Below are 72089 nucleotides of genomic sequence, written 5' to 3'. Positions count from 1 at the left end.
CTCCTGCCTCAGCATCCCAAATTGCAGGGATTACAAGTGTATGTCATCACACCTGGCTACTAGCTATTTCTTCAAGCTGTGGCTTTCTTTAATTATAGTCAAAATAATCCTATTCCTATAATTATTGATTGAAGCATAACTGTTGACAAACCCAGGCTGTTTCAGCAGTTATTTCACACTTTACTCCTTTATTCCTGACCAGTTCTTGGTTGTATTCCTTTTCTACCTAGCTCCAGACTCTTGGATCTTTTCCTCTCATCTGTCTCTGACTGTTTAACTTGCTTTGCACAATGAGTATCCCAAGCATTTGACTTTTATTTGTCCCCTATTGACTCTTATTTACCTGACAATCACAGCAGGTAAATTTTTTAATTATTTGAAGCTTATCTGTACATGTTACCTTAATCTAGTCACTGAGAATGAATATTGCTGACTTCCAGGGTTTTATTTTGGTGGTGTTGGTTGTTAATTGGTTTTTGTTTTATTTGCTTTTTTATTGTTTATTATTATTATTATTGCTGAGTCTTCTAATCGAATTCACTAACCCTGTTTTGGCAATCTCCTTTACATATTTTCAACCTCTTTTCCTGCTTTTTGTATTTTTTAAATCAAGTATTGATTTCTGCATTCCTAGCTATAATCAGTTAACCTAAATGTCATCTTGAAATGCCCTGGATCTACAATTCATTTTAATGGTCTTGGTACTGTGTGGTACTTTGAAAATAAACTCAGTCATGAAACTCAGCAAAAACAAACAAACAAACAAACAAAAAATCTCAAGTTCCTCCCCCTGACTCAACAGGAGAGACACCATAGAGATCAGCCACTGGGATTAATTTTAGTCAATAATTTTAGAAATAGAAGATGTCTTCAGAATATATTTTTATAATTTGAAAATGACTTCAGAGTGGTGAATTATGAAGGTAAGAGAAAAGATAAGGAAATTGCACAAGTTGGACATAAAATTAAGATCTGAGCTTCTTGTTGAGCAAGGTAAGGCCCTGTTATGGGCTTAACTGGGCTCCCTCAAATTCATGTCTTGAAGGCCTAGCCCTCAGACTTAGAATGTGGCTGCATTTGGAGATAGAGCTTTAAAGAGATAATTCAGTTAAAATGAAGTCTTCTGGGGCAGAACCCAATCCAATATGACTGGTATCCTTTTGAGAAGAAATTTGGACATAGATGTACAGAGGAAAGAGTACATGGCGCCATGGTGAGAAGATGACCACCTTGACCCAATTGTGAAATCTACCACAGTGTGATAGAAGAGGCAGAGAAAGAAATAAGACAATTTGAATGAACCTTAATAAAAGCACATCTGTGTTGTGAATACCAATCCATCCTTTGTGGGTCTCTCAAATCTTATTTGTATACAAAGCTCACAATTGCCGCTACACCCAGAGAAACTGCTACATGCTTGCATTTCAATAGTTTAAGTATGGAAATCAGTGAGTAAAACAAACAATATTTTGTGAGTCTAAATTTACTGATAGAAAAGACCATTCAGTAGTTTAATTCAGCACAGGAGTACTCTGACCTGGTGGTGCAATAAATTGTCAATGACCATAAAATACAGTCACTTTAAAATTATTTTTAAATTATATTTTTAAATAATTTGGAGTTGGTCATGGTGGCATACACCTGTAAATCCATGTGTACACGAGGCTGAGGCAGTAAGATGTCAAGTTCAAGGTCAACCTTGGCAACTTAGCAAGACCCTGTCCAAAATAAAATAAAAAGGGCTGGGCATGTAGCTCAGTGGTAGAGCACCTAGGGGTTCAATCCTTGGTACAAAAATACAAACACTAATACGGATACTAATTTGGTCAGCAATCACTGAAAATAAAGTCCATTAGTAAATACATTCTTCATATCTTATCTCCTTTTTCTATTTCTTTTCTACCCCTCCACAAAAAATGTGAGAAAATTGCCTAGATTTAAACTAATCTAGCCTAAAGGAAAGACAGATTTTGTGAATACTAAGTAAGGAGATAATGAGAAAATGAAGGGAAAGAATCTAAGGATCTCAAACTGTATATAGAACAATTCTACAGCTGAGGGATTTGGGCCCCTTTGTGCAGTAAGCCTCTTTAGACTTTGCTTACATATTATTTATTGAGCTGCTGGCTATATTTGCTGCAGATGGGTTCTTTTAAAAGAGAAATTTTTAAAAATGTAAAAGAAAATGGTAACTAGATTTAGAATGTTAGAAAAGTGAAAAAAAGTTTTCATAAATTTGGATTATTCTTAAGATACATGATATATTGCCTAATTTATCATGCCAATGTAAGTTATATTTTTATTAGCAGAAAACAGATTATTACATATAAATTGCATTTGTTTTATTGAAAATTGAAATCTAATTCATTCAGATAATATCCATAACTTTCTTATTTCACTGCATTTGCTCTCAGTAATTTGAATTATAATAATTTGACTTGGAGACTATGTATTACATTTATTTTCTTTTTGCATTAGAGGTAACCTGAAATAAATTTGATAGTTTTTACTAAACTTATTACTAAAATTACTAAATAGTATTGGATCTCAATGCTCACAGAAAGAATATATACATAGGTAAGACTCATTTGGAGTCACCTTTAAATCTCATTTTTTTAAAATATAGTATTAGAGACAAATTTGCTGTTGAATAATTTATTTGAAAATAAATTACTTTATAATTTATTTATTTGTTGAATATTTATAAATGCCCTTAATGGTATTTATACATTGCAAATAATTATATTTGGGTTTGAGAAAACCATGACATTCTCAAGTTATCTCAGTTGGTATAAATTTAAAGGTACACAAAGGAGATAAGAACTAAGAGGCTATGTCAGCAACTACTCAGCCAGGCAGAAGGAAAACATTCAGGAGCACAGTCTTAGAGGACTGACAGCAGCTCTTATACTCAACAGCAACATCTGCAAAAGGCCTGCCTGAAATAAAATCTCTGGTCTTAGACATCAGGACTCTTCCAACATGGCGTAAGACAACTCTTCAGACAAGTCTGTACCACTGAATTGCAGGCGCAATTGCACCAAATTAACCACAGAGCAGCTGAAAATCCTCATCAATGTCTTCAACCAAAAGCCTTAACCAGGTTTTGCTTCCACAGAGAACTTTCTCAGGAAGTCAACACTGAAGAGTCAAAAATCCAGATTTGGTTTCCTAATTGAAGAGCTAGGCACCAACTCCATAAAATACCAGAACTTCAGGAGGCTTTAGAATCAAGTCAAGGCCCTGAGTGAGATCGCCTTCAAGAACAGATTCAAAGTAAAGAAATCAATTATTGTCATACCATCTACAGCTCTTCTCAGCCACACACCTGCAACAAGACATTCATGAACATCCTTTACCCTAGGATTGATTCCAGAAAAAAACTTGCTAAGGCAATCGAGGTTTCTGAGTCAAGAATTCAAATTTGGTTTCAAAATAGAAGACTCCATGTGCAGAGAAAAAGAGAACCTGATGAATCCTTTACCAGGGACAACATCTCTAATATAAGAATTCAAGGTATAGAAGGCAGGTAAAATGACACAGCTTGAGCTCTCATGATCCAGTCACTTCCTAAAAGTCCCACCTCTGAATATTGCTGCACTGGTGACCCAGCTTCAACACATGAACCTTTGGGGGACATTCCAGATTCAAACTACAATGGTAACATTGTTGATGATAACTAACTTCCTACACAAACTGAGGAACACTTTATACATTACTAGAAACAAAGCAGAATTACATATGATTCTACATGATACACACATTGCCAAATAAGCATTATCCTGTACCCTCTCTCAATGTCTGTGAAATGTCTCTAGGAGTTAAAATAAATAAATAAATAAAGGATGTTGTTTAAGAGAAAACAGAAGCAAGGCTGACTCATCAAGAGCAATTCAGGAAGCTTGCACTAGGAAAAATCTATGTGGAAAACCAAAATCAGAGTTGTCTTATTTAGACCAGAGACAGAACTAAATTCTGAATTCAATTTGGCTTAGATGTCCTGCTGCCTATAGCAGTGGCCCACTGCTATAGTGATCATCAATATAGGTGCCTAGAGATACAATTAAATTACTATAAAGTAGAGATCCAGATCATTTTGTCTTTTCAACAATGCAGAGACATGTTTAAGTAGCCCTAAGATGGCGGCTGGCGTCTAGTCAAGAGGTGGCGCATAATTAGTGTTAACACGGTGTGACCTACTTTTGCCTAATTAGTTAATGTCTCCTTTGTGCTAGTGGTCAACAGATGTTCCTCATTCTTTCTTGATTGGTACCCTGGCGCATGCTCCAACCATGCTACTTAATCCTAAGCTGATTGGCTGCCTTAGGGTATATAAGACATTCTCTTCTCCTGGGAGGAGATCCCAGGATGAGGACTAAGAACACACCTCTGGGTCGAAGGTTGCAGGATGCAGGCTGCAGGCTGCACGCCATATGCCTCACCCCGCACCTCCAAGAAGCGACCCACTTTTAAGAAGCAGTAGACCTTTGATAAGCATAGCCTCTCTGAAAGAGTAGCACCTCTAAAATTAAACAAAGTCTCTCTTCCTCTAAGCAAAGCCTCTCTTCCTCTCAAAGCCTCTCGTCCTCTATGCAAAGCCTCTTTTCCTCTATAAACTAGCGAATAAGCAAGCAAGCAAGGAAGTGGTCCAGATAAAGATAATAGAAGTAGTTCATTCCCAGTCCACCTCCAATAAATTCCCGTGGGATTGTTGGCTGTGGGCAGCAACACAACAAAAAAGTCTAATGGCACCAACTTCACCAGCAACTCTGAAGTTAGAACATGGTGCACACAGAGACAAATTCAGTGTATTCAATATCATCAACCTGGTCCTTAAGGCTCTCACAGTCTTCCTGGAAATTTACCCTTCTGTTGGAACTTCAAGCTAAGCCTTCTGGAGATGATAAAACATGATAAACAGGACAGTCCCTCACACATGGTGGGCATTTGATAAAGTTGTGATAACTTAATGAATGAATTCTTAATAGAGACAAGCCACTGTCAGCATTCAGGAGACACAATAATATTTCATCCTCTGTGCTTGGGGACTAATGTGTGATCGGGTTTTGTTAGAGTGCTGGAGTAAACCCCAAGCATGCTTATAGACCCTGTCCCCATTTCTGGCTGTGCATTCTGCTGACAACCAGCACCAATTGTGTGCAGCCCTACCCGCCCCCATGCACTCCAACCTGAATAGACACTGCATCTGCAGTGGAGACAGAAGAGTCAAATGCCCTGGTTTCCAGTGGACAGGGCTGTGCATGTCTCATAAACAATTGAGTCCACTGCCCTGGAAACTGAAGGAGCTTGTTGGCAAAAAAGTATTATTTCAGCTGATTGTGAGAAATCAAACAGTGGCAGGAGAAGGAAAATGAGAGAAGAAAGGAGCCAACACTCCTTTGCAGTCAAGACTGCAGGGTTATTCTGCATATAGATGTAGGTGGTAGCTGGGTGCCTGCTGCAGCTCAATACTGAGAAACACCTCAGAAACCCTGGGTGAGCTCAGGTAGTACACCAGGTTGCAGTGCAGGGCTTTTCTGCAGAACACCCATGCCCTGCCCTGCCCAAGTGCTATGCTTGGAGAACCAATTCACATTTCAAACTGTAGACCACCTGGGGCAAAATCGCCTTGAGATACCATTTCCCTTCCATGCATCTGTTTCAATGTTGCTCTCCAACCTCCAGGGTCTTAGGGAAAATTCCCTAGGGGCTGTAGGGATGGGGCAGAAATGAGTATCTTCTGCTGGTAGAGGAGCAGACTGCAGCATAGGATGAGGAAAGGCATACACAATGTTTACGAAAAAAAAAAAAAAAAAAGAAGGAATGATGATAAACAGGACTTTAGGAGACACAGACAGGTACAAAAGGCCCCTGTTGATCCAGCCTGGCTTCAGACTTCAGCAGACCTGGAAACAAAGAAAATAAACAGATTAATAATCATTTTTCAGTCATCACAGAAAGAATATATTCAATTGATGTCAAAACCTTAAAGTGAAAATTTGATGAAGAATAAAGCTATATACATCATCTCAAAGAATCTCCTCATTCATACTGTTTTCCTGATTGACAAGTAAAAATTGTTTGTATTTCTGGTGTCCCATGTGACAGTTCAATACATTTATATATTGTGTAATGTTTAAACCTGGGTAAACTTATCTACTTAAACATTTATTATTTTGTGGTAAAAGCATGCAATATTCTTTCCTCTAACATTTTTGAAATACACAGTACATTATGTATTATAATCATCCTACTGTGCAACAGAATACCAGAACCTATTTCTCTCATCTAACCGTAACTTAGTTCATTGATCGATCTTTCCACACCCTCCCTCTCCTCTGTTCTCCCACGCTTCGTTATCCACCACTTCACTATCAGTTTTGGTTTTTTTCCAGTATAGGATATTGAACCCAGGGATTCTTAACAATTGAGCTACATTCCCAGCCCTATCTAATTATTATTTTGAGGTAGGGTCTCACTAAATTGCCAAGGCTGGCCACAAACTTGTTATTCTCCTGTCTCAGCCTCCAAAGTCACCAAAATTATAGGCATGCACCACTATGCCCAGCTCTACTCTCAACTTCTATGAGAGCAACTTTTTGATATTCCATATTTGAGTACAATCATGAGATATATTTTTTCCCAGTGGCTAGTATACTTGACTTTACATAATGACTTCTAGTCCTGTCCACATTGTTTTAAATAACAAGATTTCCACCTTTTATATGGCTGAAATAGTACTCTACTCTGTATGTACACCACATTTTCTTTATTGATCCATCAGTTGGGCAGATAGGTTCATTAAATTTCTTGGCTAATGTGAATATACTGCAATAAATATGTGAGTACAGATGTCTCTTCAACATACTGATTTTATTTCCTCTGGATATATATCCAGTAGAGGGAATGCTGGAATATATATAGTTCTGTTTTTATTTTTTTAAGGAAACTCCACACTTTTCCATAATGGCTGTGCTGATTTATGTTCCTACCAACAGTGTGCAGGGGCCCCCTTTTCTCCACATCCTTATCAGCATTTACTATCTTGTTTTGTTTTTTTAATAATACCCATTCTAACTAGCATGAAATGATATTTTATTGTGATTTTGATTTGCATTTCTCTGATGATTAATGATGCATTTTAAAAATACGTTTGATGATCATTAGATCAAATTCTGTTGTTTCCTGAGGAGAATCCTGGGGTGTACCAGACATGGATCCAAGGTATGGACTGGGCTTGAGCACAGAACACTGGGCTCTCATCATGTCACATGAGAACACTCTGTGATGACCCAATGCCTCTTGGGCCTCCCTGGTCCCCAGTAGAAGTCCGCTCTTCCCTGTAGTACGGTAGTGTAAACATGTAACCTGAGCAGTGGCCTGGCTATCTCATTAAAATGATTGGTTCTCACTTCATATATAAACTATTGCACTTCCTGAATAAATTGAGTCTGTGTCACAGAACCTGGCTCCCGGTGTCTGGGCAAAGGGGCACCGTCGCACTCACTCCCTTCCCGAGAGGCCAACCCACATCTGACAACAGTTTCCTATGACAGGGACTTCCAGCTTGAGCCCGAGTTGATCTCAATCTCTTCATCTCCCAGTACTGGTCTCTCCATTTGTTCTCTCTCCACCTAAAGGTCTTTTGGATCTTATTGTTTTAGGACATCTGAAGGCTCAATGTGTTTTCACTTCTGCTCTTTCTTTTAAGTTCCCTCCAGAGACTCCCAAGAGAGAGCTGCCCTGTGGGTTGTTCACCACCCAATATTGATTACCCTTTCCAGTTTTAGTAACAAAGCATTCCATTGACTGACAGAGTGTTTACTATTTTTGGTTCAAAGGTTAATCTCTTGAACTAAGTCAACTGATCCAATTAAATCAGATAGCATGTGATGGAAGGTATGTAAACCTGTGAGCAGAGAAGCACTTCAGCTGCTTTTCATAGAAAACCTTTTCATGTTCTAGGGCTACAGACATGGGAGGGCCAGGGACATTTGGACATATGGGAAAATGTAGTCTTCTTTCTAGTGTATTCCTTCTTTTAAGAAATTAGTGATATTGCAATGTGTAGTGGCACACACGTGTAATACCAATAACTTTGGAGGCTAAGGCAGAATGATCACTAGTTTGAGGCCAACCTCAGCAGTTTAATGAGACCCTGTTTCAAGTTGTTTTTAAAATTTTTCAAAAGGGCGGGGGATGTAAGTCAGTGGTAAAGTAGCCCTGGCTTCAATCTCAAGTATCAAAAAATAAATAAATAAAATGCAGTCAACTACTCCATATAAACATATTCATGACTCATTTTTTATAAATGTAATTTCTGTAAAGGTTATGATGTGAATGTATACATGTTTCCTGTAACCTTTCAAGGAATGGTAGTGTGACTTGGGGTATTTCATCTGAAGCTTCGTGTGGCATAGTATTTAAATTTATATAAAATAAAACAGATTCAGTATTAATAAATACTTGACAAACCATTATTTAAATACACAGAGAATATGTAAAGAAGTAAATATAATTTGACATTTATACAAACCTGTCGTAACTAAATTCAACAACTGTCCTGATTATGCATAGGGATAAACTTGTTTGGGTTCTGCTATTAAGACTTAGTTACAAAACTGAAGTAGAAGTTATTTCAAAAAGTGAATTATAAACCAAAAGCTCTTAAATCAACCAGTGAATTAGCCATGATGTCATGAATACAAGAATAATAAGGTCACAACCATCACAAAATGTTCACGAGTCAAAGTAAAGGTGACAAAGGGCAGAACATTTTGACCAGGTCATGTAAAGGCAAGCTACTCAGGAAGAAAGCAATTTGCAATAGGCAAAATTCAAATAATCCATTCAGGAGTTGACTAGACCTAAGTGGGAAATATCAGCAGGAATGAAGGACCAGCCACAAGCAATGGAGGTGAAAGTTGTGCCCGAGTCTTTCATCTTTGGTCCAAGGTCTGTTTAGTTCTAGAGAGATCTCTACTAAAATGAAGCCAGCAGTGATAGTGACATTTAGTGAATTTAATCCTTTATGATGGTCATGATTCCATGGTAAACAGATGACACATTCAAAGGTTTACTTGAAGAGAGTTAAAAGAAGGTGATACTCACAGACAAGTAAGAAGGGATTAAGGTAACCAAGAACAGTAAAATTCCAGTGACTAGCAAGTATGCCAGGCCATTACTACTGCTCTGCATGAAACACCAACCAGAACCCTGACCAGTCCATAGGGGAAGCCCCCAGAAATGGGTTCCTACCATGGGCTCCACTTTCTTAAAGGAATAGGAAGTGAAGATATAAGTGAAAGTGCCAAGATTATGGTATATGTGGAAGTTTGGTGAAAATAAATTTCTTTTTTGTTTTTTGCAATGTTGGGGGTCAAACCCAGGGCCTCAAGTGTGCCAGGCAAGCTCTCTACCACTGAATCACATCCCCAGTCAGTCCCTGGTTATCTTTTTAAATTGTTGGTTTTAGAGAGAAATTTAGGTAACTAAAATACATAACTACCAGGCAACTGAGAACCTGTTGAGGTTATTGAGCATTGAATTCATAATGATAATAATCTGTTTGGGATTGTTTTTTTCTTTGTTTTCTTGTATACAGGGGATTGAACCCAGAGTCTTGCACATGCTAGGCAAGCACTGAGCAACGTCCCTGGTCTTTTTTATTTTTATTTTTTGGAAACAGGTCCTGGCTAAGTTACTGAGGCTGGCCTCAAACTTGCAACTCTGCTGACTCAGTCTCCCATGTTGTTGGGATTACAGACACACACCACCACGTTCAACTTGGTTTACTCTCTTTTAAAGTGATGTTCAGATGGCCGGGAACAAGCTTGGAGAAAATATCTGGGTTCATTCCATGTTGCTTTCAGATGTACATGTTCACCTGTGTGGGATTACCTAAGAGAGCAGCTGGCTGGCTAGAGTCTCTCCTGCTCTTTCCACTGCAAGCTGCCATGAGTTCCAGACCTCAAGGAAATGAATTCTTCAACCCTAAAGTCTGAAAGAAAAGTTTCCCTGGTCAGACCCACAGTGAAAACTCAGTTCTGGCTGACACCTTGACCGTGGCTTTGTGATACTCTAAGCAGAGGACCCAGCCAAGCCAACCCAGACTCTTGATCTTCATGAACTGTGAGGTAATGAATGTATGTTTCAAGTCACTAAGTGTGTGGTAATTAAGTAATGCAATTACAAATAAAATGCACATAAATTTGATAACCTACATAAAATGAATATATGTATCTAAAAAGATATAATAACGGAATGTACAAAAAGAGATTCAGAGCTAACATGTAAGCTTAGATTTTAAGATATGTTATTGTTGTAATCTGTTTGGGATGCTGTAACAAAAACAAAAACAAAAACAAAACAAAACAAAAAAAACATGAGATTGGGTGACTTAGAAACAATAGAAATTAGCCAGGCTAGCCAGGCACAGTTGTGTGTGCCTGTAATCTCAAGGACTCAGGAGGCTGAGGCAGGAGGATGGCAAGTTCAAAGCCAGCCTCAGCAACTTAGTGAGATCCTGTCAAAAAAAAAAAAAAAAAAAAAAAAAAAAATCAACTGGGGATGTGGCTCAGTGGTTAAGCACCCATGGGTTCAATCCCCAGTACCAAAACAATAATTAATTAATTAAAATAAAATAAAGCTGACAGCAACAGAAATGTATTACTCCCAGTTCTGGAGGTCAGGATTTCCAAGATTAAGGCACCTGCAGAGTCAGGGTCTGGTGAGGGCCACCCCCTCATATTTGGCTCTCTGCACACTGTAAATTGACAGAAAAAGGGAAAAATAGGTCTCTGGAGTCTCTGGAGTCTTCTATAAGAGAGTCTAATACCATTCATGAGGACCTTGTCCTCATGACATAATCATCTCCCAGAGACCACACCTCCCAATACCATCATATTAGGGGTTAGATGTTCAACCTATCAATGGAGAGTGGGTGCAAACATTCAATTCATTGGAAAAATTAATATACAAAAAAAATTGTATTTCTATATTCTAGCAATGAAGAATGAGGAATTGAATTTTCTAAAAGTATCTTTTATAATATGACTAAAATGTTACATATTTAGGGATATGTCTGACAAAAGATGTCTGATATCTCTTTAGGCTGACATAATCTGTAGATACATTTGGAATACATTAATGTATTCTTTAGATACATTAGTTGCCTTCAAATGCTATCAGTCCTCAGCCCCTTTAAGATATGTTCAAACTTCTTTTCACTTACATAGTTGTCAGAAACAATCGATCTATCTTCTGCTAATTTTTAACTATTTCAAACTACTATGATAGTTCTAAACCACCAGACTTCAAAGTCAGATGACCTTATTTTAAATTCCAGCTTTAATGATTAATAGATATATAATCTAAAAAAAATCTAATATTTTAGACCTCAATTTCCTCATTCATGAAGTTAGGATAATACTACTTAATGGCTCTGGATTCAGATGCACTTTTTATGTTTTTACTTTGGTTCTGCCACTGTCTTGCTAAATAATATTGAGCATGTTAAACAATATTTCTTGTCTTCAGTATTACCTCATCTGTAAAATAATACCTACCTCATGACATGGTTATGAAGATAAAATGACATAAAATATCTAGAATAATGTAGCACTCAGTAAATATAATATGTTTGGTGGCTATAATTCTTTTTTCCAATCATCTGTAATTGGACCATTCCAAACCCAGTCAAGAATACATATTTGTCAAAATGTTTTGATTTTTATATAGTCATTTAATCAAAAGTATGTCTTTATATTATTATAAAATTGAGTGAAGTCTTGATGTAATGTTTATATGAATATTTAGTAAGACTCCAAAATCAAAGATACCTGAGATCATTAGTTTTTCAAACTTTACTTAGCAATAAGCCTGTTTTTCAAATAAAAATAAATGGACTGGGAATTCTCAAAAGATGATACATAAATGTGTACCAAGTATACAAGGCAAATAAAAGGAAAGTTATTTCATTGAACTATAAACCCACAAGGCTAACACATTTGGGGCATTTATTATATGTCAGGTATGATTCTAAAACTGTACCAGTTCCTATGGTGATTCTGGAGCTCTTCCTTGAACAAATAAAGTGCAAAGAACACAATTTAAAACACTGTCCTATGGAATTAAGCTACTCAGGGGCAAAAGTCTTATGACATATATACTAACCAAGTATCAGCATAGTACTGGGCAGTCTGGATGATGAATAAATACTGGCTGAAATGGGTGGCATAGAAAAATCCAAGTAAATCTCAGGGTGACCCCACATGCTCTTAAATGGTGATGCCTCATGTTCCTCATCTCTTCCTCAGGGCAAAAGGAACTCTTTTCTACGTCCTAAGCAATGAGGCTTGGATAAATTTTGTCTACAAATATCAGTCTAGCATATGTCCTGGAGATATTTAGAAGCACAGACTAGGTCATATACTGAATGACTATTAAACTTGAATTGTGCCTAGAGTTATCCTGGTTCTTTTATGGACCACACAACTATCATCCATCTCTGAAATATCTCAGGACTCTAGAATGACTCCAGGGACCTCTTCCTAAAATTGACTGGAAATTTTGCCAGCTCACTAAAGAATAATATTGACTGTCCCAAAGACCTCCAGAGTTTTCTTGGTCGAAGTCTGTGTTCGTGATTTGGAATTTTCCCAGGCACCAGGAATTATAGTGTGAACTAATATTTACGCAGGCACTCTCCCAATTATTTTCAGTTTTCAGTTTCAAGTTAGACATCAAGTAAAAGGCAGAGCAGGTGAGGGAAAGGCAGGCAGCAGCATCAGAGACACTGAACTTGGCCTTGGCTCGTCTCCTTTGGAACATCTATTTTCTGAATGCCATTATCTCTCTCTCCCAGAACTGAATTTCAAGATCTGTTCGTAAGGCCAGAGATTGATCTATAGTTCTATTTCATGGTTCACACCACTGGCTGTTTTAATAACCACAAAGTGAATATTTATTGAATTTTTATAGTTGCTTGATATTTTGCTAAGATATTTAGGCATTGTAAAATGTGCAAGCATTCAATGAACATTTGGAAATTTAAGAATTCTAAAAAACATTTTATGTAAGAACTCAGGTAAGGTAAGGAAACAAAACAACTAGGAATAAGATGAGTTTTTATTATGACCTAACAAAGGCAAAGCTGAAAACTAAAAATAGTGATGTTCAGGACTGTTTTTAAACATTTGAAATGAAGGCAAGTTAGGAGGAAGAGATGGGTTGGAAAATCATTTACTGGTATAAGTCAATGGAGAGAGAAAAATTTAGAGACTTTTATAATCTCTATACCATTATAAAATATTCTAAAAAAGTAAAGACCATTTTTAAATTAAAGTACTGGTAGGCACTCAGATTAATAAAGCAACACCATTATCACAGAGGTTATTCATTACCATAGAGATCTCCACAATTAATAATGATCTTATCCTTTGCCATCTAATGCTATAAGATACCCTTGAACCTTTACGAAATGATCTCAAAATGCAGTTTCTATATCTCAACCATGGCAACTGATAATGAAAAGTAGTTATACTCTTCCTAAGTCTATAAAACCTTCTGAAAAATGTAAAGACATTATGAAATTAGTTTGAAAAGAAAGATAAGTTAACATTTATTACATAAATGATTATTTCTCCTAACATCTAATTTTTACTCCTATCTTACTCAGCTAGATTTGTGGTTGATGACATTGCTTTAATGAATAGCCTGAGCCCTATTTTAACTAAGTGGCTCATTGGGCTAGAAATAGAGTTTCCTGTGCCGTAGTTCTAACTCTGAGTAGTTCTGTGACCCTGTGCAACCTTCTCAACTGGAATTTCAAATCATCCTAATTCAAGCTAAAATGTCATTTTCCATCTACTGGATGAATTGCATAAGGGTTATGATATGATTATCCTCCTTTATACAAATGCTATGAGCTCTCCACATGAAAGAAAAATGCTATAAAATTATTTCTATATTAATGTTACATTTAATAGCCTGCAATGATTTAACTTATAGAGGGTAAGTTGGTAGTCTCAAAAAGAATAGAGATTTGATTATCCTTCAGAGTTAGTAATCCTTGTTAAAATACATAGTAACTTCGGTGTGTGTGTGTGTGTGTGTGTGTGTGTGTGTGTGTGAATCTGAATTGTCAGCTTGATTGGATTAAGAGAAGACAAAGATTATGAGGTTTCTGGGTGTGTCAGTGAAAGTATTTCTAGGAATGATTGTGGAACAGCAAACTGAGGAGACCATCCCTAAGTGTGGGCAGAACAGTCCAAGAGGTTGGGAGCCTGGGTGGAACAAAACTCAGAAGAACAAAGAAGCAGCAGCAGATGCAAGCCAGATTCTCCTTGAGCGGGTACTTCAGTTGCTCCTTCACTCTTCCAATGCAAACTCTGACCAGTGACTCTCTAGAGAGTCTCCAGGTTTCTAGTTCCAGACCGGGGCTGCATCATTGATCCTTCCAATTCTGGGGCTCCAGTTTCTTATACTGAGCATCTACTAATGCTCCCACCTCTCCAGCCTGCAGACGGCCATTGTGGGACTATCCACCTTCTGGTCCTATAAGCCAATTTAATAAATCCCTATTTTATAATCATACCTAATAAATCCCCCTTTATGTATGTATGTATAATATATATACATAATAAATATATACACACATATGTATATTGTTAATACTGTTCCTCTAGAGAACCCTGACTAGTGCTACCGTATATGTATGTATATATATTATATTTATATTTAAATGACCGTTATCTTGAGTATTAGAAGCAATAGGATTCACTAGTCTTAACAGCTGTTATTAAAGTCTTGAAGTTAATATAAAGAGTGTGTATTAGAATCACAAACAGAGTACTGCCTCTGCAATGCGCTGCTTCATGACTGGTCAAATCACAGTATCTTGGCCACAAGACATAACGATAATCAAGATAATCATACTGTCTCAATTTTGTTTTGTTTCAGAAGACTTAAATGAATTAATGGATGCTATGGCTTGAATGTGGTTTGTCCCTCAAGGATATTTAAAACATCTTCATTTCCTTGAAGACTTTTTGTTCAATAGGTATGAAGTTTCAGTTTTCTTAGATGAGTAAGTCCTGGAGATCTGACATATAGCATAATACCTATAATATTTTCACTCAAAAAATTGTTAGAAGGGTGACTCATATTAGGTATTCTTTTATAGGCAAAATAAAAAAAAATAAAAGGACACAAGGAAACTTTAGGACAACCTGGATATGTCTATTACCTTGACTGTATCATATTATCATGAGTATTTTTAAATATCCAAATCCACAAAATTATGCACATTAAATATATGCAGCTTTGTGCATTTATTGTATCTCAATAAAGCTTTAAAAAAAATGGAAAAATTTAAACAAAAACTAAGCCAGGCAGGGTAGCACACACCTGTAATCCCAGCAGCCTTGAACACTGAGGCAGGAGGATCATGAGTTCAAAACCAGCCTCAGCAACTTAGCGAGGCCCTAAGCAACTCAATGAGACCCTGTCTCTAAATAAGATATTTAAAAGACTGGAGATGTGACTCAGAGGTTAAGTGCCTCTGGTTCAATTCTCAGTACCCCCACCCCAAAATCACAAAAACTAAAATAAAATATTCCATCATTTCTTGGGATAGCATGAGTGACTCCAAATACCTAGAAGCCAAAAAAGGTTTCCTACCACATTATGCCCTGTTACTTCATGAAGTTCCAAACTGCAGATGAATTTCACTTTGCACATTTTTATTCCACACTTCCATAGATGTTGGATAAGTCATGTTGTGTGAATTTCTCTGTTTAGGTTCACCTCCACATTTATTATTCTTTCATCTAAACTCAGCAAATACACAGACAACACTTGCACTGGGATGAGGTTATTTGTTAGATCAAATAGATAAAGCATCCAAAATGGAACAAATTTACTCATTCCCTATTTTCCTGAGCATTGAGGAGACAAAAAAGCTCATAAGCCTAGATTCTTTCATTTCTATCTCAAATTTCATCTTCCCCTGCCAATTACAAGGAAAATATCATTTGAAAAAATTAAAAAGCAGAGTATTTAGCTGAGGGTTGGCCTTATGCCCCATCTCTGGGGGAAAAAAAAATTACCAAAAGGCAACATGATTCATTGCTGCTGTCTCAAGTGCTCCCAGCACTAGAACACATTTGTATTTTAAAATTTAGCACTCCCTACAATAGAGGTGAGCAAGTCAATGGCCAAGGGATCCTGTAAGCTGACACTGATGTCCAAACTGAGAAGAAATGAATATGTATCTTTGATTTCCTACATCCTACCCTTTCTTAAGTCTGTCAGTCCTGCTTTATACTTTCTACTTCATATACTTGAATAAAAGTGTGTGTCTATAAAGTTTAATTCACAGAAAATTAGTTGCACTGTCCTTATCAAAAACCTATATAAAACAACATAAAAACAATTACCAAGTGACAGCTAGTGCCAATTATTAGATATCGTCCCTTGGCTCCAAACTTCTATAAACTGCTTTGCGATGCTGCAGCTGGAAGTCTGCAGACCCCAGTTCTGCTTTGCCCACCAGCTCTGAAAGGCACCAGAGGGAGTGTATAACCTAGAAAAGTAGACTTGCATCTTCCTCTTGGCTTCCCTATCCTGTGAGCATCACCCCATTAAAGTTTCCTCACCTCAGCAGCAGCAGTTCTTCCCCATAGCTGCAACTAAATCTGTTTTGCGGTGTCTCCACTCCTTACAGAACCTGTCTCCCCACACCTGTTCCCCTTCACCACAAAACTCCCCCTGGCACCAGCACTAGCCAAGCAGTGACCCTGTGAAGTCTGAGTTTCAGCTTTGCAGATCCCGACTGTAAATTCCTAAGTTTTAGTAAGTCCAACTTCTCTTCTTCATTTTCTCTGTCCCAGGATAGTAGCTGTTTCCTGTAGTTCCTACCTCCTTGATGACTAGCAGTCACTTTTTACCCTTTCCATTACCTGATTAATGACTCTGTTTAGTTACTAATTCTTCAGATTCTCCTTGTTGAAACAGCAGGTGGATGTCTGTCTTTTTTCTGGACCCTGACTAATATACAGCTTAATATATAAAAAGTGGAATTATATAAACTGGGTATACCAAGATCGTTTTAAAAATAAAACTGTAAAAGTGTGGAAGGGAAGAGGTTAAAGTAAAAGTGTAGCAGATGTAAAAGTGTAGTAGTTAGATGAAAGAGGAAAATGGTGGAAGAAAGGGAGGGAGTAAAAATACTGTCCCCAACTTTTCACACAAATCCTGTACCTACAGGACATACAGTGATAGTACAACTGTATGGGGAAATTGCATAGGTGATATGTGAAAGAACTAGAGGTTAATGACACATGGCAACAAATCTGAGAAACAAGAGAAGAGAGAATGTAGAACTTAATTAAATTATTTTATAATGTAATAAGATGTTACATAAAGATGTAATGTAAGCCAGGTGTGGTGGCCTGTAATCTTCCCAACTCTGGAGGCTGAGGAAGGAGGATCACAAATTCAAGACCAGCCTCAGCTGCTTATTGAGACCCTGTCTCAAAATTAAAAATAAAAAGGGCTGAGGATTCAATAGTAAAGTGCCCCTGGGTTTAATCCCCAGTACCAAAAAAAAAAAAAAAAAAAAAAAAAGGAAAAGTAATATAATAAGCACTTTATTAACTATATTGAGGTATAAACTTCAAAATAATTGGAAACAAATGATTAAAGTGTCTTTTGGGGACAATACTGGAATTGTGCAAAAGTGAGAGAAAGGCAGTTGTCCCATAAGTCTTTCCATTTAATTTTTAATATTCTGTTACTTCCATCATTTTTTTTAAATTTTTACCTTCATTTAAATTTAAACTTTAAAAATGCAAAGAAGGGCCTTTTACTTATGGCATAATGGAGCATACTACTTTTTTTTTTTTAACATTTCATATGAAACAAGCAAAAAAAAAACTCTGGAAGATGGAAAGGCCATTGATTAGGAACCTTAGGATTGAAGGAACATCCCAGCTGTGAGATGCCTGGGGTTTCTTTTCTCCTCATACATCCTAGACTTGGAGCAAAAGAAGCCAGCAGTGGGGAAACACCAATGAGCATAAGCAAAGAAGCCCCCGACAAGAGCCCACTCCTTCCAGTCAAAGAAGCAGGAAAGTGGAAGCCCAGCAAGACAGCACACCACCACCACTGAAGCAGCCCCACCAGCCCCTGAACTTCCACCCTTCCATTCCTTGTAGTGCCAGGGCCAGCCCAGTGGAGAGTCAGGACTTCCGACTTGGCCCAGAGGTAGTGGGGCCACCTCCCCTGCGGTATCAGTTGAAGTCAGTTGATGAGCAATGATAAAGCACTGGTTGCAGGCGGGATTCTGGGTGTGGTTTTCAGATCCAACCATTAGCAGTGATGAAGTCTTCCCCAGGCAGCCTTGTGGGGAAAGCTGCTCTCCCTGGCAGATTGGGTTCTCTGACAGCACACTGCACACTTCACACTTAGAGCAGAATCAAGGATTCCGGCCTGGCTGCACTGGCTCTTCTGCACATCGGCATCTCTAGGCCAGGTACCTGTATCCTGAGGTCTTCTTCGGAGGAAACCTGAAGGCACTTTTCTCCACTTTGAGTCCTCCTAGTCCTTCTCCTCCCCACCCTGGATCCCTGGGTCGGTAACACTGCAGTAGCCTTTTGTTTGGGGCTCCTTCAGCAGTGAGACAACTCCACATCTGGGTGATACACACTTTTCCCCCAAATATCAAGAATGCTTTTTTCTCCTTGTTTTATAAAACATTAACTCCATAGTATCCAATTTTTGTGTTCTCTAGGGATTTTGTTCTCCCCTCTGAGTTCTGTAATTCTGATATAAATTAAATTTAAGCCGATCCAACTGGGAGTTGCTAAATCCCATAAAAGCAATTTACAGTCATAAAGAGAAGCTGTAAAATTGATATTAGAACTATTCAACCCACAACCTCCTCCCACCCTCCACTGCCTTCACACACACACACACACACACACACACACACACACACACACACACAAAGTGCTTGCCTTTTATGAAATATGCTAAAAGTGTATCCCAGGTAACCGTAGTCTGCATAAAGGTATTGATTTTAAATTCTCCTTCATCAAGTATAAGCCAGGAACAAACATTATCTTGACATCCTGAGTGCTACAGCATAAAAAAGCTTGTGAAATCAGCAAGGCCTATCTTTCCATCCTTGACAATTTTGAACACCAAACTAATATCCTTTTGTGTTCAAATGGGGATCCCAGGTAAGCAAAGAAACAGTTATCTAATTGCTGATACCTGATAATTTACAGACCTTTTTTTCCACAGTTCCCCATTTTTTTTTTAAAGACAATAAATATCATGGCCATTACTCTGCTGCAAACTTGTATTTTTCCTCCAGGTGATGGGAAACTAAAAATATAAAAAAGGCAGATTATAGTAGGGAAATAAGCTATTCTTGATCTGTCTCCACAATTTAAAGTGTCTTAACACAGATTCTTGTTTTAACGTGCTAATTTGAAATGTTTGGGAGACAAACACTCAGCACATGAAAGCATTTCATAACAGCTGGTCAGCCGATCAGTTCCCTTCAATTTATACTCTCTAATCCTTCTCCTAGCAATTCAGAGTTTTTAGTCACTAAATTATTATAAATGTGTTTTTCTCCTTGTGGCTAGCTTGGTTAAAATAAGATTATGAAAGGGGACACTGTCTTCTTGTGACTGGCTTACAGAGAACTATTATCATAATCAAATAACAAAAATGTTAAAAATACTCTAGCTCCATCAAAACTCTGCTCACATCTAAAATCCATCTAACATATCATATGTGTATGAAATTTAAGCCAATCAGTTCGAATAAAATAGTTGACATTGGAGACCTATTTTCTTCAAGTTATTGATTTTTTAAGAAAAGCTGTTATGAAGTTCTTAATGATCTGTATATCCCAATATTCCACAGGATAGCATAATAAATACTAGCACCATTATTTTTAATTCAATATATAATTGAAGACCTATGACAGATGTAAATTATAGCATTCAGACTATGTGGTTTCATAACAAAAGTAAATCGAGTCATTAAAAAATAAAACAGCTATTTTTGCAGTTCCCCTCATGCTGAGAGCAACACTCCAGTTCCCTAGGTGTTTGTTTGTGTTTTAACCAAACACTCCTATTAATAACACCTCATATATAAAAATAAAATGTTTGCACAATCAAGCAGGTCCCCCACCCACCTTCTTCCCCAGTAAAATGCTTCTTCTGTTTCAGTTTGCATTATCCTTCTTAACTAAGTAAATCTGCTTTTAGTTTTGTGGCTTGGATAGGAGGTATTTGTCTACAGGACTAGACAATGAGTGAATAGAGGCATAATTTTTCTAAATAAGCAGAACATTCAAGTACAGCCTGCACAACAGCTTCTAGATGTATAGTCTTGTGACCCAGAATACCTGCAAATTGCTGCTTTTTCATTCACTCAGTTTCAAATGAATGTCCTCAAATAGTCATGGCTTATAGATAAATTGATCTCTGGTGTTTAAATTCTTACAAGATGAAATTTTGTCTGAAAAACTATGACTGAAAAAAAATTGTTATTAAGAGAATTATAGCAAGTTCTCCTGACCTCAGCAAAGGTCAATGTTTCATTGTAGTGGTTCTGGAGACTTTTGTATTAAATCAACAAATAATTATGAGGAACCTACTCCTTGATAGGCACCATAGAAGTCCTCATAATTCCAGCAGTCAGAAAGAAAGGCATGATTCCAGCTGCTTTGAGCCTTCAGTGTAATTGAAGACAATGTGAAGCAGGAAATACAAGTGGTAAAGTGCAGGCATATGGTAAAGATGTGGCATTCAGATGCAAGATTTCCTTGTTTTAGTTTTGGAGTTACATTGATCCAGATGCAAATGTTCTCTTCCTTGCTCATGAGAAAGACATGTCTTATTATATCTCTTCAGACCAAATGTGAACAGTATCTTTACCACCTAGAGATTGGACCAGTTGAAAGTATAGAGACAAAAACCACACGTAAATTGAAGATGGTTGCTGCCATCTGGCTATCATGTTCTTATTCATGGAAAGAATAAAAGGAGGAATAAGGGTAATTGACATCCATTCCTGATCACTTTTATCAAGAAAGTCAAATTTTCCCAGGAATGCTTATGATAGATTTCTTCCTACATCTTATCAGCTGGAACAAAGTCATGTGGTAAGCTCCTTTGCCTTCTGGCCTCTGGTCAGGTTGGGCAAATGAGAGATGCGAGCGAGGACTGGAGAATGGGAGCAAAGAGATCAGGGAATTCCCTCCCTGTTCCTCCCTATTGTCCCACTTCAGCACTGCAACCCTGGCAGTGGCTATATCCCCCAGAACAGAATCTCGTGCTGAGCACCCTCCTCCATGCTGCCCCATGTCTCTGGGCTCTAGTAACAACCCCATCTCTTGCCTTTTTAGGGAAGGGGAACAGCCCCCACTGTGGCTGCTCTCTGGGTGCTTTGTCAATGCCTTTAACTCTGGCCACTTCTAAATGACTGCATCATTGAAATCTTTTCAGTGGATAATCTGAGTGAAATTCTGTCCCCTGCCAACACTCCAACAATACCTGTAGACCTTTAACTGCAAAGAAGTCGAAAAGCAGGGAGCAGGAGAGCCATGTTGACTTGGACAAATTATGACGTGCTACCTGAGGAGCATGCTGGGCTATCAGACAAATGTAGAATCGGGTGAAAGAAAAAATGGAATATGGCTATTGGATAGGTGACTGACATTGCCTACTGTATGAGATTACAATTAGGACCAGATTAAAGGCAACCGGGGTGATTATGTTTTACTCATTTTATTTTCCTCAACTAACTCAGTGTCTGGTGAAATACATGTCTGCCAGTAAGTAAGTAATAATACCTTGCTCTTCTAGAAAGCTCTGCCGTCTACAAAGTATCTTCATATACATTACCCCATTTGATCCTTGCAAATAGCCCTGTGAATGAAGCAATACAGGCAATTTTCTCCCTGTTTTACAGGTGAATAATCAGAAGTTCAGAGAGAATAACCTCTTGCCTTAGGTCACACAATTATTAAGTAGTAGAGCCAGACAACAAAGTCGGGTCTTCTCACTTCAAGTTCAGGCCTCCAGAGCCAACCCTGGGCCAAATGTAACTAAAAGGATTGAGGACACAAAACTAAAACCAGAGTTGGCTGGAGTCATGCAGAGAAGATAGCATTTCCTTTCCATTTCTAACATGCATCAGCAGAGAGAATGGAGGGCTCCTACGAGCTTCCCTTTGGAGAAACAGCATTTGTTTCCAACTGAATTGGCTAAGAGTATGAGCTTTAAGGACCCACCAACACAAGCTGGAATCCTAACTTTACTACTTACTACCTATACAAACTTCAGCAAGTTATTTTATCCCTATGAGCTTTATTTTCCTATTCTATAAAATGCAGATGTTGGGGGCTAGGGATATAGCTCAGTTGGTAGAGTGCTTGCCTTGCAAGGACAAGACCATGAGTTCAATCCCCAGTACCACAAAAAAAAAGAAAAAAAAAATGCAGATATTAAGAACCATTCTTATGATATTGCCCTAAGATTTAAATTATATCAATTATGGAAAGGGATCAAATTCATAAGTATGGCATCCTACATTTTTGATATTTGTGATTGTAAATTATTTTGAATTCTCTAACAAATTTTCAGAATTTTGAATTTTATTAAGAAACAGGATATGCCAAGCAGGGTGGCACATGCCCATAATCCCTGCTACTTGGGAGACTGAGGCTGGAAGATCCCAAGTTTGAGGCCAGCCTGAGTAATTTAGGGACACTTAGTGATAAAAAAAATAAAAGAATTTGCGCTATAGCTCAGTGGTAGAGCAATTGCCTAGCATGCATGAGGCTTCTGGGTTCCATCCCCAAGTAGAGAAAGAAAGAAAGAAAGAAAGAAAGAAAGAAAGAAAGAAAGAAAGAAAGAAAGAAAGAAAGAAAGAAAGAGAGAAAGAGAGAAAGAGAGAAAGAGAGAAAGAGAGAAAGAGAGAAAGAGAGAAAGAGAGAAAGAGAGAAAGAGAGAAAGAGAGAAAGAGAGAAAGAGAGACAGAAAGAAAGGAAGGAAGGAAGGAAGGAAGGAAGGAAGGAAGGAAGGAAGGAAGGAAGGAAGGAAGGAAGGAAGGAAGGAAGGAAGGAAGGAAAAGAAAGGAATCAGGATAATGTGGTATAGAGAAAGCAAGAAATTTCATCAAACAACTCCCAGAAAGGAATAATTCTGGTTTTTCACAAGATTTTAATTTAATATTTCTGCATAGTAGTTAGGGTTTTCTGGGAAATTTTTACCAGGATTAGATTGAAGGACAGCCTTGAAATCCAAAAGATTATTGAATTAGGCAGTAAAAGATTTACCTCCCCAGAGTTGTTTACACTTCTAGAAGATGAGACCAAGCTATAGAAACAGTCCAGTCCCTATGAATTGAAAATCTTGCAATACTTGACTTACCTTTCCCTAGAGATAATGTCTCTAAAAAGTAAAAATTCAGAATACTTCCCCACCTTTTCCCAAGCAGAATTTTTTTACACTAGGAAGCAAAGATATCTCTCCCTTTCTCAAAAGATGAAGATATATCTGTTTCCTATAAAGCTCCAGATTTGTATCTTCAGAATTCCTCTCATACAGTGCAATCTTCCCATTCCCCTCCTTATACACAAACACAGGCCCATCCACCAGACCCTCATTTCACCATCTCAGAAGGGAGGTGGTTGGGAGAAAAGAGAACAAGGTTATTGCTGTAGGCAAGAATACTCAGGCCCTGTCTCAGAAATTTCCTGTCTACTTTCGGGATAATACAAATAAAGAGAGTTATGAAGCAGTTATCAGTACACACTATCTTCAGTGCCTTATGTGAATTAATTTATTCCTTATAATACTACTATGAGTTTTGTGTTCCTATTTTTTTCATTTTAAGTTGGGGACACTGAAGCATAGATAAATTTGCCCCAAGTGTCCCAACTAGTAAATAGCAGAGTCAGGATTTGAATCCAGGAAGTCTAGTGCCAAAAGATGTGCCCTAAATACCATTGCATGCTGCCTCTAACCAGCAATCTTTCTCACTAAACATTTGTGATTCACACTGAAATAGGATTCACTGTGTCCCACAACTAGAAGTCTCTTATTCATCATATCCAACTACTACTTTTGCCAAAGAAATTTTCCTTATAAAGAATTTTATAAGGAAATTGTCCTTCTGCCCCATCATTGTGAGTCTTGAATAAGTACACACACATATCCATTTAATGATTCATATAAAGTTCTCATTCCTCAAAGTAATTCTGCCAGTTCTGCTCAGACTAGGTCCATGTGGGCCATGGGCCCTCAGGTATTAATGGCCAAGGGCTAAACTAATGGGCCTGAGAGTTTTCTTTTTCTTCTTTAAGATAAAATGGTCCCTGATATCTAAACTACTTTAAATATATTCAGTACAAAAAGTTTTCTACATCCCCATTCAGCTTGTCTTGCAGAAAAACCTGTGAATCTAAGAAACTAGCAGGAAATTAATGGAACAGTTGGAGAGAGTTTGATATGAGCTTTTATCTATAAAGGAATAGCAGTGTTAAGAGAAACCAACAAGGGCTGGTGCAGCTCCCCAGGACCAAGAACAACTAGGTCTCACTCTCACCTCTAGGTCTGAAGGGTCAGTGACTGTTACTAGACCCCACAGAGAAGAGCTGTGAGTTGCAACTGTGGACTGCCTCTCAGGAGCTGTGACCTTTAGCAAAGAGACAAAACCAATAACAACCCAGGAAAAATTAGACCAGAGGAATAAATACACAACTCCTTTCCACCTCATTATCACCTCCACAGAAGCCTCCAATTGACCAAACCCAACCTGAAAAGGAGGGCAGGGGGATTGGTATAATCCATAAAGTCAGCCTCCCAGGTACAAAAAGACAGGAGATACTTAGGAGAAGAAATGGAAACAGGCAATCACACTCTGGGTTAAAAGAGCATCCATAGGAGAGTTTCTCTGATGTTTGCTCTTTGCCAAAGGAACTTTTTTGTGAGGGAGGGAGGAGCCAGGGATTGAACCCAGAGGTACTTACCCACTGAGTCACATCCCCAGCCCTTTCTATATTATTTATTTTGAGACAGGGTCTCACTAAGTTGCTTAAGGCCTCACTAAGTTGCTGAAGCTGGCTTTGAATTTGCAATCTTCCTGCCTTAGCCTCCTCCCAAGCCACTGGTGTCAAAGGAACTTTTTACCTTAAAAATACTACTGTTTTCTCACTCATTAGTTGCATGTGTGCGGGGCAAGATGTACACAATTAAGAGCTTCTCTGCTATCAGAAGCAATGACAAAGTTGTGACGTGCCTCCAGACATTTATCAAGGAGAGAAAGTCCTGGCTACCACAAAGATGCCATCCCAGTTAGAGAAAGCTGGATGTGCTGGTAGGGATCCTGTAAGATAACTGTGGCATCAAAGGAATGCAGCCTGAGGCCAACCAAGGGGGACTAACTAAATGAGTTTTACAGAGAACTGGACTAGGTTCCAGAAAAACCTTGTCTAGCCAGGAGAGGATTCCATTACTCTTTAAGGACAGAGAAAATTGAAGTTTAGTGAACATGAATTCTGTCAAATTTTACATGTGTTATTCCATTTGAAGACACTGATTGTGAAACTTCTACTTTAAACCTGGTTGTTATTAAGCTATCTTTAGCATATGTGATAAAGGAAGAATTCCAACTATCTAAGATTCTAGGGTTTTACAGTTCTTAGGCTTTCTTTTCTGCCTACTTGACCCACAAATCCAATGTTATTCCAAGCCTGTTTTACCTTGGAAAGACACAGGAATGGTGATAAAGTTACAACAAGGACTGGATGAACACTATTTGAGCCTCCCCCTTTGTCCCTCACTTATCTGCCTATAAAGCATATTATCCATAAAGCAGCCAAAGTGATTCTTTTGAAATATGTTAGATGATGTTATTTCTCTGCTTATAATTTTCTAATAATTCCCTATTTGAGTTACAATAAACTGCAAAGCTCACAAAGACAACAAAGCCCTATAAGATTTTTCCAAACCATGCATTATGGTGCACTTGTGGCTTATGAAATCACAGTATCTTCTTAAAACTCAAGTCAAATTGAATTGAATACTTCATATTGAATTGGATAAAATAGAAATATTGGAGTGGATAGCAAATGAAAAAATGTTTCATGAGAAGTTTTTTCAGTTTTAAGAATGTAAGTGTGTTTATAATATAAAAAGCATTTCTTACTTTGAGTCATTGTCAATCTTAAAAAAAAAAAAAAAAAAAATCCTTTCCTGTGTACCTCCACCCTACTTCCTGACTTCATCACCAACCTCTGTCCTCTGACTCACTCTGCTCCAGCACACTGCTTACCTTGTGTCCTTGAGTCCTTCACTAGGGGCATCTTCCCCAGAAACCCACAAGAAGTCTTTTACCTACAAATCCAAAAAATTTACACCTTACTTTTTTCAGGTTCAAATGTCACATTCCTAGAGAGAACTTTCTTGACCTGTCTGACATTAAAAGAAAGAAAGCAATGATTGCCATTCCCCAGACAGTGACACACAGGATTAACACAGAAAGTCAGAGGGATGATTGACCTGGACCCAGAGCACATTCATTAGACTTGGAAGCATAGAGATTTTATTCATTTGTTTGTTTGTTTTGAGGTACTAGGTATTAAACTAAGGGCACTTTACCCCTGAGTACACACACAGCCCTTTTTATTTTTTAATTTTCAGATGGTAGCACTTAATGAGAGTCTTGCTAAGTTCTGAGACTGGCCTCAAACTTGTGATCCTCCTGCCTCAACTTCCCAGCTCACTGCGATTACAAATATGCTCCACCGAGCTTAGTTCCATGGAGTATTGAAGAATAGGAACATATTCTTATAAAAAAGATCAAGGATTTGTTTATTCAACCAATATTTATGTGCCAAATATTAGTGGCCGAATAGATGCCAGTCACAGCCTCAAATGCTGTGACAAAATGATGAAACAGATAGACAACATATTCTAGTGGGAATATAAGGACAATAAATAAGCAAACATGCGAGTAAACTAATTGTAAAAGAATCGGGCCAGAGGGCTGTAAGCCCACACAGAGAGACAAGTGTGGTAAAGCGGTAGAGATTGAGTACCTAAGAAGGGGCAGGCAGGGTGGCAGTTGATCCAGCCAAAAGGGTCACGAAAGACCTCTGTGGTAAGTCAGCTGAAAGGAGCCAACCATACAAAGTTCTGGGGAAGAAATCTCCTGGCAACAAGAAAAGCAAATCCTCTGAAGTAGGAGCAAGTCTACAATATTTGAGATAAGAAAAAAGGCCAGGATGGCTAGAGACAGTGAGCAGGGAGAACAGTAGAGGGAGATGAGGTCAGAGAGATAGCAGGCTCTAGACAAAATATACATTAGGTTCAAGCAAGTGTTGTTAATGTTGTTTTGAAACAATGCTAGTGCTAAAATAATTCTTAGAAGCGAGACCCATGATGCAAAAAAAAAAAATTAATAATCATCATTCTATGAGGCCAGTATTATCTTAAGAGCAAAATCATAAAAATCATAAAAAATACAAAAGACAGATGCAAAAATTCACAATGAAATATAGCAAACCAAATAAAAAAGCACATCAAAAATATTATGCACTATGATCAAATAGGATTTATCTAACGATTTGTGATTTAATAAACATATCACATGAATAAATGAAGAACAAAAAATCATATGATCATCTTAGTGAATGCAGAAGTAGTTAATAAAATTCTACAGGGAATTATAAAACAATGATGAAAGAAATTGAAGAAACTGGGTATAGTGGAGCTTGCCTATAATCCCAGTGATCTGGGAGGCTGAGTCAGGAGGATCACAAGTTCAAAGCCAGCCTCAGCAACCTAGCAAGGCCCTAAGCAATGTAGGAAGACCCTGTCTCAAAATAAAAAATAAAAGTGGCTGCTATCTAGTTCAATGGTAAAGTGCCCCTGGGTTCAATCCCTAGTTAAGGAAGGAAGGAAGGAAGGAAGGAAGGAAGGAAGGAAGGAAGGAAGGAAGGAAGGAAGGAAGGAAGAAAGGAAGTTGTTAATGCTCATATTACCCAAGACAGTCTATATTCTGTGCAAGCCCCATCAAAAATAACAATGACATTCTTTACAGAAGTAGAAAAAAACATTCTAAAATTTATGTGGAACTGTAAAAGACCCCAAATAGCCAAAAGAAGATATACAAATGGCCAACAAGTACATGAAAAAATCTTCAACATAGATTCTGTGGGGCTATTTTATAGTGAAACATATAGTTATGCCATTAAAATAATTGTTATAAAAAAGTACTTAATGTCACGAATCATAAGAGAAATGAAAATCAAAATCATATAAGATATCATCTCGGCCTAATTAGAATGGCTATAACCAAAAAAACAAAAAAAAAAAATTCTTGAGAGGATACAGAGAAGGGGAACTTTTGCAATGTTGATAGAATGGTAATAAGTACAGTCTTTATGAGAATAGTGTATATGTTCCTCAAAAAAACTAAAAAGAAAACTACCAAATCATCCAGCAATCTCACTGCTGAGTATGTAACTAAAAGAAATAAAAATGAGTATGTCAAAGAGAGATATCTGTACTTCCATGTTTAGTGCAACATTATTTATAATAGCCAAGATACAAAATGAACCAAGGGTTCATCAATAGATGAATAGATAAAGAAAATGTGGCTAAAGAAAATGGATAAAAAAAAATATACAAGACAGAATTTTGTTCAACCATAAAGAATAATATCCTGTCATTTGTGGCAACATGAATGGAACTGGAGGACATTATGTTAAATAAAAAAGTCAGGCACAGAAAAGTAAATGCCAGATGTTCTGTCTCATAATATATGGAAGCCAAAAAGGTTGATATTATTGATGAGAAAGAATAGTGATCCCTAGAGGCTAGGAAGGATGAAGGTTGGACAAAGGGTACCAAAATACAATTAGATAGGAAGAATAAGTTCTAGTGTACCAAATTATCATGTTGTACCCATAAATATGCATTTATTGTGTCAATTAGAATTATTTTTAATTTTAAAAAAGAGGAAAAAAATTTGCACTACATCAGGGGAAGTCAGAATATGATTTTATTCTCGCTTTTGAGAAATAAAGAAAAATTGCTGATTTGAAAAGGTGAGTTAATAGAATAAAAAAAGAACATGTCATTTCCAAATAAAGAATAGAACAAAATAAACCTCAGTTCATATAGGAGGGAAAAAATGAAGCTCAAAAAAAATCCAACAGAGCCAGGTACAGTGGCACATACCTGTAATCCCAGCCACTCAGGAGGTGGAAGCAAGAGGATCACAAGTTGAGGCCAGCCTCAGCAACTTAGCAAGGCCCTAGCAACTTAATGAGACACTATCTCAAAAAGAAAAAAATAAAATAAAAAGAGCTGGGAATGTAGCTCAGCACCCCTGGGTTTAAGGTTCAATCCCAGTACCACAAAAAAAAAAAAAAAAAAAAAAACCAAAAGAAACAAAACCAAACATCACAATAAGTAAGTGGGTCAAAAAATCAACTGTTATTAATAACAAGTACAACTTAAAGTGATAAAAACAAATACAAATAAAAAGTACAGTGGCTGTATTAATAACAGACCAAACAGAATTTAGGGCCTAAAGCATAAAACAGGATAGAATAATAAGGCAATATATTGATTTACTTAACAAAATATCACTGTCATGAGAATTTATATGACAAACAGCTTAGCATCAAGATACACCAAACAAAAAATTACTAGAATTATATGGCAATACAGGTATAAATATAAAATAGATGACATTTTCAGACCAGTAGGCAGAAGACAGAAACTATTTTTGTTTTAATTTCATGCATGCAGAATAATGTACAAAGTACAAGACAGAAGATCACTTTACATTTTGGTTCCAAAAGGGCTTTCCAGTTACATCTCCTGTCACTTCCTTTGGGCCAGTTTTTCCCCACGGCATCCTCTTAATTCCCATCATCCAACTATTGTCTGCTCTCCAGCCTGAAGAGGACGTTCACATCTCTGATGCTTTGGAGTTCCTTCTGCTAGAAACGGTCCCTTTAAGACCCACCCCACTGCACCATTTGTCAAAACTCTGCTGCTCTTCAAGGTCCAGTTCACTTGGTGAATCATCCCTCTCCGTATACATGGCCCAACACCCTGGTAGAATTTATCACCGGTCCCTCTTTGTTTCCACAGCCCTTTTATTAATGCCTCTCTTCTCACTTTGAAATTTTGACTACTTACTTTTCATTTATTCAACATTAAGTCAGACATTCAGAAACACTTGCTGATTTCCAACTATACTCCAGGTGCTGGCATATACCAGTTTAGAGGGAAAAAGAAACGGTCAAACATAGCCCCTTTCCCAAACAATACTCCTCTAAGTTCTCATGGATCATGTATTATACTAGTAAATTCTGAGTTCTTGAATGTCAGGGTCACTTTCTCTAGCACCAGCATCCTTCCTGCCTAGAGCAGGTACTCAAAAGCTGCACCTGTTTCTCTTGTCCCTTTTTATCTACCTCTCTGAAGTTAAAAAAAAAAAAAAAATCTGATGAGAACTTCTGAAACCTGCCAATGGGATATGGAAATTTTCTATTTTGAAGGAATCTAATAAATTAATAAATACCATCAATCCCAACTATCAGCAGTTAACCATGATAACATTCACTTACAGAATTTTTTGCCACCTAGAAATTTTTGTTGTTTCATCTCCAGATGATGCCTGCAGGGTCTTCACTGTGTACCAAATATTGTCTGAGCTTTCTGTATTCTGTATTCACCATTGAATCTTCTTAAAAACACTTATGTATTGTTTTATTTCTCTCTTTTCCTCTTTTTTTTTTTTTTTTTGTGTGTGTGTGTGTGTGTGTGCTGAGGATTAAAGCCAGCAGTGCTTTACCACCAAGTTACACTTTGTCACTGAGTCACACTCTAACTTTTCTCTATTTTTTATTTTGAGATGACCGCACTAAGTTACTAAGTTGCTGAGTCTAGACTCACACTTGCAATCCTGATGCCTCAGCCTTCAGAGTCTCTAGTACTACAGGAGCGCACCACCACTTCCAGGTTCTTGTTTCTTTTTATAGATGTAGAAGCAGAAGGTCAGGCTAATTAATTGTCCAAGATCACATAGATGATCAGGGATGGAGCAGCATTTGCACTCAGTCAGGCTAGTTCTGAAGTCTGTGTTCTGATACACTACACAATAACAAGGTAGATTGGGCAGATCTTTTTCAGTGTATGATGGAATGCACAAACCTGTTACCCTGGTAATTAACCTTTGTTAGGTTCTTCTATTTGTAAGATATACACATTTATTCAATTTACCTGAAGTAGTATACCATGAGGAAAATGATAAATTCACACATATATGGCAACTTAGGAAAAGCAGGAGTCATTTAGGACTGGCCTCACAGAGTCAAACTAGGCCATTCACATTGCTCAACTTCCTGAACCCGAAAACTTCAAGAATCTTTAATGTTCCACTATTAACCTATCTGCCACTGTGCATCCTGTTCTCTTTCTGTTATAAACTGTATTCTTCTTGGTTAAAGTTATGAGAAGATTCTGATTGAATAACCCCCAAACTCTTTGGATGGAGTCTTTGTTCCAGGCCCTCCTGGAGGATTAGTGTACTGGGAATGACTGCCCTTGAGCCCAGTTCCCTCTCCAGTCTACCACAGGCAGGCCGGAGGAAAGGAGAAGACCAGATCCTTTCATTCAAGTCAGTTGAGTCGATACAAGGTCTGGACACCTGAAATTTTTTTCCTGAAAACTTCATTGTTGTTTTGTTTTTCTTTTTGTTTTGGTTCTAGGAATTGGACCCAGGAGCACTTTACTCTTGAGCTACAACCCCAGCTCTTTTTATTTTCTTTTTGTGACAGAATCTCACTATCTTGCTGGTGGTGGCCTTGAACTTGCAAACCTCCTTCCTCAACCTCATGAGTTGCTGGTGTTACAGGCATGCACCACCATGTCCAGCTCCCTAAAAAAGACTCATGTGCAGGACAGAAACTCCCATTTCTATGATTCATATAAGAATTAAGAATGTGTTACCATCTTTTATTCAATACCAGGGATTGAACTCAAGGGCACTTAACCACTGAATCACATCCCCAACCCTTTTTTGTATATTTAGAAGACAGGGTCTCACTGAGTTGCTTAGGGCCTCACTAAGTTGCTGAGGCTGGCTTTGAACTTGAGATCCTCCTGTCTCAGTCTCCAGAGCCACTGGGATGTACTGATTACCTTCTATTATTATCTTTTATTTCCATACAGTGACCATAATGATCCTTCTGAGGTATGTATATCAAGTCATGTCAAAATGTGATTTGGCCTCCTCCTTGCACTCCAGTTAACAGCAAGAGTCCTGAAGCTGGCCTGCAAGCGCACACCATCAGCACTCCCCTCTCACCTCAATGGCTCTGGCCTCCCCTCGCTGCCTAGAGAAGAGTCCTTCTCACCATTCCTCAGACACACAGGTACGCACCAACCCCCCAGAGCCTTATCTGGCACCCTTACTCAGCTCTCCCCACCCGCCACCCCGTAATCCTTTCAGGCTTCTGACTTTCATTTTCTGCCTCTCTCCGTGATAATACAATGTAAGTTTTACAAGGTAAAGGATTGTGTTCACTAGTATATCTCTTTACTAGAGCAGGACTTAGCTCAGCATATGCACCTAGTGAAATAATGTTGAATGACTGAATTTGCCATCAGTTATATAAGGCATTATGCACCCTTTCACCCACACCTCTGAGTTCTGATACATTTCTAAAAATGTCCTGAACTTCCCTGTTAAAGCTGGATTTTTAAACTGAGATGAATTGAGAATGTTATTTGAACCAAGAAAAACCCTATGTAATTGAAGAAAGTGGAGTTCAACAAGTATGACGTTTCCATTTAATAGTGGTTAACTGCGAAACAGGTTTGTTAATTTTTAGAAATCTTTCTAAAGTAGTGTAGACTGCTGTCAGTGTGCCTGCCGATAGCAACCTTTCTGTTATTATAAACAGTCGTGGAATGGAATATCTGCCAAATGTGAGGGCTGGCATGTCTCTACCACAAATAAAGTGCTGGCTTTTTTGACATCTATTGTGACCACTCCAAGGCTTTTTTGTTTATGTTCAGGTTCTCGGTGCAGACTTGGGCTGGGTTGCCAGAGGCCCAACTGCCAAATAAGCAGTGTCACTATATATAGAATTAAATGGCAGTCTACAAAATAGGAGATCTGGTTTTGCTACCTTACTTGGCTCTATGTTCATCTGGAGTTCATCTGGAATCTTAAAACATTAGGAATATGTACATGAAATATTTATTTAAATGTCTTACTTGAGATGAGATGTTAGATCTAGTAAAATTTACTCTCCAGGTAAATGTAATCTTTACACTATTCCTAAATCTATTTCCCTGCAATTTGTGTCAGTGGCCTTAAGAGTCAAAATTATATCCATTTTTTTAAATTTTCAAATTATTCTTGGCACAACCTTAGGTTTCTATTACTTTGAAAACTGTAAATATTTTGGTAATATTCATGTCAAAAGCTTTTATTTATTTATACCTTCGACCTTTGGTCAGTCTTCATGGAACCCCCTGAGTTAAATTGTACATGCTTACTCAAGTGTGGGAATGCTGTATGTTGTTGATAATTAAATGATAGCACGTATCCATAATTGAAGGTACAAAATCTAAGAAGGTTGTTCAATAGAATGTGGATGCCATTCTATAGGAAACCGAGCTGTTGTTATTGAAAATTTTTGTCAGCAATAGTCATCTGATTTTCATAATTCCCCAAAGGAATACGTCTTTCCTTAAAAGATTATTTTGTATAGCTGTGCCTCATAAAATAATATTTCATTTCTGAAAGAGGTGCTTTTAAATTAAGAACAAAACAGTCTCTTCTTCTGGTTATAAAGTACTTGGCAAACCTGCATAAAAGACACTGTGCTAATATAGAACATTACTATCTCACTGTTATTTCACAAAGTCATAAATAACTTTTGCCATACTAAAAAAATAAAATAAAACTTAAAAAAAAAAAAAAAGACTCACCATATACAGAAAGGACAACCGAATATCTTAACTGGATTGAACTCAGGGGCACTCAGCCACTGAGTCATATCCCCAGCCCTATTTCATATTTTATTTAGAGACAGAGTCTCACTGAGTTGCTCAGGGCCTCACTAAGTTCCTGAGGCTGGCTTTAAACTTGAAATCCTCCTGCCTCATCCTCTTGAGTCTCCTGGGACTGCAGGCATGTGCCACTGCACCCAGCTATGAATATCTTAACTTCTGTGCCAGAGAATGAGCAATTCAGATTTGTTTGAAAAACTAACATTTAATTTATACTTAGGGCAATCCAAGATGGCGGACTAGAGGGTGACTGCATCTCCAGTCGCTCCAGAACCCAGGATTCAAGAAGGGAAGGCATTGAGAGACTCGGGCTAAAATAGAGCCACGGGGTGACTCTCCCCCACCTGGTGAAGCACTGCACGGGCGGCAGGCCCAGATTCGGGTGCTTTATTAGAGTAGGGCAGGGCAGCTAGAGTCCTCCCCAGGCAGCCCTGAGCACTCCAGCAGTGGGCTCCTCCCACACGGCCAGATTCTCCAGCATCTCGGAGCAGGCCCCCCAGCCCCCAGTTTGAGCCTTTCTGCACAGAACCAAGCTTCAGGTCCCTGAACCAGGGCAGCGAGTTCCTGCCCGCAGGTTGCTTCAATGACCAGGACAGGGCAGCCAGGGACTTCCCCAAGCAGCCCGCAGCCCGGCGCCCTCTGGCGGGAAGCGCCTTTCCAGGCTAGCTTCTGGGAGCAGACCCCCCAGTGACAGCCTTTCTACACAGAGCCAGCTCCAAGTCCTGGAACCAGTAGCAGGCTAGGGGCAGCTTTCCTTGTAAGCACTGCATTACCAAGTTACTCCAAGACTTCAGGCTACTGAAGGCAGGAAGGTGATACACTGGAAATCTACAGGGACACTATAAGCCAATAGAAGAATTCTGCAATGTCACAAAGTCCCACTGACATCTGACCAATATGAGAAAACAAGGGAAGAAAATGTCCCAAACAAACCTAGATACTATATCAATAAAACCCAATGACAGCACAGCAGAAGAAATGTCAGAAAGCGAGTTCAGAATGTACATAATTAAAACAATCAGGGAAGCAAACAAGGAGATGAAAGAGCAAATGCAGGCATTGAAGGAGGAGATGAAAGAGCAAATGCAGGCATTAAATGATCACACCAATCAACAGTTAAAGTAGCAAATACGGGAAGCAAGAGATCATTTCAATAAAGAGTTAGAGATATTGAAAAAAAACCAAACAGAAATCCTTGAAATGAAGGAAACAATAAACCAAGTTAAAAACTCCATAGAAAGCATAACCAATAGGATAGAACACCTGGAAGACAGAACCTCAGACATAGAAGACAAAATATTTAATCTGGAAAACATAGTTGACCAAACAGAAAAGATGGTAAGAAATCATGAACAGAATCTACAAGAATTATGGGATATCATGAAAAGGCCAAATTTAAGAATTATTGGGATTGAGGAAGGCTTAGAGAAACAAACCAAAGGAATGAACAATCGATTCAATGAAATAATATCAGAAAATTTTCCAAATCTGAAGAATGAAATGAAAAACCAAGTACAAGAGGCTTATAGGACTCCAAATATACAAAATTACAACAGACCCACACCAAGGCACATTATTATGAAAATACCTAACATACAAAATAAAGACAGAATTTTAAAGGCCGCGAGAGAAAAGAATGAGATTACATTCAGGGGGAAACCAATAAGAATATCAGCAGATTTTTCAATCCAGACCCTAAAAGCTAGAAGGGCCTGGAACAACATTTACCAAGCCCTGAAAGAAAATGGATGCCAACCAAGAATCTTATACTCAGCAAAACTTACTTTCAGATTTGATGATGAAATAAAATCCTTCCATGATAAACAAAAGCTAAAGGAATTTACAAAAAGAAAGCCAGCATTGCAGAACATTCTCAGCAAAATATTCCATGAGGAACAGATGAAAAACAACGATGCAAATCAGCAACGGGAGGAACTAGCTTAAAGGAATAGCCAAATAAAGGGGAAACCAAATCATGTCAAAAAACAAAAATGAGTCAAATGACTGGGAATACAAATCATATCACAATAATAACCCTGAATGTTAATGGCCTAAACTCATCAATCAAAAGACATAGACTGGCAGAATGGATTAAAAAGAAAAATCCAACAATTTGCTGTCTGCAAGACACTCATCTCATAGAAAGAGATACCCATAGACTAAAGGTGAAAGGATGGGAAAAAACATACCATGCACACGGACGCAGCAAAAAAGCTGGAGTATCCATCCTCATTTCAGATAATGTGGATTTCAAGCCAAAACTAGTCAGAAGGGATAAAGAAGGACATTACATACTGCTTAAGGGAAGCATGAATCAGCAAGACATAACAATCATAAATATCTATGCCCCAAACATTGGCTCATCCATGTACGTCAAACAAATCTTTCTCAATTCCAGAAATCAAATAGACCACAACACAATAATACTAGGTGATTTTAACACACCTCTCTCACCGCTGGATAGATCGTCCAAACAAAAATTGAATAAAGAAACCATAGATCTCAATAACACAATCAACAATTTAGACTTAACCGACTTATATAGAATATACCATCCAACAAAGAACGAACACACTTTCTTCTCAGCAGCACATGGATCCTTCTCTAAAATAGACCATGTCTTATGCCACAAAGCTACTGTTAGCAAATACAAGAAGATAGAGATACTACCTTGTACTCTATCAGATCATAATGGATTGAAATTAGAAAGAAATGACAGAATAAAAAACAGAAACTTCTGCAATACCTGGAGATTAAATAATACACTATTATATGATGAATGGATAACAGAAGACATCAGGAGGGAAATAAAAAAATTTTTAGAAGTAAATGAGAACAAAGACACATCATATCAAAATCTCTGGGACACTATGAAAGCAGTACTTAGAGGAAGATTTATTTCATGGGGCACATTCAACAAAAGAAGTAGAAATCAACAAATAAACGACTTAACACTACAGCTCAAAGTCCTAGAAAAAGAAGAGCAGACCAACACCAAAAGTAGTAGAAGACAGGAAATAGTTAAAATCAGAGCTGAAATCAACACGAAATTGAAACAAAGAAACAATCAGAAAAACTAACAAAATAAATAGTTGGTTCTTTGAAAAAATAAACAAAATTAATAAACCCTTAGCCACACTAACAAAGAGAAAGAGGGAGAAAACTCAAATTACTAAAATTCAGAATGAACAAGGAAATAACACAACAGACACAAGTGAAATACAAAACATAATTAGAAGCTATTTTGAAAATCTATACTCCAACAAAACAAAACCTTGAAGACATCAACAAGTTTCTAGAGACATATGAATTACCTAAACTGAACGAGGAGGACATACACAACTTAAATAAATCAATTTCAAGCAATGAAATAGAAGAGGTCATCAAAAGCCTACCAACAAAGAAAAGTCTGGGACCACATGGGTTCTCAACCAAGTTCTACAAAACCTTTAAAGAAGAGCTCATTCCAATACTTCTCAAAGTATTCCATAAAATAGAAGAGGAGGGAACTCTCCCAAACTCATTCTATGAAGCCAATATCACCATGATACCTAAACCAGACAGAGACACATGAAGGAAAGAAAATTTCAGACCAATATCCTTAATGCACATTGATGCAAAAATTCTCAACAAAATTTTAGCACATCGCATACAAAAATATATTAAAAAGATAGTGCACCAAGATCAAGTGGGTTTTATTCCAGGGATGCAAGGTTGGTCCAACATCTGGAAATCGATAAATGTCATTCACCATATCAACAGACTAAAAGTTAAGAATCACATGATTATTTCAATAGATGCAGAAAAAGCATTTGATAAAATACAGCATCCCTTCATGCTCAAAACACTAGAGAAAATTGGGGTAGTGGAAACATTCCTTAACATGGTAAAGGCCATCTACACTAAACCCATGGCCAATATCATTCTAAATGGTGAAAAACTGAAAGTATTCCCCCTAAAAACTGGAACAAGACGGGGATGCCCTCTTTCACCACTTCTATTCAATATCGTTCTTGAGACTCTAGCCAGAGCAATTAGACAAACCAAAGAAATTAAAGGGATACGAATTGGAAAAGAGGAACTCAAACTATCCCTGTTCGCTGATGACATGATTATATATTTAGAGGAACCTGGAAATTCCACCAGAAAACTCTTAGAACTCATAAGTGAATTCAGTAAAGTAGCAGGTTACAAGATCAATGCTCATAAATCCAATGCATTTTTATACATAAGTGATGAATCTTCAAGAAAGAGAAATTAGGAAAACTACTCCATTCATCATAGCATCGAAAAAAATGAAATACTTGTGAATCAATCTCACAAAAGAGGTGAAAGACCTCTACAATGAGAACTACAGAACACGAAAGAAAGAAATTAAAGAAAACCTTAGAAGATGGAAAGATCTCCCATGTTCTTGGATAGGCAGAATTAATATTGTCAAAATGGCCATACTACCAAAAATGCTATACAGATTCAATGCAATTCCAATTAAAATCCCAATGATGTACCTTACAGAAATAGAGCAAGCAATTATGAAATTCATCTGGAAGAATAAGAAACCCAGAATAGCTAAAGCAATTCTCAGTAGAAAGAGTGAAGCAGGGGGTATCGCAATACCAGATCTTCAACTCTATTACAAAGCGATAGTAAAAAAAATGGCATGCATGTTATTGGTACCAAAATAGACAGGTAGATCAATGGTACAGAGTACAGGACATGGACACAAACCCAAATAAATACAGTTTTCTCATACTAGACAAAGGTGCCAAAAATGGAGAAAAGATAGCCTCTTCAACAAATGGTGCTGGGAAAACTGGAAATCCATATGCAACAGAATGAAACTAAATCCCTATCTCTCACCCTGCACAAAACTCAACTCAAAATGGATCAAGGACCTCGGAATCAGACCACAGACCCTGCATCTTATAGAAGAAAAAGTAGGTCCAAACCTACAACTTGTTGGCTTAGGATCAGACTTCCTTAACAGGACTCCCATAGCACAAGAAATAAAAGCTAGAATCAACCACTGGGATAGATTCAAACTAAAAAGCTTTCTCTCAGCAAAGGAAACTATCAGCAATGTGAAGAGAGAGCCTACAGAGTGGGAGAATATCTTTGCCACTCATACTTCAGATAGAGCGCTAATTTCCAGAATCTATAAAGAACTCAAAAAAACTCTACACCAAGAATACAAATAATCCAATCAACAAATGGGCTAAGGAAATGAACAGACACTTTACAGAAGAAGATGTACAAGCAATCAACAGATATATGAAAAAATGTTCAACATCTCTAGTAACAAGAGAAATGCAAATCAAAACTACCCTAAGATTTCATCTCACCCCAATTAGAATGGTGATTATCAAGAACACAAGCAACATTAGGTGTTGGCGAGGATGTGGGGAAAAAGGTACACTCATACATTGCTGGTGGGGTTGCAAATTAGTGCAGCCACTCTGGAAAGCAGTATGGAGATTCCTCAGAAAGCTTGGAATGCAACCACCATTTGACCCAGCTATCCCACTCCTTGGCCTATACCCAAAGGACTTAAAATCAGCATCCTACAGAGATACAGCCACTTCAGTGTTCATTGCTGCTAAATTCACCATAGCCAGATTGTGGAACCAACCTAGATGCCCTTCAGTTGATGAATGGATAAAGAAACTGTGGCATATATATACAATGGAATATTACTCAGCCATGAAGAATGATAAAATTATGGCATTTGCAGGCAAATGGATGAAATTGGAGGATATTATGCTAAGTGAGATAAGCCAATCTCAAAAAACTAAAGGATGAATGATCTCACTGATAAGCGGATGAGGACATATAAGGGGGGGTAGGAGGGGTTAGCGTTAGGGTTAGGGTTAGGTTTAGGGTTAGGGATAAGGAGGGTGGTAAGAATGGAGGAAGGACTGTATAGAGGGAAAAGAAGGGTGGGAGGGGTGAGAGGGGTGGGGGGGAAGGGAAAAAAATAACAATGAATCACACAAGATTGCCCTCTGTAAATTTATGATTTTTAATAAAAATAAATAAATAATAAAAAGAATTTAGCAAGGCCTAGAAGAACACCTCTTCCTTAAAGGAAAATGTGAAAGTATCTGATTTTGTTCCTAACCTTTAAATATTTAGTCTAATTTCTCATTCACTTGTCTAAGGGTTGTCTTTCTGTCAGGTAAGTGGAGTTTCTCATGAAGATCACATTTTTAATTTTGGGTACTGAAATGCTTTCTTCAAAATAAAAATTCTACCTATCCAAAAAAAAAAATTTATACTTAAATTTCCCATAATTTCATCTTCATTTACTGAATGCTAAATGTTCTAGGGAGGATGAAATATTTTGAACATGAACCAAAGAGGCAACTTTCTTGAAGTATTTCAAACCAAATATATGCAAACTTACCAATCTTGATCTAGCTACAAGGCATTTTGAATTCACATTTTTTATCTTGACTTCCACCTGCAAATACTTAGGAGAATTATGAAATTTAAAATGGACAAATCCACAGAGACAACAGAGAACAGGGAATCAACCCAAGAAAGGAGAAAAAACACACAAGAAAAAAAGAAAAGAGAGAGAGAGAGAAAAGTAGAAAAGAGAGAATGGAATGGAAAGAAATACCTAAGATAATAGTGAACAGAAATCCAAAATGACAGTTGTTTAAAATTCCTGGAAAGCAACTCATCCAAATTGGATCAAGAGATGGAAAGAAAGGATATCCCCCTGGGGAGAAATGAATATCAGATGTGCTAACCTATTAGGCAGAGGTTTTTCAATTTCTAAGTATGAATTAGTGATTGGATAAAAGAAAACAACTGAAACAAACAACACTGAAGGATACTAATCCAGGAAATAAAAGAAATATAAGCAAAGTGTAAGCTATAAAATATTAGCTGTCCATAATTATGCCAAAACAGATCATTGATTGAACTAAAAACAGTAATATTAACCTTTTTAGGGAATGTGAGACATGGAGAAGCATCTTATCTGAATGTGTGTGAAAAAGGAGTTTGAGGAAGAAAATTAAATCATTAACTTCCTTAATGGAAAAGTAATTGATCATTAAAACCAAAAACAACATTTAAGGAAATGGGAGTAAATTGTTATCTACAAACATGAAGATAAATAACAAAAGAAACAGCTTAAAGGATTGATAGCAGTTGTTTCAGGAAAGGAAAAAAAATCAAAATCAAGGGAAAAAAAAAACCAAAGGGATTGGGCACCACCCTTTTATAAGTTGAATGATATTATTTGAGATATAGTCATTGATTAAAATAAATTTTAAAATGTTTTAAGATGAAAGCTAAGTGGATTAAGCAATATGCAAAGAAATTGGTGGTCATGTGAATACAGGTTACTGATACAGTGTATTATTTTAATGAGTGTAATTTTTTAATTATGCATAATAGTGGGATTCATTGTGACATTTTCATACATGCACATGACATAATTTGATCAATTTTGTCCTAGGATTTAAATTTTTAAACTAAACATGAATTCCTGGGATAAACTCAATTGGTGATGACATCTTATTTTTATATATCTCTGAATTCAGTTTTCTAATACTTTGTTAAGGATTTTTGCATCTATGTTCATGAGAAATATTGAAGTTTTATTTCCTCTCTTTTTCTCTCTCTTTTAATGTCTTCATCAGAGTAATGCTGGTCTCCAAAAATGAGCAGGGACTTGTTTTCTCCCCTTTTATTTTCTGGAGAAGTTTGTGTGGAATTGGTATTTCTTTCTTAAATCAAATGTTTGATAGAAGTCATCAACCAGGGAAACTCTGTGGGCCTGAGTTATCTTTGTGGAAAGATCTTTCACTGTGACTTCTATGAGTTTTAGTAGACGTCTATGTCTCTTCTTGAGTAAACGTTGGTAGTCTGTGACTTCAAAGGAATTTGCGTAGTTCAGCTAATTTTTTCATTTATTAGAACAAAATTTTTCATAATACTCTTTTTTAAACAAGTAACTATAGATAATATAATGATATCCCTTATTTCGCATCTAATATTTTTATGTTATCTCTTCTCTCCCTCCCCCATCATTCTGGCCACAGATTTATCAGTTTTATTGATTTTTGCAAAGAAGTTATTTGCATTCCCTTAATTTTTCTTTTCTTTCTTTTCCTTTTTTCCTACTTTCTGTTTTATTGGTTCCTTCTCTTGTTTTTTGTTTGTTTTTTGTTTTTGTTTTTTGGTTTTGTTTTGTTTTGTTTCCTTATGCTTACTTTGGGCTTAATTTGCTTTTCTGTTTTAGTTTCTTAAGATTGAATCCTGAATTAAGATCTTTCTCCTTTTCTAATATATGTTTGATGTTTGGCCCATGAACACAAATCTTGATATATTTCTATTTCATTGAATTTAAAATATTTTGTAATTTTTTATAATATCTTCTTTGATTCATGTTTTATTTAAAATACATTGTTATTTTTCAAATATTTAGAGATTTTAGAGATTTTTCCATGCATCTTGCTGTTACTGATTTCTCTCTTAATTTTTTTTTGGCCAGAAAACATAATTTGTATTATATTATTTCAATCAAATTCATCTCCATGAATTTGATTTGTGTCATGGCCTCAAATGTTATCTATCTGAGAAGAGTCTGTATTCTACAGGCATTACATGGAGCTTTCTATAAATATCAAATAGGTCAGATTTGTTTTTGTTTTTTTTTTTTTTTCAAGGGGATAAAAGCCAAGGCCTTGCTCATGCTAGGTAAGCCTTCTATCACTGAGGTACAGCTACAGTTCTAGTGGTCAGGTTAAATTTTTATGTTGTTTAAATCATTTATGTCCTTACTTATTTTCTGTCTATCTGTTCTATTAATTGCTAAGAGAGCAGGGTTGTGGATTTACACATTTCTCTGTTCAGTTCTTTCAGTGTTTTGCTTCAAGTATTTATAAGATCTACTCTTAGGTACATATACATTTAGTGTTGTTAAGTCTTCACAAATTGACCCCATTATTGTTATGTAATGTCCTTCTTTATCCCCTTATAATATCTACTCTCTCTGAAATTAATATCACTATCCCAGATTTTTTTTTAAGTATTTGCAGAGTACTTGTTTTCTGTTCTTTTGGGGATGGTGGGGGAAGACAGGGATACCAGAAATTGAACCCATGGGCACTCTACCAGAGTTATAACACCACCCCTTTTTTATTTTTTATTTCGAGACATGGTCTTGCTGGTCTTGCTAAATTGCAGTCTGGCCTTGAACTTGCAATCCTCCTGCCTCAGCCTCCTTATTTGCTGGGATAATAGGTGTGCACCATCATGCCCAGTTGTTTTCTGTTCTTTTACTTTTAATGGGCATATGTCATTATATTTAACCCCAAACAATTCTCTGAAAAAGGTATTATTATCACCCAATTTACATGTGAAAAAAACTGAGAGCATTCATCCCTGTCTGTCCAGCTTCTCCACTCAGCCTGTTTCCAAAGCTTTAGTTTTCTATTGCTACTTCCCATTATGTCCAGATTTTAATATCTTCAGTGTCAATTTTATTATTTACCATCCAATGTAAATAAAGTACCAAAAATATGTGTATTTTCCCCTATCACCACCATGGTACCTAGGAAGGCTTTAACATTTAAATAAGGAAAATTTAAATATTGATGGAAACAAATTTCACTGAATTTCACTGAATTAAATTTCACTGAATGGGTTCTGGAGCAAAAGAAAGGAAAAAGTTTCCTTACCACTTGTCTATAGACATCTATCTCGAACCCCAGTTTCCTTTTTGTTATCTGTCAACTAATTTCTTCTTAAGTATTTCATTATTTTTAGCAAGCTTCAGACCAAGCTCTGTACTGGAAGGTTAGTCCATTCTTTAAAATAGTTAAGTCTTAACTTTTTTTTAGGTAGTAAGCCAAACATCTCGACCAATAGCACCAGCTAGATCTCAGCTATTAGTTTCTATCATAGCACAGAGTGAGGCTGTGAGTAGCGCTCTCTGGAACACGCATACTGCTCCCGGAGCTCAACAGAACCTCCTCATCCTATAGCAGCTCCTTGGAGCCTGGGCCTGTTCTGTCACCCACATTGTGTCTACTCCTCAGACACTGGAAACATGACATCAGCCCTAGCACTGGCCAAAGAACAGTGGTTGGGAGATGTTCTATGGAATCCCCTTGGTTACATGCAGAGAAGGAAAAAACTACTTTCCCACTAAATGAGGCCCCCAGCTCATTATTGATGGCATCTCTGAATGAGTTAAAGAGTTCTGTGGGATTGACCTTGAGCTAGAGTTTCCATTCGAAGAGTTTAAAATTTTTGAAACTCTACCCAGATAATAATGCTTCTCCACCTAAATATGGAGAAACTAACCCATTATTTTCAATATAAGTGTTCCTTCAGAGTCAAAATGTCTGACTACTGAGAAGGGCAGCTCACACACTTTGACCCGCCCCTCACGATCACCTGCTCCAGTCAGACCACTGATACTGTAAATACCTGAAAGGTGATGGCTTAGACCACACTTCATCAGATACTGGGTTGACTGATTTTCTTCCAGACTAAGTTAATTTGTCATCTTATAGATGTGTTTATACTTTCTAAAAATACAGGCTGGCAATTAAATAGAACAGGCATTTTTCTTTCTAGAGTTCTGACTTTTATTTAAATCCTGATCAGATTTTATTAGTACTTTCACATACTGACCATATACCAGGGATTACTTGAGGAAACTTTAATTATTATCATAGTAGTATAATTTCAAGCTAATATTCTTAAAATGTTTCTCTAGAAAACTATTGTTTTATTTTATGAAGTGATTACATAAATTAGCATTGAAAACAAATGTCTATGCCTAGAATTTGATAGGTTTTTTTCCACTTCAGTATCTACAACTGTAAGTGCTATTTTAGTTTTATAAACCTTCCTTCAGAACAAAAAAGGTGGATAGTATTTCTCCATAGTATCTTCCCACCGGCCCCCGGTTCTAGGGGTTGAACGCAGGGATGCTTTGCCACTGAGCATATCCCACAGCTGTTTTTATTTTTCTGTTTTGAGACAGGGTCTTACTAACTTGCTTACAGCCTCACTCAATTACTGAGGCTAGTCTCTAACCTGTGATCCTCATACCCCAACCTCCTGAATCACTGGGATTATAAGCATGCACCATCTCACCCGGCAATTCCATAGTTGTCTTAAGAGGAGCACTGAGTTGGGCTTAGAAACCAGCTAAGGTTGTAAGACTTTCTGAAAACCATTCAAACAGTCTTAGTTTCAGTTTCTGTCACCTGTGATAATAAAAGATTAGGCTAGGTTCTCACAGGGAACCAGTCTCTAAGAGTCTGGAGAGCCTTCAGAGAGAGAATGTACTTTGGCAACAGCTAACCAGGTATATGTTTTTGTGAAGTGTTAATGATTGATAGGTTGTGACACTGAAATCAGTAAAACATGAGTCAAATATTTACACATACTCCCATGCGGTGAATTTTCCATTATGGGAAGGTATTGGGCAATGGAAAATTTCTCAAATACTTTTACTGGAAGAGACTAATTAGGCTCCGTTTTTTGTTGTTATTATGTAAAGCTCATACTAAAGCATTAATGATATGTGAAACCTTCTGTTTATTCATAGACTAAAATACCATATCAAGAATTATTTAGCAAGTTGCTCTCAACTGAGATGCTTATGATTTGTCTAAGAATAGGCTGCTTTCCTTTACATAAGAAGATTTTACCTAAAAGCCCAAGTCTATTGTCATTAGTATTGTTAACAATTATAACTCAAAATGTCCACAATGTTGCCATTAATTATAGCACTGTTCCTTGAAGTTGGCCTAAAATGGAAATCAGAAATCAGGGCTTATGTCCTCAACCCAGCCACTGACTGATAAAACAGTAAAATGTCAAACCATTTCCGTTCTCTTCAAAAGACAGAAAAAAAATACCTTTCAATTGACTACCTCAATTCCCCCTGAGAAATTGAGGAAACCTGTTAATAGTGCTACAGGTGTTGGTATGAAAAACTTTGGAAGACATCCCAGCTGCCTGAATGGTTATTGTACAGCATTATAAGTTGATAATCACACTACTGAATTTTAAATTTTAAATTCTTTCAGGATGACTTCCATGTGTATATCATTCATCTTTTAAAAGAAGACCTTCCCTTTACTTATACTTAAAATAACCTTTTGGAAGTTTTAGTGATACCTAATAATACTGAAATTTAGGAAATTGATGTCCAAGTACATATTTCCCCCCATTCACACTCTCCCTTGTGCAACAGACTTTTAACCTACCTTCTTCTGGGCCTAGGTCAGAATCCTCATCTTTCAAATCTGCCTTTAGATGGAAGTTTTCCAGCCCCTAATTTTTACTTTATCCCTCTACTGGCAATCTTCATTTATTAGTTAGCTATATTATCTTCCTTGAGTGTGTTGCCCAAAAACACATCATGGTTTTCCGATTAAAGGAAACCTTGGCCATATGTGGTGGCATAGGCCCATAATCCCAGCAATATGGAAGCTGAGGCAGGAGGATGGCAAGTTCTAGGCCAGCCTGGGCAACTTAGCAAGACCCTATTTCAAAATAAAATAAAAAAGGGATGTGAATGTAACTCAGTGGTAGAGAATCCTAGGTTTAATCCCCAGTACCAAAAAAAAATTTAAAGAAGAAAGAAAACTATGCTTGTTTCCACCTTGCTAATAACTTTCCTAATAATATCCAATTTTTTGATTGCCTTGTATTAAAACAACACATTGAGAAATTAGATGGAAATCTTTACTCTTGAATTCAAATTGAGATCTCAGAACCTTTTACCTTGAAATCATACTTCCTACCATTTGATACTGGATACTGACCAATACAATTTTCCACACTAAGTATTACTTATTATTTATCACATCCTTGTTCACTTCTATTATTAGGAGGAATTTTCTTAGTTTCCCACTTCTACTATTACTTAAATGGAAACCATCTCCCCAGAACCCACCAGCCCAAGGGGGAAAAAAATCACAATGGCAGTCAGAATTTTTTTCTGTTCTGTCCCAGCATGTCTCAAGGAAAACTGAGCCTACCAAAAATTAGGAATATGTTCTTCTGAATATTGCTGACAGTTCCTTTATGTTTTAACTCACTCAGATGATGACTCCTGTTGCCCTTGACAACCAAAGTGGTAGCCAAGATGATAGCATCTATTAAGGAAGTCTCTCCTGCCCCACATCAAAACATATACACTGCTTCCAGCCATCCAAGTCTACACTGAATGCTAGTGTGAGAATGTCCAGGGTGTCCCAGAGAGTTTCTATCTTCTGGAGCTGCTGACACCACTGTCCTGACATCTTGGACCCTAGATATCTTGAATCTTTTGGTTTCACTTGTTCTCCATGTACTCCTTCATCCTGAGGTTTACTATTGACTCTGTGGAACCTGAACTAAAGGAAATTCCTCCTCTAAACTGTGACTGACCATCCTCAAACTAAGCCTGTGAACATCAACCGTGTGAATTTTCTCTTCTCACATTATGCTATCACATGTCAAGTTCCTGTTTCCAGAATATGTTCCTCATATACATGATCTAATTTAATCTTTTAACCACTCTCAGAATAGGGGGTGCTGCCATTTTACAGATGAAAACACAGAGGTATCAAGAAATTGAATTAATTACCCCATATCACACAGTTGACAAGCAACAGACCCAGAATATGGTCTCTACATTATTTATAATAGCCAAGTCAGGCTCTGGGGCCCACACCTATAATCCCAGCAACTTGGGAGGCTAAAGCAGGAGTATCACAAGTTTGAGGCCAGTCTGGGCAATTCAGCAAGACCTTGTCTCAAAATAAAAAATAAAAAAAACTGTTGAGGTGTAGCTCAGTGGTAGAGCACCTCTGAGTTCAATCCCCCATCCTTAAAAAAAAAAAAAAAAAAAAAAATAGCCAAACCAAAATACAGAATCAACATAGGTGTCCATCAATGGATGAATGCATAAAGAAAATATGGCATACATATATACACACATGCACACACACATACAGTGAATTGTTATTCAGAAAAGAAATGAAATTTCATCATTTCTAGCAATATGGATTGAACTGGAGGATTATGTTAAATGTGTTAAGTGCAATAAGCCAGACACAGAAAAGCAAGTACCACTCCTATGAAAGTTAAATATTAATCTCACAGAAGAAAGTAGAACAATGATCATATTTAATTATTGCATTAAATATGTGCTTTTTAAAATTCTTGTGTCCAAAAGGATTCTTGAAAAGTAAATAAATAAGTAAAGCATAAACAGCTAAAAAATTTTTAACCTATTGTCCAGACCCCAAATTCTGAAATATGACTCTCTGCTTCCTAGTAATTTGTCCTCAAAAAATGCTATAGCCATCCTTAACATTCTATTATGCTACTTCACTGTCAGGAATCTAGACAATCTTGGTCCTATTCTGCTTGTCTACAGGCATGCCCAAACTTGTTCAAATCTTAGAGTAAACACAGTTTTATCTTCAACTCCAGTTCTTTTGTGTAAAAGTGTTAGAAAACAGTCAAGGGAGGTTGAGCTACAGAAGCAAAAAAATCTATGCACACAATATTAAAAAAAAAAATGTATATAGTTTCTGCAAATACTAGTGCCAATCCCGAACTTTCATTTTTCCTCCTCCATAGAATTGGCTTATAAGATTAGGATTTTCCTTCTCTTTCCTCTGAAGCCTTTCAAGTCTCCCCCATCCTCCCCACATCCTCATATCCTTTCAAAAAACCGTAAATAAGCCTTCTGTGCAACAACACATTGTTTTAGAGTATCTGCAGATCTTTCTTGCCCAGTGGGTTGCAAGGTACTTAAAAGCTGTGTAGCTGAGGTGGTGCACACCTGAATCCCAGCAACTCAGGAGGTTGAGGTAGGAGTATCACAAGTTTGGGGTCAGCCTCAGCAATTTAGCAAGAACCTGCCTCAGAATGAAAAGGACTGTGGATGTAGCTCAGTGATAAAGGCACTCTGGGTTAAATTCCCAGAGAGAGAGAAGAAAAGAAAACAAGGATTGTATATTACACTGTGTCAGAAAGTAAGAACTCTTGGAAAAACTCATCAAGGCACAAGGACCTGTGCGGTTCTTTGTCTCATTAATTCGAAGAATGAGATTCACAGACACAAAGGGTGAGATCAAAGTAAGGGGATTTATTAAAGTAGCAGAAAGAAAGCCAAGCTTCTGGATCAGGAGTGTTCCCAAAAAGGGTTGCCAATGGGTGTTTATCGTCTAGGGGTTCATATGATAATGTTAGAGGGGAGTTAGGTGGTCTTGAAGACCTTAGGCTAGAGCTTTTAAAGAAGTAGATTTTTGAGTCCAGTCACACTGGGGCACCTGGTGTTCACACGCCCCTGTCTAATCAGGATGTTGATCACGTGAAGCTTCACCTCAGGGCCTGACTCAGGGTTCTAGCACACAACTTCAGGCGCCAGTAGAGTCACTGGTCACGAGCTGTCTACTCCGTTTGTGATCTCCTGGGGCAGGGGCCTTAACCATCTGCCTAACACATGTCTATCTCTTGCTCTCATCATGACTAATACTCACCTTACTGGCCCTTGATTTTGATTTTTGTTTTCAAAATCTTGCTACTAAGCAGCTTATTTTCTGTTGTCTCTAACAAGAGTATCCATAAGCCTAAATCTATAATGTACTTGCTCTAAGTTCAAATTTTGGTATCTTAACTTTTTGTTTCTGTTTTGCTGCAGTGTATCCAAGATCATGGTGGATAAGATCATCCAGAATGGAATGCAGAGATCTGTATTTCTTACTTCAGTAAGTATAGATTTATTTTCTGGTGTATCTTAGGAGAAAACATGACCAGCTAACCAAGCCATTGATTTCATGGATATTTTTTCACAAAGAAGAATTATAAAAGGAGCAATTGAATATATGTGTTTGGAAAACACTGTTATAATAATTCCTTGTTTCAAAAGCCAGTCACCAGAGTTTGAATCAGAGATCCACACTAATATTTGCATAATGTGGGCGAATTTCTTAATCTCTGCCAGTTTCCCCATCTTCCAATAACTGTGGTTCCTACCTTGTGGAGTTGTGAGGAGTAAGTGAATTGATACATGTTAAGGATCTAAAACAATGCCTGACACATATTAAGAATTATATGAGTGCCCAGAGCAGTAGTGCACATCTGTAATCCCAATGACTCAGGAGGACTGCAAGTTCCAGGCCAGCCTGGGCAATTTAGTGAGAACCTGTCTCAAAATTTAAAAAAAAAAAAAATTTTTTTTTAAAGGGCTGAAGATGTAGCTGAGAAGCAAAATACCCCTGGGTTCAATCCCTACTACAAAAAAGAAAGAAAAAAATATGTAGGTATTTGGGAATTATTATTATTATTATATAAAAGAATGTTTCATCTTTATGACAGATACAAGTCATGCCACAGGATCATGTTACCTCACCTTGTTCCAACTCTCACCATATGCATTGCTATGTAAATCTACAGGAGTTAATACTCTTATTTGAGAAGCACGTTGTGATTGATTCTTATAAAATGCATGATTTTTGACAATTCCTCTCTACTACTCACATATTGCTAAAAGTAATACTTTGTTTTCCCTTAAGAGCTTCTGCCTTCCATGTGACCACTGACTCTGTAAGATCTCAGGCGTTTTTATGATGCATAATATTATTTGTGAAACCACATTGCCAGAGAAAAGAAGGCCATGCTCGTATATCCCAGCCAAAGTAGGCTTTGATGTTGAGAGCCTTTAATTGTACCAATAACACCATGTAGGTAATGACAAAGGGTTGAAACCCAAACTTTATAGGCTGCTTTATAGTTTAACAAAGTGCTTTCATTATATTGTCTCATTTAATACTCAAAAAACAAAACTAAAAAATAGGTATATCTATTTTGCAGATGAAGAAACTTTATTTCAGAAATGTAAGTAACTGACCAAAAAACATTGAGCCAAAAATAAACAGTACCAAATTCCTGACAAAAACATACGCTTACTTTTTTTTCTTTTTTTTTTTTTTTTCCTGGTAGTGGATTGAACCAAGGGTTCCTTACCACTGAGTTATATCCCCAGCCCTTTTTTTTTTTTAAATAAAAATCAATGAGATATCATTTATTAAGCAAACACATGTACACTCACATTTTTCTCTTTGCATCTTGTTTATAATTCTGAAGGTAACATGTGCAAAATTAAAGCATATAGAAATAGAAAATTAAAATACAAAATCTTCACGTTTCCACAGGTAGCCATGGCTCTCTTTTAATGATGTCCAATTCCTTTTTGACATGACACTTTATTACCAGAGCTTTAAGAGAAATTAGTCTCATTCTACATGTACATTCCCCTTCATTCTTTAAATAAGAATGTTAGTTCCTTGAGGACAGGATTCAGTGTGTGACTCACTCACTGCCATAGTCCTAATAGGACCAGCTTGTGGCAGGAGCTCAATGAATACTGGTGGCATTAGTGCACATGTATTAGTTGAACGCCTGCAGTGTACCACACTCTGTCCTTAGTGGATTCAGCAGCAGAAAACTGGGTAAATTCTGCTTCCCTGGAACTCAAAGGACAGGCAGAATGACCCCTTCTTCCCATGTGTACAAAGTTAGAGGCACATGCTCTAGACTTCATCCTCTTTTCCCACCTTTGCATGCCCTATATCCCTGCCCCTCCAGAAATATCACCTGCATCTACTCCAACTACACCCCCAGCAGGGTTGATCCCATCCCTGTATTCCTGCACCCTCTGGTACTTATCTCCATGGAAGTACTTCTCACCGTAAATGTCCTCATTTATTTGCTTCTTTCTCTTCTTCCACTAAAAGATAAATTTCTTGAGACAAAGAGTACAACTTTTTAAATGTTTCTGCTCTTTGCATTTCTATCCCAAAACCTAGGTCATCAGAGATGATGACTCAGTGGACAAAAACTAAACAGTGATTGGGATCACTGCACCAAAAGGGATTTAATTAGAATGTGTGGCTTGTGGGAATTTGAGGAATGGGGCTAGGGAGATTCTCTGGGTCCCTCTTACATCCTGGGAAGGCAGCTGCTTTGTTGGCTATGCCTCTTCCCCAGGCCTTTTAACAATTTTCTTGCAACAGGGTCTCACTAAATTTTTCAGGCTGGCCTCAAACTCTTTATCTTCACCATTAGAGATTAATAATGTTTTGGAAGTGCTTCAAAATAAACCAGTTAGGGAAAGGAATATAGAAAGAACAAATTGACCAGAAGTTGATAATGGTTAAAGTTAGATGATGTTTATTCAGGAATTGTAATTATATTATCTACTTCCATGATTTTTAAAATTTCCCATTATTTAAAAAATATATTTAAGTTTAAAAAAAAAAAAAAAAAAAGATGTTCTTGAAACCAAAATGTGAGAGTATGAATTCCGACTGTGTTTTTTATCTTCTGTGTGTCACTGGGCAGGTCTGCGGTCACTTTCATTAGATACAAAATGGTATTGATAATAATAGCTCCTTCATTAGGAAGCTGTAAGAATTAGATGAGCTATTGATGTAACTATTGCATTTATCTATAACATCAAATATTATGAGAATTCACCGTCATTTGCTTTCATCACAATAGTCTAGAATGCCACTCAAACAAGATATTAATACATGTATTTATTTCTTCAATAATAAATACTTAAATGACATGCAAGACATACTATAAGTACTGGTGTTTTGGAGGCAAACAAAATAAGCAAAGTATGCAGCCTCACTCAGCTAAAATTCTAATAGGGAAAGAAAAAGAAATGTGTATATGTATATAATGTGTTAAATGTTGACGGAGAAAAATAGAGCAAGATAAATGTAATAAAGAGTAAACAGAAGGAAACAGCAATTTTATACAGGATGATCAGAGAAGTGGCAGGTGTTGTACACTGTGATCACCAAAAATTAAATAATGTAAACTTTAAATTTTTATGTTGGTCAACTTTCTACCACTGTGAAAAAATATCTGAGATAATCAATATATAAGGATTTGTTTAGGTTTGTTTTGGCTCACATTTTCAGAGGTTTGAGTCTGTAGTTGCTTGATCCTGTCACTTTTGGCCTGTGGTAAGGCAGAACATCATGGCAGGGAGCACATATGTGGTGGAGTAGACCTGCTCACCTAATGGCAGGGAAGCAGTAAGAGAAAGAAAGGGAGAGAAAAAGAAGGGGGAGGGGCTGGGGCTCCAATATCCCTTCAAAGGAATGCCCCCAATGACCTAACTTCCTTCTATCAGCCCCACCTCTGAAGTCTCTGCAACCTCCTAATAGCATCATGGGCTTAGGACCAGGCTTTTAACACATGGGCACTTGGAGGACGTTTCAGATCAAAATTTGCAATTTTATAAAAACGAAGGTAATAATTATTTAAGACCTCCTAATTGTATTACTACATCTTACTATTACCCATGCTTTCAAGGTTATTCAAGTCTATTATGTCTTCATGGTGAATATACCATATAATGGTAGGCTATTACTGCACATATATTCCCAGTCCCACCTTCTGTGACATTTTAGCAGCTTGAGATGGGCCATGGTAGGAGTATTTACACTAGGAAATTCATTGAAAACAACAAACCAAGATTTACTATATTGTTAATTAATAGTCACTCTAAACTTAAGAAAATAATAAATAAAATATCAGCAATGCAAATAAATTTAAGATTATGTTATCATGTATATTTAAGTATAATACTTTTTTTAACCCAGAGAACTGGCTGTTAAACATGTACCAGCACACCACAAAATAAACCTTTCTAATAAAGTTATCTTGATTAATTAAATAATAAAGAGACTTGGAGATAAGAGTGAGCCTTGCAGTTATCCTGAAGAAGAGATATTATATTCCAGACAGAAGAAGCAGCAAGCACAAGGCACTGTGTCTGAGAATATACTTATGGTCAGAGAGGTAGACAGAGTTAGGTCTTATTGTGCGTTGTGGACCATTATATGAGCCTTATTGTTCATTAATGTGAGCAAACAGAAACCCCTACAAGGTTACAAGTAAAGAAGTAACCTGTTCAGACTTACATTTTAATGGGATGGTGTAGCTGCTGTGGGAAACAGAAACAAAAGAGTCACTTAGTAGACAATAATCCAAGGGAAGAGTGAGGATGGCTTCCACTACTAGGGTAAGGAAGGTGTTAAAATGGTCAGCTCTTAGATAAATGTTATGTTTTTGGCAGGAGGTGTCCGCCAAAACCTCATGTGAGAGACAATGCAAGAAAATTTAGACGTAAAATGATTGGGCTATGAGAACTTTAACCTAACCAGTGCATTAATCCACTTTAATGGATTACTTGGAGGCAACGGCAATTGCAAGCAAACGACTGGAGGAGGTGGTCACTAGGTGCATGTCTTTGGGGTATGTATTTTATCCCTGGTAGCCACACTTAGCCTCTCACTGCTTCCTGATTGTCATGTCCTGAGAGATTTTCCTCTTCTACCATCATGTTTTACCTCGCCTTGGGTCCAAAGCAATGGAATCAGCTGTCTGTGAACTGAAACTTCTGAAATTGTAAGCTCCAAAATAAACTTTTCCTAAAATTTTCAGGGGCACATAACCACTGAGCCATATCCCGAGCCCTTTTTTGTATTTTATTTAAAGACAGGGCCTCACTAAGTTGCTCAGGCTGGCTTTGAACTCAAGGTCCTCCTGCCTCAGTCTCCCAAGTCGCTGGGAATATAGGTATGCACCACCACACCCACTTTAAAACAATATATTTTGATGGAAGAGTCAATAGGACTTGCTGACAGATTGGAAATAGAAGAGAGAGGAAAGTTAAGGGAGACTCCGAGGTGTTGAGCCTAAGCAACTGGAAGTTTGGAGCTGCTTTTTACTGAGTTGGAGAAGACCAAGATGGCATTTACCAAGACTAGAAATAACAGGAAAGAGAGGGAAGAATTTGGAGTTTGGTTTGACTTCAGACAAGTTAAATGTGAGATGTCTATTAAACATTGAAATGAATATATTGGATAGACAATAGGAAGTGAGCTGACATGGGGAAAAGTCAAGGTTTGAGTTTTGAGCCCTGGAGCACTCCAACATTAAAGAGTCTAAGAAATGAAAGGGACCAGCACAGGAGACAGGGAAGGTGCACTTGTAAAATAAGAGGAGAATCTTTATAAAAGATGGAGACGGTTGGCAAGTCACCGGAGAAGTCCGCTTTATTACAAGATGAGGCTTACATATATACTCTTGGGGCTTCCGGGTTAAGGGAGAAAGTGACGTGTGGGTTTCTGATTGGTCCGGCTTGCCGCTGGCGGGAAAATAGGTGGCGGGAAGCCGAGACTTATGGGAAGAAGAAGCCGCTCAGGGGCCATCTTTGGTGTGGATCGGACTGCATATGGAACCTTACACTTTAACTCTAAGGAATCCATTTAAGTTGCTATTTATTTTTGTGTACTTTCTATCCCACAAAGGCTTTGAGGCAGTAAACAATAATAAACTAATAAAATTAAAGTAGAAAAAAACCTGTGTCACAGAAGAAAGACCAAAACTACAGGAATTAAAGGAATCAATATAGTTATTGCAAACTTCACTTTGGGTTCTGAGTTTCCTAGACTTCACAGCAAAAGGGAAAAAGTTTATTAGTTTGCTAGGGCTGCCATAACAAAATATCACAGACTGTGTGGTTTAAATAACAGAAACTTATTTTCTCACAGTTTTGGAGGTTGGAAATCCAAGATCCAGGTGTCCCAGGTTTGGTTTCTCCTGAGGCCTCTCCCTGTGTCCTCACATGACCTTTTCTCTGTGCACACATCCCTGATTCCTCTTCTTACTATTATGACATTAGTCCTATTGAATTAGGGCCCCATCTTTATGACCTCATTTAAATTTAATTGCCTCTTTTTTAAATTTTATAGTGCTGAGGATGCAATGCACAGTCTTGCACATGCTAGGGAAGTGCTCTACCATGAACTACATCCTCAGTGCACTTACTTACCTTTCTAGAGGTACTATCAAATATATTCACATAGGAGGTTAGAGATTCAAAACCTGAATTGGAGAGAGAGAGAGAAAGGGAGGACAGGGGAAAGGGGAAAGGGATGAGAGGAGAGGAGAGGAGAGGAGAGGAGAGGAGAGGAGAGGAGAGGAGAGGAGAGGAAGGACCAAGTACATATTGTAATCGTTAATTTGAATTGTCAGCTTGATTGGATTAAGAGATGCCAATGATTAAGAGGCCTCTGGGTGTGTCCATGAGGGTGTGTCTAGGAATGATTGGAATGTGGGATAGGAACTAAAGTGGAGCCCCTCCCTAAGCATGGACAGCACCACCCAATAGGATGGAATAAAAGCTGGAAGAACAAGGAAGCAGATGCAGATGCAAGCTCGGCTCTTCTTGAACGGGTTCTTGATTGCAGCTTCAATTATCTGATGATATCAGACTCTCGATTCTTCACTCTCCAAAGCGGACTCTGCCAGTGATCCTCCAGGGAGTTTCCAGAAGCCTTGGTCTCGGACTAGGGTAGCACTGTTGATCTTTCTTGTTCTGGGGCTTCTGCGTCTTGGACTGCGCAGCTGCTGGTTCTTCCAGCACTCCAATTGCAGACGGCCATTGTGGACTATCCAGCTTCTTGCTGTGTAAGTCAACCTAATAAATGCCCTTTTTATAATCATACTTCCTGTTGATTCTATTCCCTAGAGAACTCTGACTAATACACATATCTTTATTATAACCTGAAAAAATAAATGTATAAAATTCCAGAGATGTGCAATTTATCATGGTATGCATGGGCATATTTATCTTTACCTATCTCCTTGTTCTGATAAGCAATCAAACTTAAAAATTAAAAAGGGCTTCCTTGTTTATTGGACAGGTGGCAGGCAGGGGTGCTCACATTGAGGTCCTGCTAAGTGACCAGAAGAACAACAGAGAAGTTTCCTAAGGGTTGTTGTAAAGGATCTCATTGACGATAAGGACAATTAGTTGAGTATCACTAAATCAACAAAATAGAACAAAAAAAATTACATTTATTTTACCTGCTGTAGACTGAATTGGGTTCCTCTGATTCATTTTTTGAAGGCCTAACTCCCATGGTGATGGCATTTGGAGATGGGGCATTTGAGGAGGTAATTAGGGTTAGATAAGTACATGAGAGTTGGAGGCCCTCGTGAAGAGATTAACACCCTTATAAGAAGAGGAAGAGAGCATGTTTCCTCTCCATCACATAAGCACAGAGAAAGCAAATGACTGGCTATAAGTCAGTAACAGTGCTATTAATTCCAATTTACTTATAATCATATAAAAAGACAACACTTGTACATCATAACCTTCTGGATTCGGGTGCAAATACATTCTATAAAACCCAGATCCTCAGTGGTCAGCCCTGAAGCTAGACATTGCCACAATGAACTCTGTTTGACTCACACATTTGTTTGTAAGTTGACTTGGTTACCAATATTTAGAAATCAAAAGATTATTATCCAAAATTCATTTTGAGCCATATAAAATCATAAGATATGACAAAACTTGACCCATATTCTGAGTTTCTTACAAAACATGCAGCTGGACCTGAGTGACATCCTCAGTGTTTGCTGCCTGAATTTTCCAACTCAACTCAGTACCCACCACTTTGTTTTCTCTCTAACACACAAACCAAGTGTGGATTGTTGTCTATCATTAAATTTTTACCTGCTGATTTTCTTAGAATACAGAAACATTTCTTTGCATTCATGCCTGTATCAAAGGTGAATAAGTGAAAGATGGATTTCCCCACAGCTTCTGTGGAAAATGAGACAAGAGCACTTCTTGTTGAAGTAAAAAATATTCCTACAAGTCATGTCTCTGTTATAGGCATTCACCTTAAGACACCATTATGAAACATAACCCACTGTAAGAACTATGACCTTTGTAAGGAAAAAAAATGTCATTAAATAAAACTCAAACGTTAACAAAAAGAATTGAGGTATCAAAAGGGGTTTGTTTGGGAATGCAGTCATACTGCTATGAAACATATTTACAAAGCTGGTTGTCTTGTCTACCTCACCATAAAGGCCCCCCCAGCCCAACCTCCTACCCCCATTCCCATTCTTCACTGGCTTTGGAGTTTGCAACTTCTGCTTCAAACAAATACAATTACAAAAAAATGTATAATAAACTAAAATACAGCATACTACATACTGAAGTAAAAAATTGTTTTTGCATCTTTTTAAATAAAAATTTTCAAGAAGTTGCAAGTCGATTAAAGAAAAAATTGCAAAGAACAAGAAATTACATGCAATTGCCTTCCCCAGGTTTCCAATATACCTGCATCCAAAAATACCATACTAGCCTGGTATTTTTCTGGTTAATAGCTATAAATCACACAAAAGTGATGTGTATACTTTTAGATGCTTGATAAAGTTCAGCGACCTAACAGCAAAAGTAGGAGGGATTTAAACAACCAGCTATTTCAAACAAGTTGGTGGTAAACTTTGTCTCTCAACCTAGACCAGTACAAAGCTATTTGAAATAAGGGCTGAAATGGGCTTCAAAATTGATTTAGAGTATTCCAGACAGGTACCCTTCATGGCTTGATATGCTAGGAACACATTTCTAACATTTGGTCTAATGGTAGGTAAGTAAACACCCCAAGACCTAAGAAATGAAGAAAAGTGAGGAGGAGGAGGAGAAAAAGAGAGAAAGGAGGAGGAGGAGGGGAAGAGGAAGAAAGAGAAGGGAGGAGGAGGAGAGAAGGAGGTAGGGGACTCAGAGCAACAACAGGGCAAAAGTCAGAAGATGTTTTAAGCAGATGAGAATTTAGTCACATGGAAGTGTTAATGCCAGCAGGTCGTGCTCAGAACAGTCTGCCCTGGAACCAACTCAAAGCAGAGGCTGCTGAATTTCTGGCAAGTCCAGGGAGTGTTGTAATCCAAGGCTGCCCTTCCCAAGAAGAGCGAAGGACAGGGAGTTAGTAGCAAAGTTCAAGCAGGTAAAATACTGGTTCCTTCTGTCTAACGTCATTCAGATTAAGTGCAGAGTAGAGATAAAGGATATATTATGTAATTTTCTTTTCTTTTTTTTTTTTTTACTGTTTGATGTAATGAAGACATAAAAAGAGGCTTAAGGAGATTCTTCACTAAGCAACAAAATCATTAAAAGTTCACCTTGATGTCATAATACTACCCAATAATTACATGGCTTGTTTATTGCAACTTTTTAAACAGGGCTGTATCCTTGCAAATTCAGCAACCTCGTCATACAAAGCCTGATGTGACAGAAGTTGTTGGTACTGTCTGACAAAACCAGGACTAACTCTGGAAGCGTAACACACTACCCTCAAATTTAGCAGCTTAAAACAACCATTTTATTTTGCTTACATATGAGGTATTGGTATAGCAGTTGGGCAACTGTCTTAATACTCCTTCATGCAGTTTCAGTCAGATATTAGCTGAACTGCAATTATTTGAAGTCTCAGCTGGGCTGGATGTCAAAGATCCCTGGCAGTTGGTGCTGACTTCCAGCTGGAAGCACAGGTGTGGCTTTAACCCAAGCTCCTGCGCACTATCTCCCCATGTGTCTGCTTGTTCTCCCTGCCTAGCCACTGGAGGCCAAGGGCAGTGTCTCAAAAAGGAGACTCTGAGGAGCACAGGGAGCAAACAGTCCAAGAAGCCAGGAGAAATTGCACAGTTTGTTCTGCCTCGCCTTGAAAATCACTCAGTATTACTGGCACTGAACTTTATGGGTCAAGGAAATCCCTAAGACCAACCCAGATTCAATGGAAGGGAAATTGAACTCCATCTGTCTATACAAGGAGGGTCAAATAATTTGTTACCATATTTAATCCCTCATAAACACCTTTCCATCATTATTCTGTAAATCTATAATTGCATTTTCTACCTTTATTGCATTACTCTCTCTCAACAAAATTTGGAAATACATATCCCTTACTCAGAAGCTATGGCTTTTACTGGAAATCCTTCCCAGTAATCAAGCCTAGAGGTAGGGAAAATAAGTTTTCTTTACTTATTTGTTTCTCACATTCATCCTACCGTTTTGCAGTCTCAAAACTATTGGAAGAGCATTTGTCATCCATAGTTTGTGATAAGAATGCTGGTTTTGAGCTAAAATTTAATATATAGAATTTCAGTTAATCTTCCTTAAAGAAATAACACACAATGTTTCTTTAGCTTGGAAATCAGTAAAGATAGGCTGCAGACTTCTCTTTGTTACATGCTGTTCTAGTACACTTGTTTTTATGTTGTCTCATCCTAGTTAATCTCAAATTACTGCTTATAATAAAAACTCATAATCAAGTTCTTCTTTTGTTCTCATATAAAAAGATGTTTCTGATCTCTTATTCTTTACCAAGAATAAAAAGATGTTCGTGCTTTTTTCAAAATGATAAAATTGGTGCAAGCTCTTCCTTGATGGTTAATAAAGCATTTAAAATGCACACCCAGAACCAGGTACCTTATTGAAAGGAATTAGGGTTCAGCATGAAAATGAAGGGTTTCTTTGAAATACACCTGTGGGCCCTTCTCCTCATCTGCGAAACCTTAAAAAATATTTTTTCATGATTTAAGACCTGGTTTTGTTTTTAAATTCCTTTTTGTCTGCAGAGGAGTGCTTGGCAGAATCATTCACTGGCTGTTTTTTCTTCAGTTTTATCAACAAAATTTTCCTTCCTCTGTCATACTATCATATTCCTCCTCCTGCCTCTTCTCCCCCTCCTGCCCTCCCTCCTCCTCTTCTCCTACTTGCTCTTATTCCTTCTCCTGTATTTCATACTCCTTTTCCCTCTTTAGGATTTTGGATCACTGAACTGTTTTTGCAGCAAAGGTGAAAATAACAGAGGGAAAACTAAACATGAAGCTTTATGCATCTTTCTGTAAGGATTTATGGAATCAAATACATAGCTATTAACTAAACCCACCTAAATTAGAAGAGTCCCAGCTTAGCAGACAGTTGTTTAAATAAAAAGACTAGAACAGAGGGGGGATTTTAAAAGGTTAGTAAATTATTAAGCTAAAAAAGATTTAAAATGTATAATAGATTATAGCAAATCCACAGTAACAGAAAGATTAGTGGTTGCCAAAGACTGGGGGAGGCACACTGGGAGAGTGCTAATGGATACATGGTTTCTTTTTGGAGTGGTGGAATTAAGGTCCAACTTTTCATGCATTCTTGTCCCTAGTTAATTCATAGGTCCTAAGGCTAATTCTAAAAAAAAAAAAATCCTAAATTTCCATTATCAGTCCTAAATAGGTTGTGTCACACTATCCTAGTGGGGTTGTGAGAGGTAAGTAGGAAAGAATTGTTCTGAGGAACAAAGAGACAAAAATAATCCCAAACTGAGTGCTGCTTTGCCACCCCCATGTATGGCTCATTCTGAGCACACAGATGATCATCAGTTCATTCTACTCTGAATATTCAAGAATTTAAACTTATTCCCTCAAAGAGAACTGCAAAAATCAAATGCAATCTTGGGGGAACAGTTAAGATGCTTATTGGTTCATGAACTAGAAAGTCCTAAGGTAAAATGTGCTTCAGGTCCAGTTTGATGCAAGAGTTCAATGATTTTATCAAAGCCTTATTTTTTCCCTCTTTTGGTTTTACCTTCTGTGGTGTGAGCTTACTCCATGCCACGACCTCTAGACAACACAACAGTTGCAATGATTCTACTCTTACAGTCACATTATACAACCATATAGACAAAAAAGCAAATGTCTTCTAGTCACACTCTCAAATAGTTCCAGAATTACCTTTTCCAGAAATCCATAGCAAATGCCCATGTGCCTCAATGGCCTGACAGGACACAAGAGTTTATTTCTGCCAATCCTTACGGCTAGAGAAGTGCTAACCTTGTGCTTGGATTAGTCACCCAGGCCTCAACCAATCACTGCATCAAGGGGTCCAGGCTTAGTAGGATTGATTTAGGTCAAATATGATCCATTCTGGGCGATCAACAGCTTTCAAAGCACATAAGCAGGGATTTTTGCACAGATAAATATTTAAATGCTTCTAGACAGAGAAAAGGAGCTAGTAGCCTCTGGCAAGACCACATTCACTATCATTGACCAATTCTTTCCTGCCTCAACAGAAATAAAAGCATACTTCAGTGTCCACAGGGGAGCGGTTTCAGGGCACCCACCTCTTATAGATACCAAATCCATGCATGCTCAAGTTTATTATATAAAATGATGCAATACTTGCATATAACCTACACATATCCTCCTGTGTGCTTTAAATCCTCTCTAGATTATTCATATTATCTAATACAATGTAAACGTTCTGCAAATAGTTGTTATACTCTAGTGTTTAGGGAAAAGGAAAATAGTCTATCTGTGTGCAGTACAGACGGAATTTTTTCTCCAAATAGTTTTGATCCTTGAAAGGTTGCATGGATGAATGCAAAACCCATGAATACAGGTCAACTATCTGGAAAAGTAGATAAAGGGAAGTAGGAGGTATGATAATGATTTCTTTTTCTTTTTTTAAGTAATAGAATATCAGAGCTAAGTGGAATCCTGAAGGACACCCAGTCTGAAATCATCTGGTTGGTTTACTCATGTTTGCAAAGTCTAAATCATCTATTTCCTATTAATTAATTCACTCTTTGGCAATTTTTTGTTGAGCACCTGCTGTATGCCAGATACCTCTCCAGTAATTGAAGGTATAGGAAAGACAAACAAAGCAACTCTATGTCCTCATGAATTTCACATTTTGGTTGGGGCCTTTTCCCTAACATCATTACTCATACTCTCTCCTTAAAACAACCCCAGACAACACAGAAATGAGAATTTTTATTATCCCCTATTTCTTGTCATCTATGAAATCTTCATCTACTACCATCTTAAATCTTGATGATAGTAATTTAGATATTATTAGATATAGTAATTCAAATAGAACCCTTAGAAAGTGAATCTTTAGTCTCATTTCCTTTAAAGTATCCTATTTATACATGAAATATTAGTAAATGCTTGGATACAATAGTTATTCAAAGATTCTCTCATCTAAAGTTACTGCTTTTTGTTTTGTTTTGATTTGGTATTGGGAATTGAACAAAGGGGCACTTAACAACTGAGCTACGTCCCCATCCCTTTTTTGAATTTTGAGACAGAGTCTCACTAAGTTGCTTAGGGCTTTGCTAAGTTGCTGAGATGGGCCTTGAACTTGTGACCTTCCTGCCTTAGCCTTCTGAGTCACTGGATTACAGGGATGCACCACTCCTCCTGGCTAAAGTTACTGTTTTGAACCAGACACTTGAATACAGACACAAACTGGAGTAATAGTAATAATGGTTTGAAAATTAGAACCCACAATATATGAGCTTTCTAGTCATATTAATATTAATAATTCTCACATATATACCTTTTTTTCTATATTCTGAAAAATTAAAGGAAAATGAATTTGGAATTAGTTGCTTTGGAAAGAAAACTGGAGGCTATATCCATCTTCTTGAACTCAAGGCATTGCTTATTTTTGTTATTAACTTCTGCAATCATGATGAAGATCCTCTAGGGGGATCCAAGATGGCAGACTAGAGGGAGGCTGCATTCTTTGTTGCTCTGTAACTTGGGTTTTAAGCAGAGGATATCTGTTTCTCGGGAGGCAGTTTTGCTGCTTATGGATCCCCTGCTGTTTACCCCACTTGTCCACTGCGATCACCTGCAGTCTACCAGAACATTGACTACTTTTTGAGAGCAGATTGCTCACTGACTAGTGCCTATCATCTGTCATTTGCCTGCCTCTTGCCTGCCTATCACCTGCCTTTCACCTACCTATCACCCACTGCCTGAGGTCCACCTGCCAATCATCTGCCAGTAGCCAGCAGACTGTTGCCTGGAAGTGCACTGTCACAGTACCTGCAGGTTTGGTTACACGTGGCTGCTGCCATTTTGAGACAACAGCCAGGGCCTGCAGGACTCCTGGCCGAACTGACCACACTCTGCCGCCAGGACCCCTCACCTTCTACAATCACTTTATAATTCACAGCATTGTTGGAGTCCCATGCATCTGTTACTGTCCTAGACTGGGCAAAGTTGTTTCCTTCCCCTCTGGAAAGCTTGAATGTGAAACTGAAGATGTGTGAGAAGACTGCCGTTAAGCAGGAGTAGGAGGAAAGGAAGTTTAGAGTGTGTAGGAAGAAAGAGATGAGAGTCCAGCTTAAACATGGGTCCCACTCATCCCTCATTGGAGAAGCACCCTGATAATTCATCATTGGGAAAAACCACAGGCTTCAGAGTCCTAGAAATCTCAAATACGCTTATTTGATTTCCATTTTAATTCAAAATCAAAAGTACTTCCATTTCAGTCTCTCTTTTTCCAGCTACCTCTTACCTATGAAGTTTTTAATTTCCCCACAAGGAAGATCCTACCAAAAACCTGGCAAGCTATGTACTATCTATTAGCTGGCTCCTCTGGGTTGCCCACAGAAAGCCAAGCAGCCTTCTTTCCCTTCTGAGACAACAGCCATCATGTCATAATCATACAGGTGTTGGCTTGATGATCTTGCACTTACTGTGTCCTGTTGAAGGAAATGTTCTTCCTTTGAGTTATCTACATGGCTCCCTCCTTCCTGAGCAAGCCAACTCAGAAATTGACTTTAGTGCGCTAAATGTTTATGAGAGGGTGTTCTTGAAATTAACACCTGTGGAAGAGAGAGAAAGGATGTAAGTTCACCAGGGGTAGCCCAGTGAAATGCAAAGAGTCAGTCCGGTAGGTCCAGTGTTGTGTTTAGACAACTCCCCTTTGGTCAGTCATTGAATATGGGCTACCTGCAGGGTCAACATGTCTGTGAAAGGCTCTCCACAGCTTCAACAATTCCTGAAGGCTGACAGTTGAGACTGTCTGTGACAGCTGTCTAAGATCTGCTGCAGAAAATCTCTCCATGAAAGGGGATCCAGATAGCACATCACTGCATCTACACATCTCTCACTTCATAAAGATATCTCTCAGAGAGGCCTTTCTGACCACTTTTTACAAAATCAACATCCCCTTCCTAGCCCCCAAAGAGAATTCTAGTGTTCTTTCCCCTTACCCTATTTTATTTCCACTTAACATCTTATATATTTATTTACTCAGTGTATATCTCCAATCCCCAACATACCTATACACAGACTAAATGTAAACATTTAGTCTTAGATATTATCCAAAATGACTTATTGACTAGATTAAAACCAGAATTCTGATATAAGTTGATATTGTCTATGGTATGATCCACCAAAGATGCCCTGTAGCACCAATAGAAAGAACACAAACAAGGCTGTTGTGTGATATGTATGTAGGACTTCCCTGAAAGCCCCTCAAGGAAAATACAATGTATGTATTTTCTAGGGCTGCTGCAAGAAGGTACCAGATTGGGTGGTTTAAATAACAAATTAATGTTCTCGAAGTTCTGGAGGAATGATGTTTTCTGATCTAAAATTCATTCACTCTTTATCCTTTCAATGCATTTTCTTTGGTCACTAACCAATACAACCCCCAGTGTTCTTGATACTAAGGCTAGTTTTGAAACAGGGTGTCACTAAGCTGCTGAGGCTTGCCTCCAATATGTGACCCTCCTTTCTCAGCCTCCCAAGTACTGAGATTACAGGTGTGCATCATGGCACCCAGCTCAACTTTAAGCATTCTACAGTTCCAAACATTTCATCTGCTTTCCAACCAGAGAGAAGAGATGAAGGAAAATTTTCTCATTATTTTCTGTGTTGGTCTGCTAGGGCTATTATAACAAAGTATCACACATAGACTTGGTGACTTTAAAATAACAGATACTTATTTTTTACAGTTCTGAAGACTATAACTCTAAGATCAAGGAGTCAACAGGTTTGGTTTCTCTTGAGGTCTCTCCCTGGCTGTCTTCTCCCTAGGTCTTCATTTCGTCTTCCCTCTGTGCATCTTGGCCCAAGTTCCCTCTTCTTGGGTGGGCTGTGTAGTTCAATGGTAGAATATTTGCCTGGCATGCATGAGTCCCTGGGTTTGATTCCCAATACTGAAAAGGAAAAAAATTCCTCTTCTTAAAAGGACATCAGAAATGATGTAATCAATACCAAAGAAAACACATATAAAAAGACTCTGTGAACAATAAAGATTCAGACTCAGCCTTGGGGAAAAAAAAAAAGGACTTCAGTAATGCTGGATTAGGGCCCACTCTAAGTGACCTCCTCTTAATTTATTTACCTCTTTAAAAGGTATTTCCAATGCAGTTACATTCTGCAGTAAAAAGGGCTAACACTTTAATAAATGAATTGAAGAGGAATACAATTCAGTCCATGAAACAATCGGCTAAGTTTCGGGGTTAACAACAACAAAAAATGCTAAAGTTAATTCATGCACCACAAACCCATCCTAAAATAGATGAGCATGAGTTCATAGGAGGTTTCCTCTCAGAAAGCTGCACTCATGTGAAAGATAAGTGACAGCATCCAAGTAAAGGTGTGTCAGGCAAGGAACTAGAGAGCATTACAGGAGGACCTGGTCTTTTGGCTGTGGAAAAATTTAATGTAGCTTCAAATTAACACTATAATCCTACATTCTAGACCAAGATGCATACTGAAAGATGATTTACTGTCCAAGACATTGTATTGAAGAATGTTTCCAAAACGTTATACTAGCCCTGAGTGAATAACTTCTGGACAACTTGAGTTAGTGATACCTATCATTACTAGGAGGGTGGTGGAGAGGGGCAGGGAGCTCAGGTCCTTAGGAAGGAAGCACTGAGTGGGTTCAGCATTTTAGAACCGTGTGCTGAATTAATGTGTCAGAATGTGGACATGTTGCTTTTTGCTACCTCCTCCCCAATCAAACCTGCAAAGTCCAAAAGAAAGGCTCAGATGTATTTAAGCATCTCACCTATTTTTTTCTTTTTTCATTTTAAAGAAGACAATATTGGTCTTTTAAAATTGTTTCTCTTAGAGTACAACATGCTTCAGCAAAACCAGAATCCCTTGGGGTACTTTTTATAAGCTGATTCAGCAAGACTCTCCAGAGTCACTGAATGAGATTCCCTACGGGCAGAACCCAGTAATCTGCTTTTACAACAAGCTTCCCAGGTGATTCTTATGTGCAGTAAAATTTGAGGAACATTCTTTTTAGAGTTGACCAAGATCACATATTCAAAATATTTACTTTGGTGGATATATGGGGAAGAAGGGAGATTCTCCTTAAGGTAGCAGGAAGAAAAAAAATTATAATAGTTTTATATCTAAGGCATTTATGATTTTCAAAGTACTCATAAACACATTAATTCAAACATCATTGTGGGTTGCTAATGTCTACCACAGACAACTACAAAGCTGAAAGCACAGAAGACAGTCGGACCTCATCTTCCAGGTAAGACACTCCTAGTCAATGTTTTTTTTAATCAGTGTAGGTCTACAGGTCAAGCAGTCAAACAGATGCCAAATAGCAGTCATCACTGTACTCCTAGGTCGGTTTGCCTAATTTCCATGGATTCAGTAGGTGAGGAGACAATGAGACTGAATGAATTCAAACAGTGTAGGACTTGTGGCACAGCTGACAGCCTGAGCTCTGTGTTCACACACAGCCCAAGTCAGAGATTCAGAGTAGCCCAGTGGATGCTACACACACACACTGTAGGCATGGGTCACAGCTGATAGACCCTAGCTTGAAGAGCCTACAGTCTTTTAAAGGAACTGATAGCTAATCTCACCAACCACCCATATAGAGAGAAACGTTGTCTTCATTATTCTGATCAGATAATATATCTGCCTTCTGACTCAGAGGGAGATACTATCTTTATCACCCTGTACTATCTCCAAGGAGGGAAGGAAAATAGTTTTACTAACCTGGAGTGGGAGCGAATCTGTTCCCTGCCCCAGTACAGCTTTGTAAACGTCCTTGAAAAAAGCTGTGAATGCTCTTTGCTCCAAAGTCACCCAGAAATGCCAGAATTATCTCTCAACACTACATCTTAATATTCTTAATATTTCAAATGAACCTGGATGTTAGGAGAACTCAAACTTGTCTTCTTTTGCACACTTCAGAGAACAGAGCCTGCCATTTAATACTTTTTACAGAAATTAGGGGTATAGCTCGGTGGTATATTACATACTTAGCATACACAAGGACCTGGATTCAATCCACAGCAACCAAAAACTAAAATGCTTTTTATAAGATGAATACAGGCTTCAAAATTTTTCAATGGTATATCCTATTTCTCAAGCAAAATCTTATAAAGAGCCCCACAATGTATAAAAGCAGATAAAAATGAAAGAGATAATGAGATACCATATCAGCTGGACTTCTCCTTAATCCCCTTTTGTCTACCTTCCTGAGTTCAGTTTGGGCCCAGTTTGGTCTCTGAGCATCCTCAAAACCTCAAAACACTATAAAAATCATCACTGTAGCCAGGCATGGGGTGCACACCAGTAATCCCAGTGACTCTGGAGGCTGAGGCAAGAGGATTGCAAATTCAAGATAAGCCTCAGCAACTTAGTGAGGCCCTGTCTCAAAATAAAAATAAAAAGGTGATGTGGCTCAGTGGTTAAGCACCTCCAGTTTCAATCTCCAGTACAAAAAAAAAAAAAAAAGATCATCACTGTACTGAAAGAGTGGTTCTTGTTTAAAAATTACTAGCCCTCCTCAGCATATTTGTAGGTTATTGGGCTATAAGAAATGGGTCATGTAGATATGGATAATTTGAAAATTCCTCTTCTGACATCAGTAGTGACAGAGGAAAAGCTGGTAGTTTTAGTCACAGAGGAAAGTAGTTTAGGATCTGTTAACAAACATGTTCAAAGGTGGACTTAAAAACCATCTCTATACCTGATTCATTTATTTATCCACTCATTTATTTTATTGAGCAAGATACTGATATTAATAACCTACCAAGTACCAGACATCTTAATGTGCAAAAGTTAGGATGTGGTGCCAGCCAAAGGGGGGAGAAATAAATAGAAGCAAATACTACATAGGCAAAAAATGTATAATTTTCATAATTACAAAAAGTACCTACATGTGCCATAAGAGGATGCAACTTGTTTCTATGACATTTCCTTCTAGCCATTTTTTTTCTGCCTAAGATAGTTCCCAAGCACATGTTCAGCAGTTCTTTGTGTTGGGAACCAAGAAAGGTTTGAGGGACACTGGCTTTAAAAGTATTGAGTTTCACAAACTCTAGATACTTTATAATCCTAAAATTGTTTAACTGGCTAACGAATGTCACATCAAGTGTTTTTTTCATATTAATAATATCCAGCTGCTTTTCTGACAAGATAAATTCAAGGTCACAAATAAGCAATGCACTAATTGCTCCTTGGGAAACTTTGGAAGCTACCTATTACTATATTAGTGCACTGTGTGTGTGTGTGTGTGTGTGTGTGTGTGTGTGTGTGTATAATTTAGTTAATTCTCAAATGGCTTCATGAGTTAGGTACTATCTTCTCTTTGCAAGTGAGAAAAGGAAGGGTCTGTACTATAGTACTTGCTAATTTGCCCAGCCTGCCACAGATCCTGAGGCAGAGTCCAAGTCTATTCACCCCCATTCCCAGGCTCCTACCTGATCTGCTCCAGGCCTTGAAGAACAGGCAGCTAATGTCAGAGCCTTATTGTCCACCCTTTCCTTTCAGCTTTTATCATAAGAGGAAATGCATTATTTTTTTAACCAATAAACCCTTTAAAAGTTTTCTTCAATGATGTCTAGAGAAAAATGAGAATATATATGATCAAGGCTGTAAGTTTTCATTATTATTTTAAAAGAGTCTCCTGCAATAAAAAAAAAAAAAAGTGAGCAAACAGGTAGACTTAAATCTTGACAAACTTTTGAACACACTAATTTTGATCTTTATGCTGATAACAGAAAGTTTTGGGGAAGTCACTTAAAAATGAGTTCTGTCTTCCAATTTTGAAATGAGAAGAGATAGCCAATAAGTGTAGCTGCCACCAGAGTGGATATAGTTATATTTAATTTTTGCTAAGGATCATTAAAATAATATTGATATACTACTAAATATTTTTAAATACATTAACATAATATTATATCACTATTTTTAAAATATAAACACTTCAGGAATATTAAATGGACAATAAAATCAATTCATAGCATATTTTAACTAATAATGAATGATAAATGAATATTCTTCCTCTGTAAAATAAATTTTTCATGTAATATATTTCAAAATTCTGCTAAAGATATAAGAATATCGTATTTATATAATTTAAGGTTTTGCTAGAAGTATACATAAATAGCCTGGAATAAGATTTCTCTTTAATTCAAAAACTAATTAAGCTTATATTTATTTTTAAAATAAAAATAATTCAACAAATGCCTTCTGCTCTGAAGTCCTTTTTGTTGCTGGACTGGCCATCTGGGTCTTGCTTTAGAGGGAAAAACCATAAAACAGAATTTTATTGAATATAGTGTAACATAGGAAAAGAAAATACTCAAACACTTGTGCAGAAGACTCAATCAAAAATAAAATATTTGGTTTGAAATCATTACACAACTGTCTATAGAGATTGGTTCATTAATGCCGAAAGAAAATAACACCTCTATCTCACTTCCAGTTAGACAACAATTAAATCTCCTTTCCACCTGTTTTCTGGTGATCTATGTAAGGTTGAGAGTGGGTAGGCAACAACAGAGAAATTAAGAAAGAGGACCAATTTCTAAATAAGAATGTGTGATACCTACCACCATAAGCCAATGGATCGTCTCTCGAAGAGATCGCTGACAGATGTTGACATAAGACAAGTGACTTTATTATTACCAGCCACACAAAAGATAAAAGGAAAGAAGTTTTTTTCCTTTCAGTCAGTAAGGTTAAACTTAACCTTATTCCAACCAGAGTTGGGAATTTTTCCAAATGTATAGTAATTAGAGTTCTCTAGAGAAAACAAAACCAACAAGAAGGTAGACAGAAAGATAGAGATCTGTAGAAAGGGTTTATTGTGAGGGATTTACCAGGTGTCTATGGAGACTAAGAAGTCCCACAATCTCTTGTCTGTTAACTGGAGGCCCAGGAAACCTGGTGGTTGTAATCCCTATCCTGAGAACCAGTCTGGAGGACTGAGAGGCAGGAGTATAGATATCCAAGGGCAGAGGACAGTTGCCCAGCTCAGAGAGAGTAAATTTTCCATTTTTCTGCTTCAAATTGTTTGAATTTGGAAAATTCAAATTCAAAGGTGAATCTTTTTACTTGATCTCCTGAATCAAATTCTCTCATCCCTTCCATAAACACCCTCTCTGGCACATCCAAAAGTAATGTTTACAAGCTATCTGGGCTTCCCAGGATTATTAACATCTTCCTCTTCTGCAAATGAACATGCTGATGGAGTTTCCCTGGATGAAAACTGAGAGGCCCTGCAGACCCCAGGCCTCTCAGCCCATTTCAGGCCTAGGTGCCATGAAGTCAGTCCTCCAGTTCTAGCAATTCTTAACTAAGCTGGGAAACCCTAGGTCTTTTCCTCAAAACACACCAAAGCAGAATTTTAAAGGAGTTCCAAAGGTCACCAGTAAACTCCCTTATTATCCCCTCAAATCCTACACTAGAGTAACAAATTTGAGAATTGCTTCTTTCTTTTTCAATCAAATCCAGGCCACTTATTATTAAATATGAATGGGAGAAGTCATTAGACTAAAAAGCATTTCAGTTTATCATGAATAATCAAGAATTCCCTGAAACTGGGCACAGTGGTGCATGCCTGAAATCCCAGTGGTTCAGGAGAGTGAGGCAGGAGAATCATCAAGTTCAAAGCCAGCCTCAGCAACTTAGCAAAAACGCTTTCCCAAAACAAAAACATTTTAAAAAGGACTGGGGATGTAGCTCAGTAGCAAAGCACCCCTGGAGTTCAACCCCCAGTACCCCCAAAAAAGAATTCCCTGGATACAGTATAGGGATGGCTTCCTAGTTGCAAAAGAGAGTTCCTAATAAATTGCTTATAAACTGTATTTTTACAAGTGTCGGGTACCAGTGTGAACTCACAGTATAAATTCATAGATATATATATGTCATCCTCTTGAACCCCACATTAGTATGTAAGGATTTGGTATCATTTCCATTATATTTTCCTCCTATATTCTATCTCACCTTCTTTCCCCTAACTACCATTTT

General features: G+C 37.6%; 1 long non-coding RNA gene across 1 annotated transcript; it reads right to left on the bottom strand.

The window, feature by feature from the left end:
- Positions 1 to 19315: 19315 nt before the first annotated feature.
- LOC306665334 lies at positions 19316 to 65765 on the bottom strand. The gene is made up of 3 exons (XR_013764984.1): positions 64538 to 65765; positions 26368 to 26429; positions 19316 to 19392 (listed from the first exon to the last, which is right to left on the bottom strand). It is a non-coding gene; the product is annotated as an uncharacterized lncRNA (long non-coding RNA).
- Between the last annotated feature and the right edge of the window lie 6324 nt (positions 65766 to 72089).

Source organism: Sciurus vulgaris (assembly GCF_902686455.1).
Source record: "Sciurus vulgaris genome assembly, chromosome: 7".
In the NCBI taxonomy this organism is placed as follows: domain Eukaryota; kingdom Metazoa; phylum Chordata; class Mammalia; order Rodentia; family Sciuridae; genus Sciurus; species Sciurus vulgaris.
Note: the sequence above shows the minus strand (reverse complement) of the source record. Positions and strands in the feature narration are given on the sequence as shown.